Raw genomic sequence first — 72089 nt, 5'->3', positions numbered from 1 at the left:
GCCCTGGGGTCGTTACTTGGGGAGAGGGCCTCCCCAAAGTCGGTTTGGAAAGCAAGGAAGAGTCCTCAGATTCCAGCACCAGACGCCACGGTTCTCGGCGTCTGGCCCAGACGCCAGGGTCCCTGGCGTCTGGTCCCCGACCTCCGCAAAACTTCCTTTTGCACCGACCTAAAGCCCCGTGGGCCTTACCCCTTGCCCAACCATCATCCTATATATCAGTCTTTACCTCCGGACCATTCCGGAGCTCCTCGTCATGTCTGTGATCTCATCCGGGACTCCGAACAACATTCGGTCACCAATATACATAACTCATATAATACTATTTCGTCAACGAACGTTAAGCGTGCGGACCCTATGGGTTCGAGAATGATGTAGACATGACCGAGATGCTTCTCCAGTCAATAACCAATAGTAGGACCCGGCTGCCCATATTGGTTCCTACATATTCTACGAAGAACTTTATCGGTCGAACCTTTATGACAACATATGTAGTTCCCTTTGTCCGTCGGTTTGTTACTTGCCCGAGATTTGATCGTTGGTATCTCCATACCTAGTTCAATCTCGTTACCGGCAAGTCTCTTTACTTGTTCTATAGTACATCATCTTGTAACTAACTCCTTAGTCACTTTGCTTGCAAGCTTCTTGTGATGCTGTACACCGAGAAGGCCCAGAGATACCTTTTTGTCATACGGAATGACAAATCCCAATCTCGATCCATGCCAACACAACAGACACCTTCGGAGATACCTGTAGAGCACCTTTACGATGACCCAGTTACGAAGTGACGTTTGATACACACAAGGTATTCCTCCCGAGTCCGGGAGTTGCATGATCTCATGGTTGAAGGAACATGTATTTGACATTAAGAAAGCAGTAGCAATAGACTGAACGATCATATGCTATGCTAACGAATGGGTCTTTTCCATCACATCATTCTCCTAATGATGTGATCCCGTTATCAAACGACAACTCATGTCTATGGTCAGGAAACCTTAACCATCTTCTGATCAACGAGCTAGTCTTAGTAGAGGCTTACTAGGGACTTGGTATTTGTTTATGTATTCACACATGTATTTAAGTTTCCGATCAATACAATTACAACATGAATAACAAACCTTTATCATGATTAAGGAAATATAATAATAACCACTTTATTATTTCATCTAGGGCATATTTCCAACAGTTTCCCACTTGCACTAGAGTCAATAATATAGATTACATAGTAATGAATCTAACACCCATGGGGTCTTGGTGCTGATTATGTTTTGCCCGTGGAAGAGGTTTAGTCAACGGGACTGCCACATTCAGATCCGCATGTACTTTGCAAATTTCTATGTCTCCATCCTTGACTTTTTTACAAATGGAGTTGAAGTGTCGCTTGATGTGTTTGGTTTTCTCGTGAAACCCGGGCTCCTTGGCTATGGCAATTGCTCCAGTGTTGTCACAAAAGATTGTGATTGGACCCGATGCACTAGGTATTACACCCAGATCAGATATGAACTCCTTCATCCAGACTCCTTCATGCGCTACTTCTGAAGCAGCTATATACTCTGCTTCACATGTAGATCCCGCCACGACGGTCTGCTTAGAACTGCACCAATTGATAGCTCCACCATTCAATATAAATACGTATCCGGTTTGCAACTTAGAGTCATCCGGATCTGTGTCGAAGCTAGCATCAACGTAACCCTTTACGACGAGCTCTTCTTCACCTCCATAAACGAGAAACATATCCTTGGTCCTTTTCAGGTACTTCAGGATATTCTTCACCGTTGTCCAGTGATCCACTCCTGGATTACTTTGGTACCTCCCTGCCAAACTTATGGCAAGGCACACATCAGGTCTGGTACACAACATGGCATACATTATAGAACCTATGGCTGAGGCATAGGGAATGACTTTCATTCTCTCTCTATCTTCTGTCGTGGTTGGACTTTGAGTCTGACTCAATTTTACACCTTGCAACACAGGCAAGAACACTTTCTTTGACTGGTCCATTTTGAACTTCTTCAGAACTTTGTTAAGGTATGTGCTTTGTGAAAGTCCTATTAAGCGTCTCGATCTATCCCTATAGATCTTGATGCCCAATATGTAAGCAACTTCACCAAGGTATTTCATTGAAAAATTCTTATTCAACTTTTATGCTATCCAGAAATTCTATATCATTTCCAATCAGCAATATGTCATCCACATATAATATCAGAAATGCTACAGAGCTCCCACTCACTTTCTTGCAAATACAGGCTTTACCGTAAGTTTGTATAATACCAAATGCTTTGATCACCTCATCAAAGCGTATATTCCAACTTCGAGATGCTTGCACTAGTTCATAGATGGATCGCTGGAGCTTGCACACTTTGTTAGCACCCTTAGGATCGACAAAACCTTTTGGTTGCATAATATACAACTCTTCTTTAAGAAACCCGTTAAGGAATGCAGTTTTAACGTCCATTTGCCAGATTTCATAATCATAAAATGCGGCAATTGCTAACATGATTCTGACAGACTTAAGCATCACTACGTGTGAGAAAGTCTCATCGTAATCAACCCCTTGAACTTGTAGAAAACCTTTTGCCACAAGTCGAGCTTTGTAGACAGTGATATTACCATCAGCGTCCGTCTTCCTCTTGAAGATCCATTTATTTTCAATGGCTTGCCGATCATTGGGCAAGTCCACCAAAGTCCACACTTTGTTCTCATACATGGATCCTATCTCAGATTTCATGGCCTCAAGCCATTTGTCGGAATCTGAGCTCATCATAGCTTCTTCATAGTTCGTAGGTTCGCCGTTGTCTAACAACATGACTTCCAGGATAAGATTACCGTACCACTCTGGTGCGATACGTGTTCTGGTCGACCTACCAGGTTCACTGGTAACTTGATCCAAAGTTTCATGATCATCATTTGCTTCCTCTCTGGTTGGTGTAGGCATCACGAGAACGGTTTTGTCTGATGTGCTACTTTCCAATTCGAGAGAAGGTGCAACTACCTCATCAAGTTCTACTTTCCTCCCACTCACTTATTTTGAGAGAAACTCCTTCTCTAGAAATGACCCATTCTTAGCAACAAAGATCTTGCCTTCGGATCTGTGTTAGAAGGTATACCCAATAATTTGTTTAGGGTATCCTATGAATACGCACTTCTCCGCTCTGGGTTCGAGCTTATCAGGCTGAAGCCTTTTGACATAAGCGTCACATCCCCAAACTTTAAGAAATGACAGCTTAGGTCTCTTGCCAAACCTAGTTCATATGGTGGCGTCTCAACGGATTTAGACGGTGCCCTATTTAATGTGAATGCGATTGTCTCTAATGCATAACCCCAAAATGATAGTGGCAAACCGGTAAGAGACATCATAGGACGCACCATATATAATAAAGTACAGTTACAACGTTCGGACACACCATTACGTTGTGGTGTTCCAGGTGGCGTGAGTTGTGAAACAATTGTCTTAAATGAAGGCCAAACTCGTAACTCAAATATTCACCTCCGCGATCAGATTATAGAAACTTTATTTTCTTGTTACGACGATTCTCCACTTCACTCTGAAATTCTTTGAACTTTCAAATGTTTCAGACTTGTGTTTCATCAAGTAGATATACCCATACCTACTCAAATCATCTGTGAAGTTGATATGTCTCCATCGTATCTACTTTTCCAAACTATGTTACCCTTGTTTTGGACTTGAATTTGCATGATTTGAATGGAACTAACCCAGACTAGCGCTATTTTTAGCAAAATTGCCATGGTGCTATTTTTGTGAAGAAATCAAAGTTCTCGGATTGACCTGAAAATTTACGAAGAATTTTTGTGGAATATATAAAAAATACTGGCGGAAAAAGATACCAGAGGGGGCCACCCAGGAACCACAAGTTCTGGGGGCGCGCCTACCCCCCCCCCCCCAAGGCACGCCTCCTAGGCTTGTGCCCCCCTGGAGCTCCGGCAACCCTAACTCCAACTCCATATATACCTATTCGCAGAGAAAAAAATCAGAGAGAAGGAATCATCGCGTTTTATGATACGAAGCCGCCGCCACCTCCTGTTCTACATCAGGAGGGCTGATCTGGAGTCCGTTCGGGGCTCCGGAGGATGGAATTCACCAATTTCATGATGCTCACTGCCGGGAGTGAGTAATTCCTTCGTAGGCTTGCTGGACGGTGATGGGTTGGATGAGATTTATCATGTAATCGAGTTAGTTTTGTTAGGGTTTGATCCCTAGTATGCACTTTGTTCTGAGATTGATGTTGTTATGACTTTGCTATGCTTAATGCTTGTCACTTGGGCCTGAGTGCCATGATTTCAGATCTAAACCTATTATGTTTTCATGAATATATGTGTGTTTCTTATCCTATCTTGCAAGTTGTAGACCCCTATTACGAGTTACGATCCACATACCCCAAGGTGACAATAATTGGGATTCTTTCTGGTGATTACCGTAGTTTGAGGAGTTCATGTATTCACTAAGTGCTAATGCTTTGTTCCGGTTCTCTATTAAAAGGAGGCCTTAATATCCCTTAGTTTCCTTATGTACCCCGCTGCCACGGGAGGGTAGGACAAAAGATGTCATGCAAGTTCTTTTCCATAAGCACGTATGACTATATATGGAATACATGCCTACATTATATTGATGAATTGGAGCTAGTTCTGTGTTGCCCTAGGTTATGACTGCTACATGATGAATATTATCCAACACAATTATCCATCGCTGATCCAATGCCTATGAGCTTTTCACATATTGATCTTTGCTAAGTTACTTTCGTTGCTGCTGCTATTACAATCACTACAAAACTGTTACTGGTACTATTGCCACAGTTACCGTTACTATCATAGTACTTTGCTCCTAAATACTTTGCTACAGATATTAAGTCTTTCAGGTGTGGTTGAATTGACAACTCAACTGCTAATACTCGCGAATCTTCGGCTCCCCTTGTGTCGAATCAATAAATCTGGGTTGAATACTCTACCCTCAAAAACTATTGCGATCCCCTATGCTTGTGGTTATCAAGACCTTTTTCTGGCGCCGTTGCCGGGGAGCATAGCTCCATTTGCTGAGTCACTTGGGATTTATATCTGTTGATCACTATGAAGAATCTAAAAATACCAAAACCAAGATCGTTCCCTCTAGGACGAGGGGAGGTAAGGAACTGCCATCTAGCTCTACACTTGATTCACCTTCTGTGTTTAAGTAAGCTTGCGACACCTACACCTGCTATTAATCCTGATATGCTGCAAGTAATTGATTATGCTACTTCTGCTATGAATGATGTTTACAGTGATGCTAGTACTTTGCTTGATAAGACTGTGCCATTGGGTTAATTTATTGATGAACAACTTGCTAGGGTTAATAATATTGAGAATGTTGAAACTGATGGAATTATTGAAACTGATGAAGTTTTTGAAATTGAACACTTTCAAACACCTATTAGACCTAGCTCTCCTAGATATGAATTGCCTGGTATACCTGAGGGTTATGTTATGGATGGAGAGGTAGCTAGGGATTTTCTTGGTTGTAAGGATAAAGAGGATCTTAAGAAATGGCTAGTTAAGTTGAAAGAAAAATCTTTGAATGCTAGAATGAAATATGATCCTAAGTTTGCTACTTCACCTATCTTTGTTACTGATAAGGATTATGAATTCTCTGTCGATCCCAAGTTAATTAGTTTGGTTGAATCTGATCCTTTCCATGGTTATGAATCTGAAACTGTTGTGGCACATCTTACTAAATTGAATGATATAGCCACCCTATTTGCTCATGCGGAAAAAATCGTTATTATTATATTCTTAAGTTGTTTCCTTTCTCATTAAAGGGTGACGCTAAGATATGGTTTAATTCTCTTGCTCCTAGTTGTGTGCGTAGTCCCCAGGATATGATATACTACTTCTCTGAAAAATATTTTCCTGCTCATAAGAAACAAGCTGCTTTACATGAAATATTTAACTTTGTGCAAATTGAAGAAGAGAGTCTCCCACAAGCTTGGGGGAGGCTTCTCCAATTACTTAATGCTTTGCATGATCATCCTCTCAAGAAAAATTAAATACTTGATATCTTTTATAATGGACTAACCGATGCTTCTAGGGACCACCTAGATAGTTGTGCTGGTTGTGTTTTCAGGGAATGAATTGTTGAACAAGCCGAAGAATATTGAATAATATATTGAGTAATGATAATGATTGGACTCTTCCTGAACCACCACATAAGCCAACTCCGAAGAAAAGAGGTATTCTATTTCTCAGTCCTGAAGATATGCAAGAGGCAAAGAAATCTATGAAAGAAAAAGGTATTAAAGCTAAAGATGTTAAGAATCTACCACCTATTGAATAAATACATGGTCTCGATACCCCGACATAGGTAGTAGAGGTAAACTCTCTCTATAGATTTGATAAAGGTGATATTCCTTATACTAAATCTGCTAGTCAATGCTTGGATGAATTTGATTACTTTATTGTTAAACAAGAAAACTTCAATGCATATGTTAGTAGACATTTGAAACGAAATGCTTATATGATTGAACGCTTGAGTGACTATATGTTTAAAACTGTTATGATCTCAAAGTTGTTAGTAAACATGCTTCCATGGTAAAAACTCAAGTAGAACAAGGTCTTAAGGTACAAAATGATATGCTTAATGAGATGAGTAATAAGATGTATGATCATGTTGTTAGAGTTATGACTAGGGGTGGTAAAATGACTCAGGAACCTTTGTATCCTGAAGGTCACCCGAAGAGAATTGAGCAAGACTCTCAAAGAATTAATATTGATGCACCTAGTCCACCTAAAAAAGAAAAAGAAAGATTTAGGACTTTGCATGCTTCTAGTGAACCTACTGTAGACACACCTGAAAACCCAAATGATATTTCTATCTCCGATGCTGAAACACAATCTAGTGATGAGCACGAACCTAGTAATAATAATGATGATGATGTTCATGTTGATGCTCACCTAGTAATGATAATGATGTGGAGATAGAACCTGCTAATGATCTTGATAACCCACAACCTAAGAATAAAAGATATGATAAGAGAGACTTCATTGCTAGCAAACATGGTAAAGAAAGAGAACCATGGGTTCAGAAACCCATGCCTTTTCCTCCTAAAGCTTCAAAGAATAAGGATGATAAAGAATTTGAGTGCTTTGTTGAAATGCTTAGGCCTGTCTTTTTGCGCTTGCGTTTGACAGATGTTTTGTAAATGTCTCCTTATGCTAAGTATATGTGATGCGGCTTGAACTACGTCAGTATTTCCCAAAGAGGAAGGGATGATGCAACACAACTATGGTAGGTATTTCCCTCAGTGATGAGACCAAGGTTATCGAACCAGTAGGAGAACCACGCAACACTATGTGAACGGTACCTGCACACAAAGAACAAATACATGCAACCCGACGTAAAAGAGGGGTTGTCAATCCCTCCCGGGTAAAAAGATAGATAAAATTGTAGTAGATTGGATAAATAGATCTCGAGGGAACGCCGAGATAAAATAAATAACAATAAATTGCAGCAAGGTATTTTGGGTTTTTGGATGAATAGATCTAAAAATAAAAGCGAATAAAAATAGATCTCGAAGGCAAATAGGATAAAGAAGAGACCCCGGGCCCGTAGATTTCACTAGTGGCTTCTCTCGAGAAAAATAGCACAAGGTGGGTGAACAAATTACTGTTGGGCAATTGATAGAACTTCAAATAATTATGACGATATCCAGGCAATGATCATTATATAGGCACCACGTCCAAGATTAGTAGACCGACCTTTGCCCGCATCTACTACTATTACTACACACATCGACCGCTATCCAGCATGCATCTAGTGTATTAAGTTCATGGAGAAACAGAGTAATGCAATAAGAATGATGACATGATGTAGACAAGATCTATTCATGTAGGAATAGACCCCATCTTCTTATCCTTAATAGCAACGATACATACGTGTCATTTCCCCTTCTGTCACTGGGATTGAGCACCGTAAGATCGGACCCATCACAAAGCACCTCTTCCCATGGCAAGAAAAATTGATCTACTCGGCCTAACTAAACCAAAGATTCGAAGAAGAAATACGAGGCTATAAGTAATCATGCATATAAGAGATCAAAAGACTCAAATAACTTTCATGGATAAAAACATAGATCTGATCATAAACTCAAAGTTCATCGGATCCCAACAAACACACCACAAAAAGCAGTTACATCAAATAGATCTCCAAGTGACCATTGTATTGAGAATCAAAATAGAGAGAGGAAGCCATGTAGCTACTAACAACGGACCCATAGGTCTATGAACTACTCACGCATCATCGGAGAGGCACCAATGAGGATGATGAGCCCCTCCGTGATGGTGTCTAGATTGGATCTATGGTTTCTGGAACTTGCGGCGGCTGGAACTGTGTTTCGTCAACTCCCCTAGGGTTTTTGGAATGTTGGGGTATTTATAGAGCAAAGAGGTGGTGCGGGAGGCCACCGCCCCCAGCCGCGCCCAGGTGGGTTGTGCCCCCTCGAGGCACCCCTCTTGTACTTCTTTGGCCCATCCTGTATCTTCTGGCCCAGAAAAATTCTCCAAAAAGTTCCGCTGCGTTTGGACTCCATTTGGTATTGATTTTTTGCGAAGTAAAAAACAAGCAAAAAACAGCAACTGGCACTGGGCACTATGTCAAAAGTTTAGTTCCAAAAAAGATATAAAGTTGCTATAAAATGATTGTAAAACATCCAAGAATGATGATATAACAACATGGAACAATAAAAAATTATAGATAAGTTGGAGACGTATCAGCATCCCCAAGCTTAATTCCTGCTCGTCCTCGAGTAGGTAAATGATAAAAACGAAAATTTTGATTTGGAATGCTGCCTAACATGTTAATCACATAGTATTTTCTTTGTAGCATGGACATTTGGACTTTTATATGATTCAAAGCAATAGTCTAGTTTTGACATGTAGATTTCAATACTCAAGCATATCAACAAGCAACCATGTCTTTCAAAATATCAACACTAAAGCAAGTTATCCCTAGCCCATTATGCTCAATCATTGATCCATTCATGAAACACACTCGCATATTAGCTACACCCAATGCTCAAGTACGATCATAGTGCCCCTTAGTTGGTGCTTTATAAGAGAAGATGGAGACTCAAATAAAAACAAAAACTGCATAAAGTAAAATAGAAAGGCCCTTCGTAGAGGGAAGTAGGGATTTGTAGAGGTGCCAGAGCTCAAAGCAAAAAAGATAGAGATAAAAACATTTTGGGTGGCATGCTTTTCCTGTCAACGAAAATGATCGAGTAGTTCCCAATACTTTCCATGCTAGATATATCATAGGCGGTTCCCAAACAGAAAATAAAGTTTATTCCTTTTTCCACCATACTTTAACATTCCACGGCTAACCGAATCCACGGGTGTCGTCCATACCAACACTTTCCAAGGAATTTATTATTTGACAACATGAAGTAAATTCATTTTTTCATTTCGGGACTGGGCATCCCTAATACCTTTGTCGTACTCTCGTGCAATGACAAGTGAATGAACACTCATCTTGAGAATAACACATCTAACATGGAAAAATACCAGCCACCCCCTACCGTTTCATGAGCAGTACGAGCACACAAAAAGGAAATTTATTTTGAAAATTAGAGATGGCACATACAAATTTGCATAGAACGGCAAAAGAATACCGCATATAGGTAGGTATAGTGCACTCATATGGAAAAACTGGTTTAAGGTTCTTGGATGCACAAGTAGTAATCATACTTAGTGCAAATGAAGGCTAGCAAAATGTTGAGAAGCATCCAACCAAGAAACGAAAAATCTCGTAAGCAAGCATTAAGCATAACTGAGACCAAATAATGCACCATAAGTAGGATGTAATTTCATTGCATAACTATTGACTTTCGTGCTTGCATAGGGAATCACAAACCTTAACCTCAATATTCTTACTAAAGCATAATTACTCATCAACATGACTCACATATTATATCATCATATCGCAAAACTATTACAAGGAATCAAGTTTATTTTGTCCAATGATCATCATGGAAGTTTTTATTATATCCCTCTTGAATATATATCACTTCCGGACTAATTTCATAGTAACTTTTGATAGCTCAAACAAATCTAAGTGAAGAACATGAGCATAAAAATTTTCTTCTCTCAAAATAATTTAAGTGAAGCATGAGAGGATTTCTTAAAAATAATTTACTAACCCTCAAATAAATCTAAGTGAAGCATGAGAGCATTTTGTCAAAAATACTAAAGCACACCATGCTCAAAAAGATATAAGTGAAGCACTAGAGCAATTCCATAGCTCGAAAAGATTTAAGTGAAGCATAGAGAGAAATTCTAACAAATCATAGCACAATTTTGGCTCTCTCAAATAGGTGTGTCCAGCAAGGATACTTGACCTAAAATAAGAAGCAAAACAAGAAAAGACTCATGTCATACAAGACGCTCCAAGCAAAACTCATGATATGTGACGAATAAAAATTTAGCTCCAAGTAAAATACCGATGGTCGTTAGAAGAAAGAGGGTATGCCACTCGGGCATCCCCAAGCTTAGTTGCTTGCTTCTCTTTTAGATAACTAGATCGTTGATGGCGCGCATTGCCGCCCCCGTCAATTTTGACGATAGAATGGTCAGGAGTTTCACAATTATGGTATCAGAAAATGCTAAATTTGTGGCAAATATATATTTCACTAATCAAACAGTTGGCTGAAGCTTGGGTTTGATTTGTATGATTGATAGTTGGTCTACGCATTATTCATCGTCAAATAGACTGCATCTATGCTGCACATCCAACTAATCAAGTAATATTTATTAAGCCACAAATATGAGAACATCTAAGATTACAGGTTTCCACAAACAAATAGCTCACTCGAAAGCGTTAGCAAGCTCATTATAAATAGTGCAAAATTGTTGTTGTCAATGATACATGCCAAGAATACTTGAAACCTTTCATGAATTGCAACCATCAATACCAATACTTCCAGATACATGGATATACAACTGGAATAGTAGAAAACCAAAACATTAAATCGAATAAGAAAGTGTTAGAGGATATATCGCTAAGGATGGCAATACAGGTTCCATGGGCGGTCGCTAGATCTTGGCACCTCACTGGCCCTCCATGTGACCATGTCCCTTGAGAAGCGACACAAGTTAAAATACATCAACGCTTGGTGAAACTAATATTTGCATACTGTTTTTTTGCGGGGGATATTTGCATACTATTGAGAAGGCGCGTAATAAAATTACCATGAGAGCGCCTACGCTCTAATGACAGCATTGTGCTATTAGGTCTATGAATCCTCGCAACATATGAGCTAGTTTCTACATTCTTGTTGGCTTCACCATTCTCCTTTAACAAAAAGTAACAAATATTCACTAAGTTATACTATAAGAGATGGGAAATGCCCTACCTTTGAGTGCGGTTTGAACTATTGATTTACGTAATTGGAAGTAACCAATTAGGTTTACGACAAAACCTAGAAATCGATCACTGATCCAATTTGACTACCTCTACGGGATAGACCTCAACAGAAAACTGTTGAGTAACAGCAACAAGTGATTGAGTTCAGTAGTTCTGATATTTCATCCTTGTGAGATTGTCAATTTTGTACCAAAGGTGTATTTTGAGTATACCGAATTAGGAGAATTAGACTGACAAAAGAAATATATAACAGATAAAATAGGACATTATATTTGAGAGAAGATACATGATAAAATAAGAGGTCTTATAATCATCATCATCTGTATGCTGAGCAGATTCCCAGGGAAAAAATGTTGAGCAGATTGAAATGGTGCAGATGAACCAACAATTGTACACAAATTCAACGTGTCAGGGTGATTTAAATACAATAAACTTACCAAGAGAAGAGAAAATCTATGGTGCAATTTATATACAGATGCACTGGGAGAAATATACAATTCTCATAAGAATCTAGCCTTCAGCTAGTCAGCATATGAATTGTTGTGACCCGAAGTACACATGCTCCCATGTATAGGAGTGCACCTCTGCCTCTTCACAAGTAAAAGATGTAACTCCGCAGGGAAAAACATAGCTTCTATACTGCAGAGCCTGCAAACATGTTAATTGGACCATAGAATAAATTTTGGACAAGAAAAGCCACCTGACTTATGTTTTCTAGCTATAAATAATTGGACATGGTGAACACTCGATAAGAACACAAAAAATCACAAAGTGAAAGTTGATACAACCCACAGGAAAAAAGACTTATGCTCAAATCCATACATGTAAGTTGAATAAGCTAAAAAAGGGCAGACAAAGTAAATCATAATGCATGAACTCTCATTCGCGCTAGATACTAATTTAGAGGGGTGATCAGTGTGGTTCCGAGAGAGGTGATGGAGCGTGAATATGTACCATGAAAACGAAGGGGTGCTCAGGCTCCTCTATTCAGCCACAAAATTTCAGTTGTTGATAAATCATTAAAAAACTCTCGAAGCATAATATCTAGTACTAATGGTTGTCCCGGTTAGAACTTCCAAGATTCATCGGGAGTTATGTTCTTCAAACCTGTTCTGATGCCCCAAATGTTCCAGTGTGATATTACTTGTTCATGTACTCAGTAAATGCTTCCTACATAGCCAAAATTGCAAAAAATATCAGATTTACCAGAAAGTTATTAATATTATTAAGAACTTTCTGGTAAATCTGATATTTAATATGGTCACATGGGTCAAATAAGAGTAGCACTAAAAATACCAATACCAAAAGGAGTTGTTGGTCCTTATAAATAATATGAATTTCATATGAAATAAAAAATATAGTAAAAAAAAACTGCACTTGCACCTGATTACCTTTGGCCTGATGTCCCTGTGACCACCACAATAATTTCCTAAATCACCCTTCGACCTCCATTCATTTGAAGCTCTGAAAAACACACGCTGCATCAAAAGAAACACTAAGCAGCGATCAAAATAAACACACCCATAATCATATCTGACCCTGAAAGCAAATGGTACAGGATTCAATAATACAGATAAAAAAAGAGAATTTCCATTTCCCTGCAGACTAAGGCATAGCCTAGTGGTGGGAAGGGGCTGATGCCTTCCCACCCACCCAGGTTCAAGACATAGTACTTGCAATTTGGGTTTGTTGCACCAATTATACTCTAGGGGGTTCCTTTACAGTCTTTCTGTCAAAAAAAAGTTCCATTTCCCTAGCAGGGAAGAGAAGATCATGAAGATAGCACTGGTACGCGTCGGTCCTAAACAAACAGTTTTAACCCCTTTCCGCGACGACATTTGGAACCGTCGCCAAGTGAGTGTGGGCGATAGGGGGGTCCTTCCCACACGACCCAGAAACCGTCGGGGATATGCCCTCCTGGCACACACGTTCGGCAAAATGAGGTCGTGTGCGACCGGCGAGCGCTCAAATACGAAAATACGTACAGTAGAGCTAAAAAAATACAATTATACGGCGAAATTGTTTCCGGTCGCAAGTACATCCCACACAGTCAGTCCTCGCTAAATGTTTCCGTTCGTATGTACATCCACACAGTCGCTCCAAGGAAAATAGGTACATCACACACAATTTTTCCCGTTAAATTGTTTGCGTTATTGAATATATCACACACGGTCCATAGAAGAAACTGTGTGGCAAAGGCTGTCCATCACACACAGTTTTTATGTGGTAAACGTTTGTGTAAGGTGGCCTAACGCAAACAGTTTTCAAGAGAAAGTCGTGTGTGATTGTTCATTGATCCAACACGGTTTATTCCTAGAAACTGTGTGCGTTGCCTGAGGTCATCGCCCACGGTATTTTTCAACAACTGTTTGCAATAGCAAAACCCAATTAGCAGGCAAATTCTCCATTAGCAGGCTAATTATCCGATTATTTATAATCCATTTATTAATCTAATTGACATTTCATATTAAGCACACAATATATTTCATTTCCATATTAAGGAAGCAGAATTTCATAATTGAAATACATCAGAGTACAACATGATATAGCTTCAGCACTCAGCTACCCCATTACACAACTGCACCAGCAGCAAGTTCCACATGCAACATGTAGAACCTTTCGAAATTAGCATCATAGATGGTATATAGACAGATGCATCTCATCTGAAAAACTGCTGAAGCGAAAGGCGAATATTGAGCCTTCATTCATGTTGAAGGTCTTTGCAACTTTAGGCCAGTGCCTGTGGATGATTGACCGTCCGTCCTTCGTCCTCTTCAGGAACACTTCAATATTGAACCATGGGTGTTGTATGAAAACCTTCCTCCCCTCCTGACCATAGAGGTGGTTTGAGAGGTAATCATCAGTGAACTGCTTTGGAAAGTCCTGAAAACAAGGATGTGCATAAATATCTTCTCTATATTGGAAATGGGGCAAAGGAATAAAAAAGGGCAAGGTATAATAGTTTGTACCATCTTGTAGTGAACTGATGTCTTCTTCATTGTGCAGACAAAGATCTTGTTGTTTTTGTCGCTAATTTCTTTATCCTAACAATCTTTCTGAGTTTCTTGATTTGATTGATATTCATGGACAAGTCATTTCCCCATATGCAAAAAGGGTCGAACAGTGGGTCAAAACCTCTGACAGCAGGACCTACATGTGCAATACCAAATTGTTAAAAGCCAAAATATTAGAATGGTTCCTGCAATTGCACAATAATGTGCTATTAGACAACGAACCATGCACGTGCTAACCTTGATTGTAAACCTCAGTGCTTCCCATTGTTTCCCTGCAACACATATAAGGTAGTTAGTCATCAGGTTAAGTAAGGGTTCGCATGCTATCAGTAAAATATGTTGATGAAAAATAAGCACATTGCAGATTCATCAGATTAATTCAAGCCACACGGAAAACCCATTTACCCAAACCAAGCATGATTAAGAACTAGGAAATATAGCACTTGTATATGTTTCTCATGTATTAAGTGCAGCCAAATTCGATTTATTCCTCACATGCACAACAATACAAAATTCTACCCACGACAATCGGACATCGCATTGCAGAATTGAACCAAGCAGTTAACTGAACACCACAACAAATCAACCAAACATTAACTGAACACCACATTGCATAATATAACATACTCCTAATAGAAAATCAGACAGTTAACCAAACAGTTAACTACAACCAATTGTAGCAATTGTATTTGTTTCTCATGTATTTACTATAGCCAAATTCAATTTATTCCTCACATGGTATACAATAACAGAATGCACCCACAATTTTGTAAAGATAAATTCAATTTATTTCTCACATGGAAGACAATACAAAATTGCAGCCTAAAGAATTGAACATCACATTTGCAGAATTGAACCAAACAGTTAACTGAAGACGACAACTAATTAACCAAACAGTTAATAAGTGAGCAGCACACTGCACGACATATAGAACATATACACTACAGCAACAGATTGCATGGTAAAATTAGATAGCACAATTCACTAGAATTTGTGAAGGAAAGGCAGGAGCAGCACACGCAACGGGTAAACCGAGCATGCTTAACCGACGTAGCTAGAAAATGGCAAGGTGCTCCTTCAAGATCTGGGGGTCGGCATGAATGGCAGCCATCGCGACCTCATCCGCGTGTGCGGCCGCGATTTGCTTGTCCGCTGCCAAATGCTCCTTGAGGTCCTGGCTATACTGCGTGCACCATGGCTTAGGCCGGCGCTTATTTGGTGGAGGGGTCGATGATTTGGGTGAAAGGTGTCGTGCTCGTGTCAGCGGTCGAGGCATGTGGGATGTGGAAGGAGGAGGAGGATGGGGTCGGGTGTGGATTATTTGCCTGGATAGAGGAGGCCGAGCAGCATGAAGGAGGGTCGCCGATGAGGAGGCGGCGCTGCAAGCAAGGAGGGAAGGTTCCAACTTGGAAAGGAAGGAGGAAAGAGGGGAAATGTGGATTTTGGTAAGGGGGAGGGGGCGGGGAGGTAGATATTTCCGCAGAAGCCAAAAATTTGGAATCGCTTCAGCGAAAAAACTGGTGCGTAAAGTGTCATCAGACACGGTCCCTTATTCAGAACTGTGTACGATATGTGGACATCACAAACGATTCAGATAGCTTAACCCGTGTGTGATGAGTTTGAACGTCAAAAGTTTTGGTTCGAATTTCCATGGTTACAGTGGTCATCCATGTCATTGCATAATTTGGGTACACAAAGGATACTACAGCACACCCACACTTCTTAATCAAGCAAGTTCAGAAATTAAACAGAGCTAGCTGACCTAAACATTAATCTAACAAATTAATGACCGGTGCTCTTAATTAAACAAAACAAAGAGTACCACTACGGCTGGTGCTCGTCGATCTCCGTCGCCGCCTCCATGTGTAGCTCGCGCCCGACGGTCTCCTGGGGAAGGGGATCCATGGCATCCATCGCACCATACTCGACAAGCATCTCGCCATCCGCGTTCGCCATCTCTTTGGAAACGGCCGCCACGAGCTGGGCGTGGGCGAACGCGATCTGGGCTTGGACAAGCTCCATCGTCGCAAGGTATGTGGCGAAGGAATGGACGGCTGCTCAAACTCTCTCGACGATTGCCAGCTCTTCGGCCCTGGGTTGCCGACCGTTGTGGGAGAAGCTTCGTTCGATTTGTGCGGTGACCGCCAGGAGCTGGGCGTGGGCGGCCTCGACATGGTCGTGGGCGGCCTCCATTAGGGCAAAGGCCGCCGCTGCAGAACGAACAGCTGATATGCCACTCTCGCCAGTTGCTATCCCCGAGGCAGATGTTGCTGCCGCCACCTGAGAAGCAACAACGGCCGTTTGGGCTACCTTTGCCGCCCGCTCGCAGATTGCGGCCGCGCTGATGCACCTTGTTAGCACGCGCATGGCGGCTACGGCCGCGCTCTTGCCGCAGTGGGCCACCAAAGTTTCCCTCACGACGCGGGTGCACGTGCCCATCTTTCACCGGCGACGATTAAACAATGGAATGATATTTGGGGAGCGTGCTAGTGTGCTTGAGACGCCGGTTGTGTACTATAGCTGACGCACCTTCTCGCGTAAGCCATAGGCGTACTATACACCGATGGTGCTCCAGGATATTTTGTGCTGCATCTCACATGGTTGCTGATAATAAACTGTGTGTGATCTACTTGATTTTTCATCTTGATGTTAATTACATAATGGGGTCACAGCGGCAATGGATGGTGTTTGAATTGCTAGACCTTTTATCTGGAGTGAACATGCAACTATATGTGTGTCGTAAAAGAGTTGAAATTATTCAGGGTTCGTTTGAACATTTTATACATTAAATTGGTTTTCTAGCCATTTCAGGTGAACAATTCAAATTTGAACTACATGCACATGCTCCAGTGCATATAAATTGGTTGAAAAATCAAATCTGTGTCCTTGGGTGCATGCTTAGGTCCCATGCAAGAAATGGGAATGAATTTCAAACACCAGGGCACCGTTGATTGCCGGCAAAACATTGAGATGCCTGGTTTTTAAATTCTAGTAAATCTAAAACTCATCTGAAATTCATGAAACTTGGCATGCTATCATGGAGCGGTATCAACATGCCGTGGTACAAATTTTGTCCCATTTGGGGCAGGTTTGGGTATATGCTTCTCACAAACCGGAGCTTCTCACAACAAGCATGATGGTTTTCGGTAGGGAACGTCCCACCTTTGGGGACGAAACGATATCCATTGCCTCTTATTGCTTTCAATTTTTTTTCTCGTGTCAACATAGAACAACATGAGTGTTTTGTGATTTTTTGTGATTTTTCGGGGTTCGTTTGGACATTTTTATGTATTAACTGAGTTTTCAATGCATTTATGTGCATAGTTCAAATTTGAACTACATGCACATGCTCCAGTGCATATAAATTGGTTGAAAAATCAAATATGTATCCTTGGGTGCATGCTTAGGTCCCATGCAAGAAATGGGAATGAATTTCAAACACCAGGGCACCGTTGATTGCCGGTAAAACATCGAGATGACTGGTTTTTAAATTCTAGTAAATCCAAAATTCTGTTAACCATTCACGTGACGCCACGTGTCTTGGTTTTAATGGCTGTAGGAGGTGCCATGAGGACAGCTGCTTGACCTTGACTGAACGGGAGGCGTGCGAGCACCGTCCGGTGCGCAGGCTGACCGAGAGGCGTGCAAGCTTTCCTCGTGTGCGCAGGCTCACCGAGAAGCGTGCGAGCTGTACGCTACGCAGACTCACTGGGAAGCGAGCCCTTTGACTTCCATGGCTACCCGCCTTGCTCGCATCCTCTCCATTAATGGCGCCCAAGCCGCAGTTTAATTCGCTTTTTAAATATAAAACACTCATCGCAAACGTTTTAGTTAGAACACCCGTATGCAAACCGATAGCTTCCCCAGGAAGCCAAGAGAAAATGTGCCGAGCAGGATTTCTGCAGCTCTTGATCGCAAACATTTTAGATAGAACACCCGTATGCAAAGTGAGAGCAGCGCAGGATTTGTGCATCCCTTCAACGCAAACGGTTGGTTTGGATGGCCCGTGTGCAACCAAGTACAAACAATTTGGTAAGATTTGTCAATCCTTGTAACACTGTGATTTGTCAAAATATGAAGCTAAAAATCACTAGCAGTATCTAATTTTTGCAACTAAAATTCAGTAATTAAGCATAGATTTCATTCATAGATTAAGCAGTCATTCTTAATTTATACAAACAGTTCAACTCGACAGCTAAACCGACCAAACTTTTCCCCAATTGTTGCCAACCACGTACTGAAATAGCTAGTTCAACTATATATACTAGCTAATTTTAAGTACGTTGTACAGTTCCACCACATCTATAGTCAGATGAACTGAACAAAATAGCCACTACTACTGCGGAGGGGCTTTGTACTACTTCCGGCTGCCTCTCCTCAGCCGAGCGCGCTCAGTAAGAGGCGGAGGAGGAGGAGCCTACCGACGAGCTAGGAAACCGCAATGCGGTGCCTGCCGCTAATGCAGCTTCAGCGACGCTCACCTCGAACGCCCTCTGCCGCTACAGACGACCCCTCTCGAAGCGGTGATTCTCCTCGTAGATCTCCTGATTCCTTGCCTCTGAGGCGGCGTGTGCCGCGGCCATGGCGGCGGTAAGGCTCTTTGCGTGCTCGACGAGGCGCTCCTCCTCCTCCCGCAGGAACTCGGTGTAGCGCGCAAGGTTGCCGACGCACGTGCGGGCATCCACCTCCGCCTCCCGCCTTCGGGAGGCGACCATTTCCTGCGTGTTCAACTGCTCTATGCGTGTGGTTGCTTGCGGTTCAGGCGGCCGCGGCGCGCTCTGCTCTCGCATCCCTCCGGGTGCTCTGCCCTCATCCCTCAACGCGCGCTGCCAGTGTTTGGGGACGGCGCATGGTCACACACGTTCGTGTGCAAGCGGTTGTGCCGGGCGCGACGCGACGATGCAGTTACCCGCTGCAAAAACTGCCATGCGGACGCGCCGAGAATCCATGCCGCCCGGCCCCCTTTTATTCCTGCAGCCATTTACCTTCATCTCTCGTCTCACACGACACAATAAGCACACCCACGAGGACACATATAGGGAGGACATCCAACGGTTCCAATGGCGCTCCCCGTGGCTCCAATGGCGCTCCCAGCGGCCGACGACGACATCGGCGGGCAGTTCACCACGCATCACGTAGTGGACACCCACTGAGGGGGAAGGCCCTCTCGGTGGTGTACACGAACAATCCAGTCTCGGTGGTGAGCTCCATCCAAACTATGGAGAAGTTCCTTGCCGAGGACAAGTACCGAGTGGTCGGCTTCGACCTCGAGTGCACCATCGGTCGTGCCGGGCATGATCAGAAGGTTGCCGTCGCCCAGTTGTGCGTGCAACATGATGTCCTCGTCTACCACTTCCACCTTGCCACAAGTCCTTGCGAGCGTTTCTCCAGGTTTATCAACAGCTCTGACTATAATTTTCGCTACGGTGGACACCACCAACGATCTAAAAGTGCTCAAGGTTTCGGACTTGAAATGCCTGAATCTTGTCAACATCCAGCACCACTACAAGGTCTGGGGCAGCGACAAAAACAAACTGAACTCCCTGGTTGACCTCGCCTCGGCCATCATCGACCCCTACTATGCGAAGATGAAGGAAGAGACCAATAAGGACAAGAACACCTGGCAGAGTGTGTGGCATAAGACACTGGATGAACAACATGTCAAGTACGCGGCCATGGACACGTACACAAGCTACGAGATGTACAGGCCGATCGTTGACATGCGGAACTGTCTTCTTCCTGACAAAGACGAGGGATCGAGCCACATACCAGTGGCGGGAGCGTCACAAGAAGTAGATGACTAGACGATCATTTCTCCTACTTTAGAATGCATGCAATTGTTTATTGAGGTGTGTGCGAGTGATCTGTATAGTCACTTATGTAATTGGATGTTTATTTTAGTTATACACACACACACACATGTTATTCTACTGTAGACAGAGCAATTCACACGGCTTATCAGCAACAATCGTCTGTGTTATTATTGGTCTTCGCACACATTTCAGATTACGGACATGTTTGCCGCGTATCACACACATCTTGTTCAGTTGAACCGTTTCCATTGTGTTGCCTAATCACACACAGTTCATCCCAATGAACCGTATGCTGTATATCGCACACGCCTTCATCTGGCTGCCCGTTTCTTTTGTGCCTCCTCATCCCAAACAGTTAATTGACCTAAACCATATGCCCTGCATCGCACACGCAACTAAAATTTGAACCGTGTTTGATGCATCTGTCATCGCAAACATTTTGCATCTTTTTTGACGGTTTTTTACACCACCGTTTGCGATTATGGCATCACACACAGTTTCGTCGAACGGTCTCTGATCGTAGTGTCGCATTTGGACCATCCTGCAGTAGTGTAGGAAGCCCTAGACAAATAGATCGCCCCGGATCGATCCAAATCAATTGTAGGGAAATATTACAGTTCTTACTAATTCAGTCAGGGCATACTTTCTCAAGCAGGGGATGTTAGTTCTTAAAATTATCTAGTACCGGGAGAGGCAGGAGGCAATAGCGAAGTTGTTGGGAAGCGCGGCCTTTGGTCACATCAATGGCCATGATGCGTCTAGAGAGTGGAAGTGCGACCGCCGTCTTGGGTGGCATCACCCTCCTTGGAAAAGGAAGGTGTTGATGGTGGGACAGTGGATGGCTTGGACGCGGCGTGATCCAGGCGCAACGTCAGGAATCCGGCCGCGACGGCGGAGATTGGGGCACGACCGGAATACAGGAGGCGGAGAAGACCATGGCACGGCTGTGGGGATTGCGGTTGCGCCTGGGATCCGGGATGTAGAGGAGATCGAGGCACGGCGGCATCCCTCGTCGATGGACCCTTTAGCAAACCGCGACACTGCATCACCTTGAGTCGGCTGGAATGGGCTGGCCGAGGGCCCAGATTACCGTACGGCTTCGTTTCGTCCTGCAGAGCAGCATCCCACATGACAGCTGGATCAGTGCGGGAGAGATGGTTCTACACGAGAGATCTGACGGCCAACAACGTTCAAATTGCGAAAACGAACGGCCGAAAACCCAAATCGCTGTGAGGGTAGGGATTAGGTGCAGTTATACTATCCTTAATAGCTTGGGATGCCATGGGCATCCCCAAGCTTAGGCTCTTCTTACTCCTTATTCCTTCATCCATCGTGATCTCACCCAAAACTTGAAAACTTCAATCACACAAAACTCAACAAAACCTTCATGAGATCCGTTTGTATAACAAAGCAAATCACCACTCTAAGTACTATTTCAAAACCATTCATATTTTATTTTTGCATTATATCTACTGTATTCCAACTTTACTATAGCTTATACCCTCAAATACAAACCATAGACTCATCAAAATAAGCACACAACGCAAAGAAAACAGAGTCTGTGAAAAAGAGAACAGTCCGTAGCAATCTGAAAACTTTGAATACTTCTGTAACTTCAAACATTCTGAAAACTTAAGACAACTAGGCAATTTGTATATCAATCTTGTGTAAAAAATTTAGAATTTTATCACGCTTCTGTGAATTTTAAAAATAATGCGATTGGCGCACAAAGTTTCTGTTTTTCAACAAGATCAAATCAACTATCACCCAACATGATCCCAAAGGATTTGCTTGGCAAAAACATTAATTAAACATAAAAAACACAATCATAACAGTAGAATAATTGTGCAAACACTCAAGAACAGAAAGAAAAAGACCAAAATAAATTTTATTCATTGGGTTGCCTCCCAACAAGCATTATCGTTTTATGCCCCTAGCTAGGCATAATGCATAGATTCAAGTATTGTCATTTTGGTTTCATTTTCCTTAGAGGTGTTTTGTCAGGAGGTTTTGAAAAAACAACATAAAACACCTTATCCATAGATACTTTAGCACTATCAAGTTGATTATCATCATATCCCCTTTGATTTTCGGCAACAATCCAAGAATAGTGTTGATTAACATCATTGAAAACTTTTTGGATTATATCTAAAACAAGGACTTCCTTCTTAATATTCTCATCAAAGATTTGATTATCCCCAAGCAAATGTCTTAGCACATAATCACTGTTATAAAGAATTTCATCTATCACCGTTTTTTCATGATTCATACCATAGAAATCAAAAATTTCACTAGCTTCCCGTACTACGTAATCAAATTCATTCATAAGAACAAGGGTGGCCAACTTTTTAGCCTTGGGATTCTTTATAATGGGTAACTCAAAAAACAATCTTTGCAAGGTAGGATGGGTATGGATAAATTTATTTTCAAGTTTCAGAACTAGTGCTGAAATAGCTTCCACATAAGATTTAGTCCTCTGAAGTATAGGAACATCATCAAGACTTAAATTTTCAACACAATTGAAAAATTCTAGGATACGTTCTTTTGCTATAACATTCCCTTGACCCAAAACAAAAGTTTTAGCATCCAGATTGCCAGATCATCCAATTTTAGGAGTTAGGCCATCATGTATTTCTGCCATACCAAAGTCACTCATGGTGATAAATCCTAGCAAACAAAAACTGCAACGAGAAACGCAAATGAAAAAGAGGGTGAATAAAATGACAAATTTTTGTGAAGTGGGGGAGAAGAAAACGAGAGGCAAATGGCAAATAATGTAAATTGAAAGGCGAGAGATTTGTGATTAGGAACCTGGTAGATGTTGATGTTGTCTCCCTGGCAACGGCGCCAGAAATTACTTTTGATGCGGCTTGAACTACGTTGGTATTTCCCCAAAGAGAAAGGGATGATGCAGCACATCTACGGTGGGTATTTCCCTCAGTGATGAGACCAAGGTTATCGAATTAGTAGGAGAACCATGCAACACTACGTGAACGGTACCTGCACACAAAGAACAAATACTTGCAACCCGATGTAAAAGTGGGGTTGTCAATCCCTCCCAGGTAAAAAGATAGATAAAATTGTAGTAGATTGGATAAATAGATCTCGCGGGAACGCGATATAAATAAATAACAATAACTTGCAGCAAGGTATTTTTGGGTTTTTGGATTAATAGATCTGAAAATAAATACGAATAAAAATAGATTTTGAAGGCAAATATGATAAAGAAGATACCCGGGGACCGTAGATTTCACTAGTGACTTCTCTTGACAAAAACAACATAAGGTGGGTGAACAAATTACTGTTGGGCAATTGATAGAACTTTAATAATTATGACGATATCTAGGCAATGATCATTATATAGGCATCACATCCAAGATTAGTAAACCGATTCCTGCCTGCATCTACTACTATTACTCCACACATCGACCGCTATCCAGCATGCATCTAGTGTATTAAGTTCATGGAGAAACGGAGTAATGCAAAAAGAACGATGACATGATGTAGACAAGATCTATTCATGTAGGAATAGACCCCATCTTGTTATCCTTAATAGCAACGATACATACGTGTCATTTCCCCTTCTGTCACTGGGATTGAGCACCGCAAGATCGGACCCATCACAAAGCACCTCTTCCCATGGCAAGAAAAGTCGATCTAGTCAGCCTAACTAAACCAAAGATTCAAAGAAGAAATACGAGGCTATAAGTAATCATGCATATAAGAGATCAAAAGACTCAAATAAATTTCATGGATAAAAACATAGATCTGATCATAAACTCAAAGTTGATCGGATCCCAACAAACACACCGCAAAAAGGAGTTACATCAAATAGATCTCCAAGTGACCATTGTATTGAGAATCAAAAGAGAGAGAGGAAGCCATCTAGCTACTAACTATGGACCCATAGGTCTACAATGAACTACTCATGCATCATCAGAGAGGCACCAATGAGGATGATGAACCCCTCCGTTATGGTGTCTAGATTGGATCTGTGGTTTCTAGAACTTGGAGCGGTTGGAATTGTGTTTCGTTGACTCCCCTAGGGTTTTTGGAATATTGGGGTATTTATAGAGCAAATAGGCGGTGCAGGAGGCCACCGAGGTGGGCACAACCCACCAGGGTGCGCCTGGGCCCCCCAGGCATGCCCAAGTGGGTTGTGCCCCCCTCGGGGCACCCCTGTGGTACTTCTTTGGCCCATCATGTGTCTTCTAGCCCAGAAAAATTCTCCAAAAAGTTTTGTTGCGTTTGGACTCCGTTTGGTATTGATTTTTTGCGAAGTAAAAAACAAGCAAAAAACATCAACTGGCACTGGGCCCTATGTCAATAGGTTAGTCCCAAAAAATGATATAAAGTTGCTATAAAATGATTGTAAAACATCCAAGAATGATAATATAACAGCATGGAACAATAAAAAATTATAGATACGTCGGAGACGTATGAATATGAAAGAAATTGTTACAAATAAAAGAAAGATACCGGGAGCTGAAATTTCCACCATGCTTGCTAATTATTCATTTAAAGGTGGAATACCAAAGAAACTAGGAGACCCAGTTTTACCAACTATACCATGCTCCATTAAAAGACACTATGTTAAAACTGCTTTGTGTGATCTAGGAGCTAGTGTTAGTGTTATGCCTTTCTCTTTGTACCGAAGACTTGATTTGAATAAGTTGACACCAACTGAAATCTCTTTGCAAATGGCTGATAAATCAACTGCTATACCCATAGGTATTTGTGAGGATGTGCCTGTCGTAGTTGCAAATGTCACTATCTTAACGGACCTTGTTATTCTTGATATACCCGAGGAGGACAGTATATCGATCATCCTTGGTAGACTCTTTTTGAATACTGCAGGGGCTGTTATTGATTGCAATAAAGGAAATGTCACTTTTCATGTTAATGGTAATGAGCATGCGGTACACTTTCCGAAGAAACAACCTCAAGTGAATAGTATCAATTCTATTGGAAAAATTTCAACAATTGCTATTGGAGGTTTTGAATTCCCTATTCCTACAGTAAAAAAGAAATATGATATTCTTATTGCTGGGGACATGCATATTCCCGTTGATGTAACCTAGTATTGCACGAAGATTCTCTGGTTTTCACATCATTCGGAAGTTTGTTAATAAGACTTGATCAACCTTATTAATGGATTCCTTTTGACGGGCATGTGATGGATGAATTTAGTAAACACAACCTTCTGTACCCACTTTTTACTTTCTGTTATTTAGAATTAATAAAGTAGAAATACTATTATTTTACGGTTTTTTGAATTATCCGTGCGATAAAAAGTGACTAGGAAATAAAAGTTCTTCAAATGCCCTGAAAATTTTATATGACTTTTTCTAATATTTGAAAAGATTTGGCACTGAACACACCCCAAGGGGGTGCACCTGCGAGCCACAAGCTCACGGGGTGTGCCTGCTACTTCTTGAGCTTGCGTTGATTTTTCCCTTGAAGAGGAAAGGGTGATGCAGCAAAGTAGAGATAAGTATTTCCCTCAGTTAAGAGCCAAGGTATCAATCCAGTAGGAGGCACAAGCAAGTCTCCAATATATGCACATACACAAACTAACAAACACTTGCACACAACGCGTAAAGGGGTTGTCAATCCCTTCACGGTCATGAACAAGAGTGGGATCTAATAGAGATAGGTATAAAAGATAAATAAAAGAGCAAACTAAAGTAAATATAAATAAATTGCAGCAAGGTATTTTTGGGGTTTTTTGGTTTATAGATCTGAAAATATATGATGGAAAATAGACCCGGGGGCCATAGGTTTCACTAGAGGCTTCTCTCTTGAAGATAACATATGGTGGGTAAACAAATTACTGTTGAGCAATTGATAGAAAAGCGCAAAGTTATGAAGATATCTAAGGTAATGATCATGAGTATAGGCATCACGTCCGTGACAACTAGACCGAAATGATTCTGCATCTACTACTATTACTCCACACATCGACCGCTATCCAACATGCATCTAGACTATTAAGTTCATAAGAACAGAGTAACGCCTTAAGCAAGATGACATGATGTAGAGGGATAAACTCAAGCAATATGATATAAACCCCATCTTTTTATCCTTGATGGCAACAATACAATACGTGCCTTGCTACCCCTTCTGTCACTGGGTGAGGACACCGTAAGATTGAACCCAAAACAAAGAACCGCCCCCATTACAAGAAAAACCAATCTAGTTGGCCAAACCAAACCAATAGTTAGAAGATAAATACAAACATATCTTAATAATGCATAAAAGAGTTCAGAGAAGACTCAAATAATATTCATATAGTCTGATCATAAATCCACAATTCATCGGATCTCAACAAACGCACCGCAAAAGAAAGTTACATCAGATAGATCTCCAAGAACATCGAGGAGAATGTTTTATTGAAGATCATAGAGAGAGAAGAAGCCATCTAGCTACTAGCTATGGACCCTTAGGTTCGTGGTAAACTATTCATGCTTCATCGGAAGGGCAGCAAGGTTGATGTAGAGGCCCTCCGTGATCGAACCCCCCTCCGGCGGAGTGCCAGAAAAGGCCCCAAGATGGGATCTCATGAGAAGAGAAGCTTGCGGCGATGAAAAAGCATTTTTGGTGTGACCTCTAGTATAAGGGGAATATTTGAGGATTTATAGTGCGGAGATTAGGTCAAGGAGGTTCACGAGGGCCCACAAGCTAGGGGGTGCGCCCCATGGCTTGTGGCCGCCTCGTGGGTCTTCTGGCCTCCTCTCCAAGTCTCGTGGGTTTCTTCTGGTCCAAGAAAAATCACCGTAAAGTTTTATTCTGTTTGGACTCCGTTTGATATTCCTTTTATGTAAAAGTCAAAAACTAGGAAAAAATGAAAACTGACACTGGGCTCTGGGTTAATAAGTTAGTCCCAAAAATAATATAAACATATTAATGCATATAAAACATCCAAAACAGATAATATAACAGAAGGAAACAATCAAAAATTATAGATACGTTGGAGACATATCAGCGCCCACCCCCTGGGCGTGCCATGCAGGCTTGTGGGCCCCATGCAGCCCCCTCACTTATTCCAGCCAACCATCCACTTCTTCTTCCTCCAAAAAAATCACCCCATTTTTAAAACCCGTGTTCTTGCTCATCTTGCTGCCATTTTCGATCTCCTTACTAGGAGCTCCGTTTCTGAAACTGTTTTGGGGGATTGCTCATCGGTATGTGACTCCTCCAATGGTCCAATTATTTTTTGTTCTAGTACTTCATACATTGCAATTTTTTTTCTGCTATGGTGACCATGTTCTTGAGCTTGCATGTCAAATCTATATGGTTCAAAGTAGTTTTGTTGCATGATATAGCCTCTAGGCACTTGTGGGAGTAGTTGCTAGCAATTTTGTTGAGTTTTGTTCACTTCTATTTTGAGTCACTAAAAATTTCAGAAATTTTCAGAGAAAAGAAAGAACCATGAGAAGGTGGTTAAGGGGCTCATCAAGCCGTAATTCGGAGGAAGCTTCGGAGGAAACTCTGGGGGAGAAGCCCAAGTACAATCTTCCGCGTGTGGCGGAGGTTCGGCCATGTGAATGGCCAAGTGAGGCATTTTTTAAGGAGGCAGGAATTTACATGGATTTCTATTATTTGGCGAGTAAGGCTGGCATCATCCCATTCCTCCAAGATAACTGCGACCAATACCTCCTCCTCACTAATACCTTCGTGCAAAACTTTCACTTCTATCCTAGAAAGGAACCACCCATGGTAGAATTCCACTAGTATAATGTGCCTAAGGAAATGACATTATATGATTTTTACGATGTTTGCAAAATACCTTTTGAGGGGCGTATCAGTGAGCCACGTCCTAGAGACATGGAGGATTTCATCTTTGAAACTACTGTGGGGGAAGAGAGAGGAGTGTCAGAAGCGAGAGTGGCTAGTTTACATTTTTCATGTTTTACTTTACTATGCATTATTTGCCGGGAGATGTTTGATTGGTCGTGGGGAGAGTGGAGGCCTTAGTGCACTGATGGTAGCTAGAACTACGTCGGTATTTCCCCGGAGAGGGAGGGATGATGTAGCACAGTGCTACCTCTTGAGCACTGCATTGGTTTTCCCTTGAAGAGGAAAGGGTGATGCAGTAAAGTAGCGTAAGTATTTCCCTCAGTTTTTGAGAACCAAGGTATCAATCCAGTAGGAGGCCACGCACGAGTCCCTCGCACCTGCACAAACAAATAAAATCCTCGCAACCAACGCAATAAAGGGGTTGTCAATCCCTTCACGGTCACTTACGAAAGTGAGATCTGATAAGATAATATTTTTGGTATTTTTATAATAAAGATGCAAAGTAAAATAAAAGGTAATAAAAATAGCTAAGTGTTGGAAGATTAATATGATGGAAAATAGACCCGGGGGCCATAGGTTTCACTAGTGGCTTCTCTCGAGAGCATAAGTATTATGGTGGGTGAACAAATTACTGTTGAGCAATTGACAAAATTGAGCATAGTCATGAGAATATCTAGGTATGATCATGTATATAGGCATCACGTCCGAGACAAGTAGACCGACTCCTGCCTGCATCTACTACTATTACTCCACACATCGACCGCTATCCAGCATGCATCTAGAGTATTAAGTTCAAAAGAACAGAGTAACGCTTTAAGTAAGATGACAAGATGTAGAGGGATAAACTCATGCAATATGATATAAACCCCATCTTGTTATCCTCGATGGCAACAATACAATAAGTGCCTTGCTGCCCCTACTGTCACTGGGAAAGGACACCGCAAGTTTGAACCCAAAGCTAAGCACTTCTCCCATTGCAAGAAAGATCAATCTAGTAGGCCAAACCAAACTGATAATTCGAAGACCTCCTTATATCCTCCTCGGAAACCAATCTAGTAGGCCAAACCAAACCAATCTAGTAGGGGATTGTAGGTGTACCGGCCTATCTATCGGTTAAGGGGACCTCTTCGGAAAGACTGTGTCTCGGTCATCCGTTTCCCAAACATCATGTAGTGCGAGAAATCAAACGGAGGAGATCGAGTCTTGTGGGGAAAAGTGCACAAACCTCTGCAGAGTGTACAAACTAATCATGGTTAGCCGTGTCCCCGGTTATGGACGTCTTGAGTATCTAGTTCTTGGATTATCATGTGGATCTCATTACTCTATTACACGATTAATTTTGATTGGGTTATTAATTACTTTTTAATTGGGATTGAGTTGGGTGAACCTTCTCAATGTTTAACAACCACCATGATAGTTAAATAAAATTTATTCCTTTGTTGTAGGGAAAAATTGGCTTTTCGCAAAACATATTAACCATACAGCCTCCACCAGCCATATATGCATGTAGTGATAGCTTTATTCCGTTCATTACTCTCTTGTGTTACATTGCCAGCATATTCCATGTGCTGACCCGTTTTCGGGATGCAACGTATCATGTTGCAGACTTTTCAGACGACGAGTAAGGAGCCTTAGGTCGTGGTCTTTCACTCAGTGATGCCGTTGGAGTTGATGGACTCACTTTATCTTCCAAGCCTTCCGCTGTTATCGTATTAGATGGCCTTAAGCCATATTTATTATAATAAGTTCTCTTTTGAGACATTCGTTGTAATAAGTGTGTGATTGCTACTCTGTTATAAATCCTTCAAGTACTGTGCGTGTCAGCATTACCGATCCAGGGATGACACTAATCCACGGAGATCAGACTGTTTGAGGTCTGGTCGCTACAAGATGGTATCAGAGCACACGTTGACTGTAGGACACGACCACTAAGCTAAAGCCCTAGATCACTACTCTCTTCTCATTTCTAACTCCTCTCCATTTTCTACTCTTTAGGATGGCAGATGCAAGGATCAAGTTCACGCAACCGGATGAAGACACCCCTTTTGGACGCCACTTGAAGGAGGTCACTAGGTACCTGAACATCGGAATACCAAGCTTCACCGGGACCTACAACGTCACTTTACCAGAAGAGGAGCGCTGGATGATTCAAGTTCAAGTTCCAGGAAGGACCTTCACACCAGTCACTGAGCCCATAGAGTTTTCCTTTGATGCACCAACCTGGAGTCTAGGAAAGAGTATGGCAGCCCACATCACCATGGGACACATTGGAGAAGTTTACCACAGGGATCTCAAGGATACTATCTACCAGATTTGTGAGCACCGAGATGAGCAATGGGAGATGATCAGCACCAGGAAGGATAGATCGATTGCCGCTTTCATCCAGGAGTTAAACCAGCACATTTGACGCCAGGAGAACCAGATGTGCGCAGGCATGATAGATTTGAAGAAGGCGATGATAAGGATCACAGAACTGGAGGAAGAACTCAAGGCTACACGCGAAGATTATATGGAGGAAATCGTCGTACTAGTGGAGAAGAATGACGACCTGACAAGGAAGCTAGGAGTTTTCATGGGAGACCCCGCACCAGGAGGAGAAGATGACGATTCCACTTGCCCGGAGAACTACATCATCATCGACGACACTGACTCGGACCCTGACGATAGCGATGATGACTATGTTGATGAAGCTGGAGCAGATATCATGGAGTCTTCGACCGAGCAATTTTTCTAGTCGACCACCATATCAGTAGTAGTATTCCACCATGTATATAGTATAGTCCGAGCACTTTTGTAACGATAGTTCTAGACCGATTGTATGCCCTTGTTTGATTGATTGAGTGATATGTTTGTGTTTGTCTCATGTGCATATGGGTAGTGTTTTCCCCCTAGACCTCATTCTACTCTGTTTTCTCATCCTTTTCTAAACCCAGCAGATGCCTCCGAGATGCGACAATGGATTTGCTTTCCCACCAGAGCTCACTCAGTTGATCCAGCAGTAGAATGCATTGATGCAGATACTAGTCCAGAATCAGAACCAGGGGAACAACAACAACAACAACCCACCACCACCACCAGTTGACCACTTAGCCCATTTTCTTAGGCTGAATCCGCCGGTGTTCTCCAGTAGCACCGAGCCGATTGTTGCAGATGATTGGCTCCGCAAGATTGAAAGGGAGTTGACTACTGCAGGATGCATAGATGCGGAGAGAGTGCGTTTTGCCGCACATCAGCTTGATGGACCCGCAACATCATGGTGGGAGAATTTCATAGTCACTTACCCCATTGACACTGTGACATGGGACCAGTTTCAGCAGGCTTTTCGCACTGCCCATGTATCAGCAGGAGCTATGGCCATGAAGAAGCGTGAGTTTCGCAATTTACGCCAAGGAGGGCACACTGTTGGCCAGTATGTGGATGACTTAGTAAGCTAGCACGTTATGCCCCAGATGACGTCGCTACAGATGCAACTAAGAAGGAGAAGTTTCTGGAAGGACTGAATGATGAGCTGAGCATGCAGTTGATGGTGGCAAATTTCAATAACTACCAGGAGTTGGTGGATAGAGCTCTCATGCTTGAAGGGAAGCAGCAGCAGATTGACAGCCGCAAGAGGAAGTATGGACAAGGGAAGTATAATTCCGGAGCTCAGCAGAGACCCCGTTTCACCCCGAATTCGGGAGGACTTGTTCATAACCATGGAGGCCACACTCATAATGGAGGAGGTTCACACAACCATAGTGGCCCCAAGAATGGGAATGGTAATGGAGGAAGTAGTGGACAGAACCGTTCCAACCCGGCAACACCCGCCAAGAAAGATCTAAGCCACGTTACTTGCTACAAGTGTCAGAAGACCGGACATTACGCCAATGAATGTCTTGAAGCTAAGAATGGAAACGGCAATGGAAGCTCTGGGAAGAAGCCCAACCCTTTCAACAGGGGACAAGTGAACCACGTTAACATGGAGGAGGTTGAAGCTCAACCAGATGCAGTAATAGGTAAGTTTTTGGTTAAGTCATTTACTGCAGTTGTTCTTTTCGATACTGGTGCATCGCATTCATGCATATCAAGGGGATTTGTGGATAAGTATAAGCTGCCCACCAAAGTTCTTAGTACACCTTTGTTAGTAAGCTCGCCAGGAGCAGAGTATATGGCAAGCCAAGGATGTTTTCAGATGCCATTGACCATAGGTAGGCATGTTTCCCCTCAGACCTGATAATTTTGGAATCGCAAGGTTTGGATGTGATTCTGGGTATGGATTGGCTATTGATGTATGGAGGAAACATCAATTGCGCCAGTAAGACGATTCTGCTCACCACCCCAGAAGGAAGAAGGATCAAGTATGTATCCCGGCATGTGCCGAATAAGACTCAAGTAAATTCCTTATCAGGAATTGTACAGGAGGAAGTACCAGTGGTGAAGGATTTTCCGGATGTATTTCCAGAAGAGTTGCCAGGCATGCCACCGGATAGGGACATTGAGTTTTTGATTGAGCTTTTGCCAGGCACAAGGCCAATATCTAAGAGACCGTACAGAATGCCCGCAAAGGATTTGGAAGAAATTAAGAAGCAGATTAAGGAGTTACTGGATAAAGGTTATATCCGCCCAAGTTTGTCACCTTGGGGATCCCCAGTACTTCTAGTGGAGAAGAAGGATGGATCGTTAAGGATGGTTGTTGATTATCGAGGATTGAATGAAGTAACGATCAAGAACAAGTACCCACTGCCGATGATCAATGATTTGTTTGACCAGCTGCAAGGAGCTAAGGTGTTTTCCAAGATCGATCTGCGATCAGGGTATCACCAGCTGAAGATTCGAGATCAGGATATACCTAAGACAACTTTTACCACGAGGTACGGGCTATATGAGTATACCGTTATGTCATTTGGCCTGACTAACACACCTGCCTATTTTATGAACATGATGAACAAGGTGTTTATGGAGTTTTTGGATAAGTTCGTCGTGGTGTTCATTAATGACATTCTGGTCTACTCGAAGAATGAAGAAGAACATAAAGAGCACTTGCGTTTGGTACTTGGGAAGCTCAGAGAACATCAATTATACGCCAAGTTCAGCAAGTGTGAGTTTTGGTTGAAGGAAGTTGGATTTCTTGGACATGTTATATCCGGAGAAGGAATAGCGGTAGACCCCACCAAGGTTGTCACTGTGACAAATTGGGAGTCACCCACGACAGTTGGAGAGATCCGGAGTTTCCTTGGACTCGCAGGATACTACCGGAGGTTCATTGAGAATTTCTCAAAGATTGCGAAGCCCATGACGGAGTTGTTGAAGAAGGACACTAAGTTCAAATGGACTGAGGAATGTGAGGCCAGTTTTCAGGAGTTGAAGAGACGCTTGGTTACATCACCAGTGTTGATTCTTCCAGATCAACGCAAGGATTATGAAGTGTATTGCGACGCTTCTCGTCGAGGACTTGGAGCCATACTTATGCAGGAGGGAAGAGTTGTTTCATATGCCTCACGACAGCTGAAACCCCATGAGTTAAATTATGCTACACATGATTTGGAGTTAGCAGCCGTAGTGCATGCGTTGAAGACATGGAGACATTTTCTCATCCGAAACCATTGTGAGGTATACACGGATCACAAGAGTTTGAAGTATATCTTCACACAGAAGGAGTTGAATCTCAGGCAGAGGAGATGGTTGGAGCTCATTAAGGATTATGATATGAGATTACATTATCATCCTAGAAAGGCTAACGTAGTAGCCGATGCGTTGAGCCGCAAAAGTCATGTCAATACACTCATGACCGGAGAATTACCCAAGGAGTTGGCAGAAGACCTTCGCGAGCTATGTTTGGAGATAGTTCAGAGAGGTTATGTAGCAGCTTTGGATATTCAGTCTACTTTGATGGATAAGATCAGAGAAGCTCAGAAGACGGACAAGGAGATTGCCGAGATAAAGGAAAGAATGAGCAAAGGAAAAGCTAAAGGATTTCGTGAGGATGAGCACGATACCTTATGGTATGAGGACCGCGTATATGTGCCAAATGATCAGGAGATCAGGAAGTTGATTCTGCAAGAGGCCCATGATTCGCCATATTCGATTCACCCAGGAAATACCAAGATGTATCTGGATTTGAAGGATAGTTTCTGGTGGACCGAAATGAAGAAGGATACTGCGGAGTATGTAGCAGTTTGTGATGTATGTCAGAGAGTGAAGGCAGAACATCAGAAACCAGCTAGATTGTTACAGCCATTGCCGATACCCGAATGGAAGTGGGACAAGCTAGGCATGGACTTTATGACGGGATTGCCCAAGACTTGTTCAGGCTATGACTCGATATGGGCTGTAGTCGGCCGTTTGACGAAAGTAGCTCATTTCATCCCAGTGAAGACCACTTACACCAGTGCTAATTTGGCAAAGATATGGACCATTGTATTAGATAGAGGAACCCAGTTTACTTCAAAGTTTTGGAATCAATTGCATGAAACTTTGGGAACCAGGCTAGAGTTCAGTACAACTTTTCACCCGCAAACAGATGAACAGACTGAGAGAGTCAACCAGATTCTGGAGGACATGTGGAGAGCTTGTGCACTAGATTATGGATCTAGTTGGGACGATAATTTGCCGTATGCAGAGTTCTCATATAACAACAGTTATCAAGCCAGTTTGAAGATGGCCTCTTTCGAAGCATTGTATGGAAGGAGGTGCAGAACACCGTTGTTGTGGGACAAAGTTGGAGACCGATAGTTGTTTGGATCAGATTTGATTAAAGAGTTTGAAGAGAAGGTTAAGCTGATTCACGATAGACTTAAGGTAGCCCAGTCCAGGCAGAAGAGTTATGAGGATTCAAAACGCAAGGAGACAGTTTACGAAGTTGGAGACCGACAGTTGTTTGGACCAGATTTGATTAAAGAGTCTGAAGAGAAGGTTAAGCTGATTCGCGATAGACTCAAGGTAGCCCAGTCCAGGCAGAAGAGTTATGCGGATTCTAAACGCAAGGAGACCGTCTACGAAGTCGGAGACAGAGTGTATCTTTGTGTATCCTACTTCGAGGAGTGAAGCGCTTTGGAGTTAAGGGAAAATTAGCACCATGTTTTGTGGGACCATACAAAGTTTTGGAACGTATGGGAGAAGTTGCTTACAAGTTGGAATTACCCAAAGGATTGTCCGGAGTTCACGATGTGTTCCACGTTTCTCAGTTGAAGAAGTGCCATGCAGAGATGGCTGATATTCCTCTGAGAGATACAGTGCCGCTGGAAGCGATACAGTTGGATAGCGATTTGACCTACGAGGAGAAGCCAGTCAGAATTCTCGAGTTTGCCAGCCGAGTCACACGCAACAAAGTAATCAAGTTCTGCAAAGTTCAGCGGAGTCACCATACTGAAGATGAAGCCACCTGGGAACGAGAGGAAGACCTACAGAAGGATCACTCTCACCTATTTTCTAGCCAACCCGAATCTCGAGGGCGAGATTCATCTTAAGGGGGGTAGGTTTGTAACATCCCAAATTTTCAATTTAGGATGTTATACATTAGATCATCATTGCATATCATATTTTATTGCATTTTTGTTTGATCCTAGAAATTCTACGCAACTCAAGGACCCGCGGAGAGAGTTGGAGATTTCATTATTTTCATATTCGAGTTTTTCTCGAATTTTGAAAAGAGGAACGTTTGATTTTAATTATTTTCTCTTGAATATTTCTTTTATAAAAATAAAAGAGAGAGGATAAAATGACTTCCTCAAAATAAAGAAATATCAGAGATTTAATGTTAAAATCAAATAAGATTTTTATTCGGAGTTTTATCGCTATTTTATTTGAATTAGGAAAAATATGCGTTTTCCAAAATTGCATTTTAGGCCCAAATAAATGTTCACCTTGTCCGGCCTATTTTTAGAGGACGGAGAAAATTTATTTCGGGATTTTTGGAGTCCGTTTAGTACTTCTTTTTCTTTTCTGCACGTCGGAATTATTTAAAAAAAAAAGAGAAACCGACTCCGGGCCGTACCCGAGCGGGACTCCGCCCGGGGGGGCTTTATAAGCCGCCGCCCGAGCCGCCCCAAGGCCCAGCCACCAGCCCGCCCCGCGCCCGCGCCCCAAACCCTAACGCTAGCCGTAGCCGCCGCCCCGCGCCGCCGCCGCCGCGCGCCGCCAACGCCGCCGCCGCCGCCGCCGACCTGCCGCCGCCCCGCCGCTGGACCGCCGCCGGAGGTAGCCGCCGCCGCCGTTCGTCGCCGTTTTATTTTTTCGGTCAACCGTTCGGTTTTTTTTAGAAAACCTAGATTCGTTTTTTTAGATTAGATCGGTTTGGTTTTTTCGGTTTAGTTATTTAGCGAACGCCCGTTCGTACATTCGTTTTAATGAACAGTTTTCACCGTTTAGCCGCACACAACGAACGTTCGTTCGTTAGCCTGTTCGTCAGTTTTTCTTTTTCTCGGATTTTCCGCGATTATTTTCGATCGTGATTACTGATATGATTTTCGTTTTAGTTTAACTTTCCGCTCGTTTATCGGAATCAGGCGATTCAAGCGCCTAGAGTTTCGTCTCGAAACCCTCTTTCTGTTTAACCAACTTAAACAAGATTTTGCTACTATAAAATTTGACTTTAGTCCAGATTAGTAAACGAAGCTTGTTTCTTTCGCCGTTTGAGTTTTGTTGCTTCGTTTGATTTGATTCTTTTTGCAAACCGGAGTTCTTAAGTTGAACCTTCTGGTTAGATCTCTTATTTGAGTTTTACCCGTGCCCTTGCTTGATTGCTTATTTGTATGCTTGTTTGTTTGCGATAGAGTACCCGGAGTGTGAAGCGTGCTACTACGAGTCTCTAGGTTTCGCGGATCATCAGCAAGGTAAGTAACACTTTGATCATACCTCTTTACTACCCAGTTTTATTGCATTAGATCAATCCTCAAACAATTGCATGGTTAGGATCTGATTTAAATTGTGGGTTTGGGAAGTAGATGAGGTAGTACCTATCCACCTGTTTATTATCAAACCTTGGGAGTTACTTCTACGTTGCTTATACTGCTATGCTATGCTCGTAGACGTGGATTGGGTTTGAGTGTTATTCATGACAGATGTGAGTATTGTTAATTAATGGTTAACTTAAGGTGGCAACTTTAATACACATCTGGGTGGATTGAGGCACCTGGGGAATTCCAGTGATTGCCTGTATTTTTGGAAATCCCGGGGTACCGTGTGATTCTCCTATGGACTGCCACCTAGGCTCAAAGGGATTGTAAGATTATTCATGCTAGAAACTTCCGTGTGCAGCCACATGCCATTATGGGCTCTGGCATAGTTGAGTAAGTTGTGGGAAACCTTTCCATGATGGGCTAGCAGATGTAGGGGATTGTAGGTGTACCGGCCTATCTATCGGTTAAGGGGACCTCTTCGGAAAGACTGTGTCTCGGTCATCCGTTTCCCAAACATCATGTAGTGCGAGAAATCAAACGGAGGAGATCGAGTCTTGTGGGGAAAAGTGCACAAACCTCTGCAGAGTGTACAAACTAATCATGGTTAGCCGTGTCCCCGGTTATGGACGTCTTGAGTATCTAGTTCTTGGATTATCATGTGGATCTCATCACTCTATTACAAGATTAATTTTGATTGGGTTATTAATTACTTTTTAATTGGGATTGAGTTGGGTGAACCTTCTCAATGTTTAACAACCACCATGATAGTTAAATAAAATTTATTCCTTTGTTGTAGGGAAAAATTGGCTTTTCGCAAAACATATTAACCATACAGCCTCCACCAGCCATATATGCATGTAGTGATAGCTTTATTCCGTTCATTACTCTCTTGTGTTACATTGCCAGCATATTCCATGTGCTGACCCGTTTTCGGGCTGCAACGTATCATGTTGCAGACTTTTCAGATGATGAGTAAGGAGCCTTAGGTCGTGGTCTTTCACTCAGTGATGCCGTTGGAGTTGATGGACTCACTTTATCTTCCAAGCCTTCCGCTGTTATCGTATTAGATGGCCTTAAGCCATATTTATTGTAATAAGTTCTCTTTTGAGACATTCGTTGTAATAAGTATCCTTCAAGTACTGTGCGTGTCAGCATTACCGATCCAGGGATGACACTGATGCACAGAGATCAGACTTTTTGAGGTCTGGCCGCTACAAAAGACCTCGGGCATTTTTAGGAAGCCCATCATTGGAATATACAAGCCAAGTTCTATAATGAAATTTCCCACTAGTATATGAAAGTGACAATATGAGAGACTCTCTATCATGAAGATCACGGTGCTACTTTGAAGCACAAGTGTGGTAAAAGGATAGTAACATTGTCCCTTCTCTCTTTTTCTCTTATTTTTTTATTTGGGCCTTTTCTATTTTTTTATGGCCTCTTTTTTTTAGTCCGGAGTCTCATCACGACTTGTGGGGGAATCATAGTCTCCATCATCCTTTCCTCACTTGGGACAATGCTCTAATAATGATGATCATCACACTTTTATTTACTTACAACTCATGAATTACAACTCAATACTTAGAACAAAATATGACTCTATGTGAATGCCTCCGGCGGTGTACCGGGATATGCAATGAATCAAGAGCGACATGTATGAAAGAATTATGAACGGTGGCTTTGCCACAAATACAATGTCAACTACATGATCATGCAAGGCAATATGACAATGATGGAGCGTGTCATGATAAACGAAACGATGGAAAGTTGCATGGCAATATATCTCGGAATGGCTATGGAAATGCAATAATAGGTAGGTATGGTGGTTGTTTTGAGGAGGATATAAGGAGGTTTATGTGTGATAGAGCTATTTTAAGACTCTCAAAATAATAAGTGAAGCATGAGAGATCAATAGTTTCTATAAAACGAATCTACCGCCGTGCTCTAAAAGATATAAGTGAAGCACTAGAGCAAAAACTATATAGCTCAAAAGATATAAGTGAAGCACATAGAGTATTCTAACAATTTCCGAATCAAGTGCGACTGTCTCAAATGGTGTGTACAGAAAGGATGATTGTGGAAAACTAACAAATAAATACTCAAATAATACAAGACGCTCCAAGCAAAACACATATCATGTGGTGAATAAAAATATAGCTCCAAGTAAAGTTACCGATGGAAGTAGACGAAAGAGGGGATGCCTTCCGGGGCATCCCCAAGCTTTGGCTTTTTGGTGTCCTTAGATTATATTGGGGTTCCATGGGCATCCCCAACCTTAGGCTCTTGCCACTTCTTGTTCCATAATCCATCAAATCTTTTACCCAAAACTTGAAAACTTCACAACACAAAACTCAGCAGAAAATCTCGTGAGCTCCGTTAGAGAAAGAAAACAAAACACTACTTCAAGGTACTGTAATGAACTCATTGTTTATTTATATTGGTGTTAAACCTACTGTATTCCAACTTCTCTATGGTTTATAAACTATTTTACTAGCCATAGATTCATCAAAATAAGCAAACAACACACGAAAAACAGAATCTGTCAAAAACAGAACAGTCTGTAGTAATCTGTAACTAACGCAAACTTCTGCAACTCTAAAAATTCAGACAAAATAGGAAGACCTAAAAAATTTGTTTATTGATCTTATGAAATTGGAATCAACATCATATCACGTTCTGGTGATTTTTAACAATTATTTTCGTGAACAGAAAGTTTCTGGAATTTTCAGCAAGATCAAATAACTATCATCCAAGAAGATCCTATAGGTTAAACTTGGCACAAACACTAATTAAAACATAAAAACACATCTAACCAGAGGCTAGATCAAATATTTATTCCTAAACAGAAGAAAAAAGAAAAAGAACTAAAAATAAAATTGGGTTGCCTCCCAACAAGCGCTATCGTTTAACGCCCCAAGCTAGGCATAATAGCAAGGATAGATCTAGGTATTGCCATCTTTGGTAGGCAATCCATAAGTGGCTCTCATAATAGATTCATAAGGTAATTTTATTTTCTTTCTAGGGAAGTGTTCCATGCCTTTCCTTAACGGAAATTGGAATCTAATATTCCCTTCCTTCATATCAATAATTGCACCAGTCGTTCTAAGGAAAGGTCTACCAAGAATAATAGGACATGAAGGATTGCAATCTATATCAAGGACAATAAAATCTACAGGCACATAATTCCTATTTGCAACAATAAGAACATCATTAATTCTTCCCATAGGTTTCTTAATGGTGAAATCCGCAAGGTGCAAGTTTAAAAAACAATCATCAAAATCACGGAAACCTAACAAATCACAGAAAGTCTTTGGAATCGTGGAAACACTAGCACCCAAATCACACAAAGCATAGCATTCATGATTTTTAATTTTAATTTTAATAGTAGGTTCCCACTCATCATAAAGTTTTCTAGGGGTGGAAACTTCCAACTCAAGTTTTTCTTCATAAGATTGCATCAAAGCATCAACGATATGTTTGGTAAAGGCTTTATTTTGACTATAAGCATGTGGAGAATTTAGCACGGATTGCAACAAGGAAATACAGTCTATCAAAGAGCAATTATCATAATTAAATTCCTTGAAATCCAAAATAGTGGGTTCATTGAGATCTAAAGTTTTAACTTCTTCAATCTCACTCTTATCAATGTTAGCATCAAGATCTAAAAACTCCGAATTTTTGGAACGCCTTCTAGGTAAAGGTGGATCATATTCAGTCCCATCATTATCAAGATTCATATTGCAAAACAAAGATTTAATAGGGGACACATCAATAACTTTTAGATCTTCATCTTTATTTTCCCAAAAAAAATCCGGCTTAGCGGCCATCTTATTAACTAAGGTGGCCTGTTTATCCAAAACTTCAGCTATTAACTTCTCAAGATGAGCAATCTGAGATCTCAAACCATTAAATTCTTTAGACATATCATCGAGCTCTTTATTCATATAACCCATAAAGCTTTTTTGTTCCTTAAGTTCGTTTCTAAAGAAATTATTATGCTCAAATTGTAAGACCATAAAACTCCTAACGTTGCTTTCGATCTCTTCTAACATTTTAAGGTGAAGATCACCAAATCTAGGTAGAGCCATCGTGACAAGCAAGCCATCCAACACATGAGCAAACAAGAAGCACGCAAAAAAGAGGCGAACGGAAAAGAGAGGGCGAATAAAACGGCAAGGGTGAAGTGGGGGAGAGGAAAACGAGAGGCAAATGGCAAATAATGTAATGCGGGAGATAAGGGTTTGTGATGGGTACTTTGTATGTTGACTTTTGCGTAGACTCCCCGGCAACGGCGCCAGAAATCCTTCTTGCTACCTCTTGAGCACTGCGTTGGTTTTCCCTTGAAGAGGAAAGGGTGATGCAGTAAAGCAGCGTAAGTATTTCCCTTAGTTTTTGAGAACCAAGGTATCAATCCAGTAGGAGGCCACGCACGAGTCCCTCGCACCTGCACAAACAAATAAAACCCTCGCAACCAACGCAATAAAGGGGTTGTCAATCCCTTCACGGTCACTTACGAAAGTGAGATCTGATAAGATAATATTTTTGGTATTTTTATAATAAAGATGCAAAGTAAAATAAAAGGTAATAAAAATAGCTAAGTGTTGGAAGATTAATATGATGGAAAATAGACCCGGGGGCCATAGGTTTCACTAGTGGCTTCTCTCGAGAGCATAAGTATTATGGTGGGTGAACAAATTACTGTTGAGCAATTGACAGAATTGAGCATAGTCATGAGAATATCTAGGTATGATCATGTATATAGGCATCACGTCCGAGACAAGTAGACCGACTCCTGCCTGCATCTACTACTATTACTCCACACATCGACCGCTATCCAGCATGCATCTAGAGTATTAAGTTCAAAAGAACAGAGTAACACTTTAAGTAAGATGACAAGATGTAGAGGGATAAACTCATGCAGTATGATATAAACCCCATCTTGTTATCCTCGATGGCAACAATACAATAAGTGCCTTGCTGCCCCTACTGTCACTGGGAAAGGACACCACAAGTTTGAACCCAAAGCTAAGCACTTCTCCCATTGCAAGAAAGATCAATCTAGTAGGCCAAACCAAACTGATAATTCGAAGAGACTTGCAAAGATAAAAAATCATACATAAAAGAATTCAGAGAAGATTCAAATATTGTTCATAGATAAACTTGATCATAAACCCACAATTCATCGGTCTCAACAAACACACCGCAAAAGAAGATTACATCGAATAGATCTCCACAAGAGAGGGGGAGAACATTGTATTGAGATCCAAAAAGAGAGAAGAAGCCATCTAGCTAATAACTATGGACCCGAAGGTCTGAGGTAAACTACTCACACATCATCGGAGAGGCTATGGTGTTGATGTAGAAGCCCTCCGTGATCGATGCCCCCTCCGGCGGAGCTCCGGAAAAGGCCCAAGATGGGATCTCACAGGTACAGAAGGTTGCAGCGATGGAATTAGGTTTTTGGCTCCGTATCTGGTAGTTTGGGGGTACGTAGGTATATATAGGAGGAAGAAGTACGTCAGTGGAGTAACGTGGGCCCCACGAGGGTGGAGGGCGCGGCCAGGGGGGTAGGCGCGCCCCCTACCTCGTGCCTTCCTGGTTGATGTCTTGACGTAGGGTCCAAGTCCTCTGGATCACGTTCGTTCCGAAAATCACGTTCCCGAAGGTTTCATTCCGTTTGGACTCCGTTTGATATTCTTTTTCTGCGAAACTCTGAAATAGGCAAAAAACAGCAATTCTGGGCTAGGCCTCCGGTTAATAGGTTAGTCCCAAAAATAATATAAAAGTGTATAATAAAGCCCAATAATGTCCAAAACAGAATATAATATAGCATGGAACAATCAAAAATTATAGATACGTTGAAGACGTATCACACAGCGACGGTAGAGTATTTCCCTCAGTTATGAAACCAAGGTATCGAACCAGTAGGAGAACCAAGCAACACAACGTAAACAACACCTGCACACAAATAACAACACCTCGCAACCCGACGTGTTAAAGGGGTTGTCAATCCCTTTCGGGTAACAACGCTAGAAATTGGCAAGCGGACGTGAGGTAAATTGTAGTAGATTGAAATAATAGATCGTAAATAAATAAAGTGCAGCAAGGTATTTTCTACCTCTTGAGTATGCGTTGGTTTTCCCTTGAAGAGGAAAGGGTGATGCAGCAAAGTAGCGTAAGTATTTCCCTCAGTTTTTGAGAACCAAGGTATCAATCCTGTAGGAGACTGCACGCGAGTCACCTAGTACCTGCACAAACAATCAAGAACCTTGCAACCAATGCAATAAAGGGGTTGTCAATCCCTTCACGGCCACTTGCAAAAGTGAGATCTGATAAAGATAATAAGATAATTTTTTTGGTATTTTTGTTGTATAGATTGGAAAATAAAGATTGCAAAATAAATAGTAAACTATAATTATAGATCGGAAACTTATATGATGTAAAGTAGACCTGGGGGCCATAGGTTTCACTAGTGGCTTCTTTCATGATAACATATATTACGGTGGGTGAACAAATTACTGCCGAGCAATTGATAGAAAAGCGCATAGTTATGATGATATCTAAGGCAATGATCATGAATATAGGCATCACGTCCGTGTCAAGTAGACCGAAACGATTTTGCATCTACTACTATTACTCCACACATCGATCACTATCCAACATGCATCTAGAGTATTAAGTTCATAAGAACAGAGTAACGCATTAGGCAAGATGACATGATGTAGAGGGATAAACTCAAGCAATATGATATAAACCCCATCTTTTTATCCTCGATGGCAACAATATAATATGTGTCGGTTCCCTTTCTGTCACTGGGATCGAGCACCGCAAGATTGAACCCAAAGCTAAGCACTTCTCCCATTGCAAGAAAGATCAATCTAGTAGGCCAAACTAAACTGATAATTCGAAGAGACTTGCAAAGATATCAAATCATGCATATAAGAATTCAGAGAAGAACCAAATAATATTCATAGATAATCAAGTTCATAAACCCACAATTCATCGTATCTTGGCGAACACACCGCAAAAGAGTATTACATCGAATAGATCTCCAAGAACATCGAGGAGAACTTTGTATTGAGAACCAAAGAGAGAGAATAAGCCATCTAGCTAATAACTATGGACCCGAAGGTCTGTGGTAAACTACTCACACATCATCGGAGAGGCTATGGTGTTGATGTAGAAGCCCTCCGTGATCGAATCCCCCTCCGGCAGATCACCGGAAAAGGCCCCAAGATGGGATCTCACGGGTACAGAAGGTTGCGGCGGTGGAAAAGTGGTTTCGTGGCTCCTCTGGATGTTTTCAGGGTATAAGAGTATATATAGGCGAAAGAAGTAGGTCGGTGGAGCTACGAGGGGCCCACGAGGGTGGGGGCGCACCTACCCCCCTGGGCGCGCCCTCCTGCCTCGTGGCCGCCTTGTTGCGTCTCTGACTTCCACTCCAAGTCTCCTGGATTGCGTTTGTTCCAAGAAAGATCCTCGCGAAGGTTTCGTTCCGTTTGGATTCCGTTTGATATTCTTTTCTGCGAAACACTGAAATAGGCAAGAAAACAACAACTGGCACTGGGCCTCCGGTTAATAGGTTAGTCCCAAAAATAATATAAAAGAGCATATTAAAGCTCATTAAACATCCAAAACAGATAATATAATAGCATGGAACGATAAAAAATTATAGATACGTTGGAGACGTATCAGCATCCCCAAGCTTAATTCCTGCTCGTCCTCGAGTAGGTAAATGATAAAAACAGAATTTTTGATGTGGAATGCTATAATTTTCAGTGTAATTCTCTTTATTGTGGCATGAATGTTTAGATCCAAAATATTCAAGACAAAAGTTTAATATTGACATAAAAATAATAATACTTCAAGCATGCTAACCAAGCAATTATGTCTTATCAAAATAACATAGCCAAAGAAAGCTCATCCCTACAAAATCATATAGTTTGGCCATGCTTCATTTTCATCACACAAAATGCTGCCATCATGCACAACCCCGATGACAAGCCAAGCAATTGTTTCATACTTAGCATTTTCAAACTTTTTCAACTTTCACGCAATATATGAGCGTGAGCCATGGACATAGCACTATAGGTGGAATAGAATATGATGATGGAGATTGTGTGGAGAAGACAAAAAGGGAGAAAGTCTCACATCGACGCGGCTAATCAACGGGCTATGGAGATGCCCATCAATTGATGTCAATGCGAGGAGTTGGGATTGCCATGCAACGGATGCACTAGAGCTATAAATATATGAAAGCTCAACAAAAGAAACTAAGTGGGTGTGCATCCAACTTGCTTGCTCACGAAGACCTAGGGCATTTTGAGGAAGCCCATCATTGCAATATACAAGCCAAGTTCTATAATGAAAATTTCCCACTAGTATATGAAAGTGACAAAATAAGAGACTCTCTATCATGAAGATCATGGTGCTACTTTGAAGCACAAGTGTGGAAAAAGGATAGTAACATTGCCCCTTCTCTCTTTTTCTCTCATTTTTTGTTCGGGCCTTCTCTTTTTTTATGGCCTCTTTTTTTATTTTATTTTCATCCGGAGTCTCATCCCGACTTGTGGGGGAATCATAGTCTCCATCATCCTTTGCTCACATGGGACAATGCTCTAATAATGAAGATCATTACACTTTTATTTACTTACCACTCAAGAATTACAACTCGATACTTAGAACAAAATATGACTCTATGTGAATGCCTCCGGTGGTGTACCGGGATGTGCAATGAATCAAGAGTGACATGTATGAAAGAATTATGAAGGTGGCTTTGCCACAAATACGATGTCAACTACATGATCATGCAAAGCAATATGACAATGATGGAGCGTGTCATAATAAAAGGAACGGTGGAAAGTTGCATGGCAATATATCTCGGAATGGCTATGGAAATGCCATAATAGGTAGGTATGGTGGCTGTTTTGAGGAAGATATAAGGAGGCTTATGTGTGATAGAGCGTATCATATCACGGGGTTTGGATGCACCGGCGAAGTTTGCACCAACTCTCGAGGTGAGAAAGGGCAATGCACGGTACCGAAGAGGCTAGCAATGATGGAAGGGTGAGAGTGCGTATAATCCATAGACTCAACATTAGTCATAAAGAACTCACATACTTATTGCAAAAATCTACAAGTCATCAAAACCAAGCACTACGTGCATGCTCCTAGGGGGATAGATTGGTAGGAAAAGACCATCGCTCGTCCCCGACCGCCACTCATAAGGAAGGCAATCAAAGAACACCTCATGCTTCAAATTTGTCACACAACGGTTACCATACGTGCATGCTACAGGACTTGCAAACCTCAACACAAGTATTTCTTAATTTCACAATTACTCAACTAGCACGACTCTAATATTACCATCTTTATATATCAAAACAATTATCAAGTATCAAACTTCTCATAGTATTTAATGCACTCTATATGAAAGTTTTTATTATACCCATCTTGGATGCATATCATATTAGGACTAATTTTATAGCCAAACAAAATTACCATGCTGTTCTAAAAGACTCTCGAAATAATATAAGTGAAGCATGAGAGATCAATAATTTCTGTAAAATAAAACTACCACCGTGCTCTAAAAAGATATAAGTGAAGCACTAGAGCAAAATTATCTAGCTCAAAAGATATAAGTGAAGCACATAGAGTATTCTAATAAATTCCGATTCATGTGTGTCTCTCACAAAAGGTGTGTACAGCAAGGATGATTGTGGTAAACTAAAAGCAAAGACTCAAATCATACTAGACACTCCAAGCAAAACACATTTCATGTGGTGAATAAAAATATAGCCTCAAGTAAGTTACCGATAGACGAAGACGAAAGAGGGGATGCCTTCCGGGGCATCCCCAAGCTTAGGCTTTTGGTTGTCCTTGAATTTTACCTTGGGGTGCCTTGGTCATCCCCAAGCTTAGGCTCTTGCCACTCTTTATTCCAAAATCCATCAAATCTTTACCTAAAAACTTGAAAACTTCACAACACAAAACTTAAGCAGAAAATCTCATGAGCTCTGTTAGTATCAGAAAACAAATCACCACTTTAAGGTACTGTAATGAACTCATTCTTTATTTATATTGGTGTTAAACATACTGTATTCCAACTTCTCTATGGTTCATACCCCCCGATACTAGCCATAGATTCATCAAAATAAGCAAACAACACACGAAAAACAGAATCGGTCAAAAACAGAACAGTCTGTAGCAATCTGTAGCAAACGTATACTTCTGTAACTCCAAAAATTCTTAAATAAATTGGTGGAGGTGAGAAATTTGTCTATTAATCATCTTCAAAAAGAATCAACCTAATATCACTCTCCAGTAAAAAATGGCATCTAATCTCGTGAGCGCAAAAGTTTCTGTTTTTTACAGCAAGATCGCAAAGACTTCACCCAAGTATTCCCAAAGGTTCTACTTGGCACAAACACTAATTAAAACATAAAACAACATCTAAACAGAAGCTAGATGAATTATTTATTAGTAAACAGGAACAAAAAGCAAGTAACAAAAATAAAATTGGGTTGCCTCCCAACAAGCGCTATCGTTTAACGCCCCTAACTAGGCATAAAACAAGAATAGATCTAGGTATTGCCATATTTGGTATTTATCTTTTAATGGAGTTATGCTCGGTTCCGAGAGGTTCCTTACATTTCCCTTCATGCTCGGAGATTTTTAGATCTAGAGCATCCAACCGCTTATTGTAAAGTATGATCAACGTATTCATGCGGTGAAGGTTCCCGCCAACATTTTTAAGAGGTTCAATAGATTTTTGCAATTCCCATAATTTCTCTAAGACTTGGGTTCCTTCTTGAGTAAGGTGTAGTCCCTTTTGTGGGGGAAGTACTCCTACTATTCCCTCTATAATCTCATAAGCAATACTTGGATCAATTTCAATAAAATTCCCTTTAGCGGCAAAATCAAGGAGTTGTCTATGGGATATGGTTAGCCCAACATAAAAATTGCTAAGTAAAATCTTGAAATCTCCCTCTATAGTGCAACTACGATAGGATTCTATCATCCTATACCAAGCATCTTTTAAGTTTTCTCCTTGTCTTTGTTTGAAGTGAAGAACTTCAAAATCGGGAGATAAAGGAAGGGAGAAAGGGCTAGCCATGACGGCGAAAAAACGATCTAACACACGGACACACAAGAGGCAAGCGAAAAGAGGCGAACGAAAAAGGGTGAATAAAACGGCAAAGGTGAAGTGGGGGAGAGGAAACGAGAGGCGAACGGCAAATAATGTAATGCGAGGGATAAGAGTTTGTGATGGGTACTTGGTATGTCTTGACTTGAGCGTAGATCTCCCCGGCAACGGCGCCAGAAATCCTTCTTGCTACCTCTTGAGCATGCGTTGGTTTTCCCTTGAAGAGGAAAGGGTGATGCAGCAAAGTAGCGTAAGTATTTCCCTCAGTTTTTGAGAACCAAGGTATCAATCCAGTAGGAGACTACACGCGAGTCACCTAGTACCTGCACAAACAATCAAGAACCTTGCAACCAATGTGATAAAGGGGTTGTCAATCCCTTCACGGCCACTTGCAAAAGTGAGACCTGATAAAGATAATAAGATAAATATTTTTGGTATTTTTGTTGTATAGATTGGAAAATAAAGATTGCAAAATAAATAGTAAACTAGAATTATAGATCGGAAACTTATATGATGTAAAGTAGACCCGGGGGCCATAGGTTTCACTAGTGGCTTCTCTCATGATAGCATATATTACGGTGGGTGAACAAATTACTGCCGAGCAATTGATAGAAAAGCGCATAGTTATTGAGGGAGTCCTGGACTAAGGGGTCCTCGGGCGTCCGACCTGTTGGACATGGGCCGGACTGATGGGCTGTGAAGATACAAAACCGAAGACTCTCACCCGTGTCCGGGTGGGACTCTCCTTGGCGTGGATGGCAAGCTTGGCATTCGGATATGAAGATTCCTTTCTCTGTAAACCGACTTTGTACAACCCTAGTCCCCTCCGGTGTCTATATAAACCGGATGGTTTAGTCCATAGGGACAATCATAATCATACATGCTAGACTTCTAGGGTTTTAGCCATTACGATCTCATGGTAGATCAACTCTTGTAATACTCATATTCATCAAGATCAATCAAGCAGGATGTTGGGTATTACCTCCATAGAGAGGGCCCGAACCTGGGTAAACATCGTGTCCCCTGTCTCCTGTTACCATCGACCTTAGACGCACAGTTCGGGACCCCCTACCCGAGATCCGCAGGTTTTGACACCGACATTGGTGCTTTCATTGAGAGTTCCGCTGCGTCGTCTTCAAGAGGTTCGATGGCTCCGTCAATCATCTACAACAACGCTGCCTAGGGGGAAGTTTTTCTCCCCGGCCAGATCTTCGTGTTCGGCGGCTTCACACTGCGGTCCAACTCGCTTGGCCATCTAGAGAAGATCGACAGCTACGCCCCAGGTCACCGGATTAGTTTTGGAAACCTGGACTATGTCGCTGACGTCCGGGGAGACTTGATCTTCCAAGGATTCGCGACTCCAACTCCCGCTCTGGCCTTTGATCCGGAGTGCGTCGCCATGTCTGAAGATGGACTTCACGAGCCCACTGGACTGTCTGCGGCCACCAAACCCAGTATGGGAGAGGCAATTGAAGTGGCGTCGCTGGCAACCATCACGAAGCCAGACCCCTCTCCGGGCACTGGCTCCGAACCCTCGGAGTCAGCACCGTGTGAGTCCGGCTGGGGAGTATCCCCCTCGCCATACTTCGTGGATTTTCCTCTCTCCGAACAAACCTCGCCTTTAAGTGAGGCTCTGGACTTAATGCGATCCCTTGTCATTACAGAGGAGCAATGTCCGAACTATGCCCAGCCAGGACTAGGGGCTGATAGCAGGGAATTTTTTCTCCCACCCACTGATACGTCCATTTTGCATCATGCTTTTATATCGATATTTATTGTAGTATGGGCTGTTATTACACATTATGTCACAATACTTATGCCTATTTTCTCTTATTTTACAAGGTTTACATGAAGAGGGAGAATGCCGGCAGCTGGAATTCTGGGCTGGAAAAGGAGCAAATATTAGAGACCTATTCTGCACAACTCCAAAAGTCCTGAAACTTCACGGAGGCACGTTTTGGAATATATTAAAAATACTGGAGAAAGAATCAACCAGAGGGGCCCACACCCTGACCACGAGGGTGGGGGGCGCGCCCTACTCCCCTGGGCACGCCCCCCTGTCTCGTGGGCCCCCTGGCAGGCCTCCGGCGCCCATCTTATGCTATATGAAGTCTTTCACTATGGAAAAAATCAGAAGGAAACTTTCGGGACGAAACACCGCCGCCATAAGGCGGAACCTTGGCGGAACCAATCTAGGGCTCCGGCGGAGCTGTTCGGCCAGGGAAACATCCCTCCGGGAGGGGGAAATCATCACCATCGTCATCACCATCGATCCTCTCGTCGGGAGGGGGCCAATCTCCATCAACATCTTCACCAGCACCATCTCCTCTAAAACCCTAGTTCATCTCTTGTATCCAATCTTTGTCCCAAAACCTCAGATTGGTACCTGTGGGTTGCTAGTAGTGTTGATTACTCCTTGTAGTTGATGCTAGTTGGTTTATTCGGTGGAAGATCATATGTTCAGAACCCTTATGCATATTAATACCCCTCTGATTATGAACATGAATATGATTTGTGAGTAGTTATGTTTGTTCCTGAGGACATGGGAGAAGTCTTGCTACAAGTAGTCATGTAAATTTGGTATTCGTTCAATATTTTGATGGGATGTATGTTGTCTTTCCTCTAGTGGTGTTATGTGAACGTCGACTACATGACACTTCACCATTATTTGGGCCTAGAGGAAGGCATTGGGAAGTAATAAGTAGATGATGGGCTGCTAGAGTGACAGAAGCTTAAACCCTAGTTTATGCGTTGCTTCGTAAGGGGCTGATTTGGATCCATATGTTTCATGCTATGGTTAGGTTTACCTTAATACTTCTTTTGTAGTTGCGGATGCTTTCAATAGGGGTTAATCATAAGTGGGATGCTTGTCCAAGGAAGGGCAGCACCCAAGCACCGGTTCACCCACATACCAAATTATCAAAGTAACGAACGCGAATCATATGAGCGTGATGAAAACTAGCTTGACGATAATTCCCATGTTTCCTTGGGAGCGCTTTCCTTCATAGAAGAGTTTGTCCAGGCTTGTCCTTTGCTACAAAAGAGGATTGGGCCATCTTGCTGCACCTTATTTACTTTCATTACTTGTTATCAGTTACAAATTACATTATCACAAAACTATCTGTTACCAATAATTTCAGTGCTTGTAAGAATACCTTACTAAAAATCGCTTGTCATTTCCTTCCGCTCCTCGTTGGGTTCGACGCTCTTACTTATCGAAAGGACTGCGATAGATCCCCTATACTTGTGGGTCATCAAGACTCTTTTCTGGCGCCATTGCCGGGGAGTTAAGCGCCTTTGGTAGGTGGAATTTGGTAAGGAAAAATTTATATAGTGTGCTGAAATTTACTGTCACTTGTTACTATGGAACATAATCCTTTGAGGGGCTTGTTCGGGGTATCTTTACCCCGAACAGTAGAGCAAAGAGTTGCTCCTCAACCTACTGAACCTACTGAAAATGTTTACTTTGAAATTCCTTCGGGTATGATAGAGAAACTGCTAGCTAATCCTTTTACAGGAGATGGAACATTGCATCCCGATTTGCACCTAATCTATGTGGATGAAGTTTGTGGATTATTTAAGCTTGCAGGTATGCCCGAGGATTTTATCAAGAAGAAGGTCTTCCCTTTATCTTTGAAGGGAAAGGCATTGACATGGTTTAGGCTATGTGATGATATGGGATCATGGAACTACAACCGATTGAAATTGGAATTTCATCAGAAGTTTTATCCTTAAGCATCTTGTTCATCGTGATCGTAATTATATATATATATTTTGGCCTCACGAAGGAGAAAGCATCGCTCAAGCTTGGGGGAGGCTTAAGTCAATGTTACATTCATGCCCCAACCATGAGCTCTCAAGAGAAATTATTATTCAAAAATTTTATGCTCGGCTTTCTCTCAATGATCGCCCCATGCTCGATACTTCTTGTACTGGCTCTTTTATGATGACGACTATTGAATTCAAATGGGATTTATTGGAAAGAATTAAACACAACTCTGAAGATTGGGACCTCGACGAAGGTAAGGAGTCAGGTATAACACCTAAGTTTGATTGTGTTAAATCTTTTATGGATACCGATGTTTTCCGTGAATTTAGCACTAAATATGGACTTGACTCTGAGATAGTAGCTTCTTTCTGTGAATCTTTTGCTACTCATGTTGATCTCCCTAAGGAGAAGTGGTTTAAATATAATCCTCCCATTGAAGTAAAAGTAGTTGCACCTATCAAAGTTGAAAAAAAAGACTATCACTTATAATGTTGATCCTATTGTTGCTACCGCTTATATTGAGAAACCACCTTTCCCTGTTAGAATAAAGGATCATGCTAAAGCTTCAACTGTGGTTCATAAGAGTAACACTAGAACACCTACACCCCCTGACCAAATTAAAGTTGAACCTAGTGTTGCTATGGTTAAAGATCTCTTGGCGGATAATATTGATGGGCATGTTATTTACTTCTGTGACGAAGCTGCTAGAATTGCTAGACCTGATACTAAAAATAAACATAGACCTGTTGTAGGCATGCCTGTTATTTCTATTAAAATAGGAGATCATTGTTATCATGGCTTGTGTGATATGGGTGCTAGTGCAAGTGCAATACCTCATTCCTTATACAAAGAAATTATGCATGATATTGCACCTGCTGAGATAGAGGAAATTGATGTTACAATTAAGGTTGCCAATGGAGATACTATTTCACCAGTTGGGATTGTTAGAGATGTTGAAGTCTTGTGTGGGAAAGTTAAATATCCTTCTGATTTTCTTGTTCTTGGTTCCCCACAAGATAATTTTGTCCCATTATATTTGGTAGACCCTTCTTGAATATTGTTAATGCTAGGATTGACTGCAAAAAGGATGTTGTTACTATTGGTTTGGGGGATATGTCCCATGAGTTTAATTTTGCTAAATTTCGTAGACAACCCCATGATAAAGAATTGCCTAGTAAAGATGAAATTATTGGTCTTGCTTCTATTGCTGTGCCTCCTAATGATCCTTTAGAACAATATTTGCTAGACCATGAGAATGATATGTTTATGAATGAAAGAAGGGAAATAGATGAAGTATTCTTTAAACAGGGACCTATTTTGAAACACAACTTGCCTGTTGAAATACTAGGGGATCCTCCTTCACCCAAGGGCAATCCCGTGTTTGAGCTTAAACCATTACCTAATACTCTTAAATATGCTTATCTTGATGAAAAGAAGATATAGCCTATTATTATTAGTGCTAACCTTTCAGAGCAGGAAGAAGAGAAATTATTGAAAACTCTGAAGAAGCACGGTGCTGCTATTGGATATACTCTTGATGATCTTAAGGGCATTAGTCCCACTCTATGCCAACACAAAATAAAATTGGAGAAAGACGCTAAACCGGTTGTTGATCACCAACGACGGTTAAATCCTAAGATGAAAGAAGTGGTAAGAAAAGAAATACTAAAGCTTCTGGAGGCAGGTATAATTTATCCCGTTGCTGATATTCAGTGGGTAAGTCCTATCCATTGTGTCCCTAAGAAGGGAGGTATTATTGTTGTTCCTAATGATAAAGATGAATTGATCCCACAAAGAATTGTTACAGGTTATGGAATGGTAATTGATTTCCGCAAATTGAATAAAGCTACTAAAAAGGATCATTAACCTTTACCTTTTATTGATCAAATGCTAGAAAGGTTATCCAAACATACACATTTTCGCTTTCTAGATGGTTATTCTGGTTCTCTCAAATACCTGTGTCAAAAGAGGATCAAGAAAAGACCACTTTTACTTGCCCTTTCGGTACCTTTGCTTATAGACGTATGCCTTTTGGTTTATGCAATGCACCTGCTACCTTTCAAAGATGTATGACTGCTATATTCTCTGACTTTTGTGAAAAGATTGTTGAGGTTTTCATGGATGATTTCTCCGTTTATGGAACTTCTTTTGATGATTGCTTTAGGAACCTTAACTGAGTTTTGCAGATGCGACGACCAGATAATTAGCTACAGTAATCCCACGTTAATGATGCCACATCACCACAATTACAGTTGCTAATCTCGCGCTAGTTCGAAATCGATTCGAATTCAAGTTCAAAATCTCGCAAACAATAAAGGTTTTCCAATATTAAAACTAAAATGTTTGGAGTGAGCCAAATAATGCATAAGTAATTATGGTGGAGAAACCACACTTTTATAAAAATGTTTAAATATTCAAATGGTAATAAAACAGTAGTAAAAACTATTATTTAAATGCTTTAAGTGTTAAATAACTACAAAACTATTTTAGTTTGGATAGCAAATTAATGTTTTAGTGATATACTAAATTAGATACAACTTTGGTAATTTATACTTAAACTAAAGTATATAGGAAATAAAAGAAAATAGCAAAGGAAAAATAAATAAAAGAAAAGGAATCAAAACAGAAAACAAAAATAAAAGAGAAGGATTCCCCCTGGTCAACTTGGCCAAACGGCCTAGCCGGCCAGCCCAACCGGCCCAGCCGGGCAGGCCCACCCCGCCTCCCTTAAACCCCCCACTACCCCAACCTTATCCACCGACACCCCACTCTCCCCACATCGCCTCTCCCTCTTCCCCCTCTCGATCCAGATCGGGATTGGGGGGATCGGCCTCGTCGCTCACCGCCCCTCGCCCCTCGTCGCTGGATCGCCACCCGACGCCAACCACTGCCGTCGACTGGAGCTCCTCCGCCTCGACCGCCGCGCGTCGTCCCCGTCATACTCCCCACGGGTCGCCCTCGAGCCTCGCCGCCCGATCACCTGCAATGCTGGTGAGGCCACCGGCCTCCTCTCCCCTTGTTCTCTGTCGCCCTTGTCGTCCGCCGCGCGCCGACGCGTTCGGTCCCGCGCTTCGTCGTGGGCTCCGGCAACCGCCTACCTCGCCGCACGCTGCCCTGCTCGCTCGCGTGCCTCGGCCACCACGTCACCATGCCCGCGGTCACCGCACGTCGCGCGCTCCCGCAGCTACGCCGAGCCGCACCCGCCGTGCCACTCCTCCCGGAGTGCTCGCGCCTGCCGTGGCCCGCGCCGCCGCAGCCTCCTCTGCTGCCTCCACCCCCTGGCGCCACCGTCGCCGTCCGCCTCACGCTTCGCCACGCGGTCGATGCTCTGCCTCTGCGCCGACCACCGCTGCAGCTCGCTCTCCCCTTCCCCGTGCGCCGCCTCCGCCATCGAGCCTGCTTTGCCCACGCTGGCCACTCGTCGCGTCCGACCCCGCCCTGACCTCGCTCGCCTATGCTGTGCCGCATACCGTCCCCCCTCGCCGGGCCTCTCCTTTTCGCGCCGCTCCCTTGCTGCTACTGCTCCGGCAGCCGCAGCCACACCCGCCGGCACCCCACTGCGCCGCGGATGGCCTGGGCGAGCGCCCTGCCGGGCTGGTGCCCGACGCCCAGCATCGCCCGTAACCGCAGCGCCCAGCGCCCGCTTCCCTTGTGCCCGTTAAGGCCCTGGGCCACAGACATGTGGAGCCTAGCCCAGAACGTTTATTAAAAAAAAAAGAATGAAAAGAATTAAGAATTAAAAAAATAAGTAAATAATAATTAAAAGATAAGTAAATATTAATTAATTAATTAATTAAAGAGTTAACGTAATTAATCCTGATTAGATTAACCAAATCATTTTAGTTAACTAATTAAGCCTAACTAATTAACCTAAACCCTGATTAGCCCAAACAGTGTATGACAGGTGGGTCCCACTGGACCCACACGTCAGTTTGACCAGTCAACACCCCTGTTGACTACTGACGTCATGCTGATGTCATGCTAACATCAACATGCACTGTTCTGGATATTGTTGAATTAAATTAATTAAATAAATTCTAAAAATGATTTAAAACTTTAGAAAATCATATAAAATAAACCGTAGCTCAGATGAAAATACTTTCTACATGAAAGTTGCTCAGAACGACGAGACGAATCTGGATACGCAGCCCGTTCGTCCGCCACACACCCCTAGCATATCGAACATGCAACTTTCCCCCTCTGGTACATCTCTCCGAAAACGCGAAACACCGGGGATACTTCCCCGGATGTTTCCCTCCTTCGCCGGTATCACCTCTTACCGCGTTAGGGCACACCTAACACCGCTATTTGATTTGTCATGCATCTGTTTGCATTGTATTCATTGTTTCTTCCCCCTCTTCTCTCCGATAGACTACAAGACTGACGCCGCTGCTGGTGCCCCGTTCGACTACGCTGTTGACAACCCCTCCTTCTTGCCGGAGCAACCAGGCAAGCCCCCCCTTGATCACCAGATATCGCCTGTTCTTCCCTATACTGCTTGCACTAGAATAGTGTAGCATGTTACTGCTTTCGGTTAATCCTATTCTGATGCATAGCCTGTCATTATTGCTACCATTGTTACCCTTACCTGCTATCCTACTGCTTAGTATAGGATGCTAGTGTTCCATCAGTGGCCCTACACTCTTGTCCGTCTGCCATGCTATACTACTGGGCCGTGATCACTCGGGAGGTGATCACGGGCATATGCTATATACTTTATACTGTTACATTACTTATGATACTGTTCGGAGATGGGGGCTGAAGGGGCAGGTGGCTCCATCCTGGTAGAGGTGGGCCTGGGTTCCCGACGGCCCCCGACTGTTACTTTGTGGCGGAGCGACAGGGCAGGTTGAGACCACCTAGGAGAGAGGTGGGCCCGGCCCTGGTCGGCGTTCGCGGATACTTAACACGCTTAACGAGATCTTGGTATTTGATCTGAGTCTAGCCACTGGCCTATACGCACTAACCAACTACGCGGGAACAGTTATGGGCACTCGGCGTCGTGGTATCAGCCGAAGCTCTTTTTGATGTCAGCGACTGAGCGGCGCACGCCGCATTGGACCGTAAGCTCGCGCTTGTATTATGGGGGCTAGGTCTGCTTCCGGCCGCGTACACAACGTGCAGGTGTGCAATGGGCGATGGGCCCAGACCCCTACGCGCATAGGATATAGACCGGCATGCCGACCTCTCCGTTTAGCTTAGGTGGGGCTGTGACGTGTTGATCTTCCGAGGCCGGGCATGACCCAGGAAAGTGTGTCCGGCCAAATGGGATTGAGCGTGTTGGGAAATGTGGTGCACCCCTGCAGGGAAGTTTATCTATTCGAATAGCCGTGTCCATTGGTAAAAGGACGATCCGGAGTTGTACCTTGACCTTATGACAACTAGAACCGAATACGTAATAAAACACACCCTTCCAAGTGCCAGATACAACCCGGTGATCGCTCTCTAACAGGGTGACGAGGAGGGGATCGCCGGGTAGGAATATGCTATGCGATGCTACTTGGTGAACTTACCATCTACTCTCTTCTACATGCTGCAAGATGGAGGCTGCCAGAAGCGTAGTCTTCGGTAGGATTAGCTATCCCCCTCTTATTCTGGCATTCTGCAGTTCAGTCCACCGATATTGCCTCTTTACACATATACCCATGCATATGTAGTGTAGATCCTTGCTTGCGAGTACTTTGGATGAGTACTCACGGTTGCTTTTCTCCCTCTTTCCCCCTTTTCCCTTCTACCTGGTTGTCGCAACCAGATGCTGGAGCCCAGGAGCCAGACGCCACCGTCGACGACGACTCCTACTACATCGGAGGTGCCTACTACTACGTGCAGCCCGCTGACGATGACCAGGAGTTGTTTAGGAGGATCCCAGGCAGGAGGCCTGCGCCTCTTTCGATCTGTATCCCAGTTTGTGCTAGCCTTCTTAAGGCAAACTTGTCTAACTTATGTCTGTACTCAGATATTGTTGCTTCCGCTGACTCTTGTGTTTTCGAGCTTATGTATTCGAGGCCTCGAGGCCCATGGCTTGTAATATAAAGCTTGTATTATTTTAATTTGTGTCTAGAGTTGTGTTGTGATATCTTCCCGTGAGTCCTTGATCTTGATTGTACACATTTGCGTGTATGATTAGTGTACGATTGAATCGAGGGCGTCACAAGTTGGTATCAGAGCCGACTGCCTGTAGGAATCCCCCTTCCACACTCCTTGGCCGAAGTCGAGTCTAGACATTGCAAAACTTTTTACTAACATGGTTGTGTGTCTTACGGGCCCACGTCGCCATTGGGTGGTATTAGGATCTTTTACTCCTCGACCTTTACTCCAGGACTCTGAACTCTCTTCTACTCGGGTTAAAATGAATTTACTAACTCTAACATTAGGATCTCGTGATCACATCCACCCGGAGAGCCCCTTATTACAGATAATCGCCTACTGCACCAGAAGGTTCTGAAGATGTTGTTCGATGTTTCCCGAGACGCTTGTGCCCACCGCCTTTGCAAATTCCCTACAACTGTTATATCTGTATAGATAAATACATACACTTGCCATTCTTATATTCAATCCCATTGATCTTGTTATTACAAGATGCTCCGAGCTGCTCTTCGTTGTTCCGAAAATCCTTTGAGCTTACTGTCTCGCAATTCTTGCCTCATGAATACCCCCTACGGATAATTCCTCGCACTTACCGAGTATCCGTTCTTCCCCCGTTGTTCATATGAATCACAAGATACATTGAAATATTATCTGATCTTTCGGTAATTCACTGCCCGCCATTGCTCTGCAAATACTTGTCTGCTTGCATTATGGTTGCGTTCCATATGACTAGCAATAATCATAGTATCCCTTGTCATTATCATTTCGAGTCCCTTGATTCGATATGTTGTGAATGCTCGTAATCCTCAATCAGATCCTAAAATTTATCTTTCCATTTTAGACATCACCTTGGACATGATCTGGTTTTCGGCCAATCAAGTTACAATCGATTGTGCCTCCATGTCTATTCAACTTACTCATATCTGATCAGAGCATCTAATTCTGATACACCGATCTGGAATTCATAATTTCTTTGATTCTAAAACATCAAAGTATTCAGATGTTTCAATAATCTGATGCCTCTACATTCTTTGTTCCTCTGATTGAGTACCGATACTCACGTCAGCTCCGTTGTGGACCGCCAGACCCATTGCTGGGCTGTTATCCGTTGGTATCATTCACATTAAAATCTTGCGAGTTCCTTCCCTAATACATAATGCCTTTGGTAAATTGTATCCTCTGCCTTGACAACCATGCTCTACTATCGAGCTTGGTTAATTACTCCTAAAAGTTTTGTGGTATATGTTCCTAAGATGCCCGATAGGTTGAACCTAAGCCTTCCTTAATATGTGTGAACTCGACAGTTTTCGCGAGTCATACTCTTCTGGTATTTTGCCAGATAAAATTTCAACACTATAACTTCTTCGAAAGTGAGAAGTGAATGGAAGGGTATGCATTGGAGATGTGGGAGTCGACCTTGAACTCTGTGTTCATGCCCATGGACCCGATGTGGAACTTATCATGGAAGCTTCTTGCAAAATATTTAATCATTTGGGTAAATTCTTTCGGTGTCATTAAATTGGATCCCCTGCCGCTATGGTTCCGACCACATTATTCTTCTTTGATCCCATTTCTCGGACAAGTTGAAGTACTTGTCTTCTGCAGGTCAGTATATCTATCCAACCTCTATTCTGCTCTACCTTCGAGTATACCCTCAGGAATCTCGAGAATATCACGGAACTACATAACTTCTTATGAGTTCTTCATCAACTATTATTCTCGCGATTCTAGTGCCCCCCGGGTTATGAGTTACTAGTCACTTGAGAACACCGATAAGTGAATCGATTCAACATGTCGATTCGATAACTCTAAGTAATTTTCATGGCTTATGAGTTTAATAATCCTTCAAGTCATTCCTAGCCTGATTGGCTACATCATTATCGTGCTAATTTTAACTGTGCTACCGGGTCCTTAATTCCGGAGCACAACTTTTGATGATGAGCTAAGCTTACGCCGATTTCCTCGTCTTATCGTTCCACCTTGAACGACAAGCTTGAATTAGAGTTTGTGTCATACTCATGGTCCCAAGAACATTTCGCTTCATCATTCCTTTGACTTGATGTCATCGCCGATCGATTACATCTTCATGAAACTTCTCGCCAAATGTGTCGTGATCATCATGAACGTTCTGAGCTCTTCCAGGATATCAATCGAACTCATGATGACAAATACCTTCCTTGCCCCTCGATGATTTGTGTTATCATCGACAACATTATTGCCTTCCCTCTGACACAAACTTGTTCATGTTTTGTGTTGTACTTTGAGTTCCTTGCTATCCAGCTTATGTTGTGTTCTACCTTTGAGTATTACCACCTTTTATGTCAAGAATGTCGTGGGAATTTTACCATCTCTTGATAAATTTTGATACTAGTGATACTTCTCACCATCACCATTCCTTCTTGGTCCCCGTGTTGTTTCCAACCGAAAAACCGACAATTGAACTTGGATGTGTGATTTTAAAACTTCTAGCGACCCAATTGCTTTGAAGTTAATGGGCGACATTTCATTCTTAGACCATTGGTTATCGGATCACCATTCTAAACATTGATCATGTTACATAGGCCCATATTTTGGGTGCACCTTTTCAACCACTGTTTAATTGTGTATGGTTTCCTCGAGCATACATCATTATATCTTTTGATCTAACCAATGTTATCTCCTTGTTCACATAGTTGTGGGAATCCATCTTGTTGGAATTCTTGATGAATTGTCCCTGAGTCCATCAGCCACCTCCTCATCCTCTCCTTGGTTTAATGATGATGAACCCTTGTCTCGGAACCCGCTTCCATAGTCATTTCCCGAGAATCTTACAATGTCATCTCGTCAATTTGTGTTGCACCTTTTCTTCTCAGGCATCATGAGTCTGAGGTATCTTGATACCAATCGGATCTGAATCTCGGTCGGGTATGATGGTTGGAACATATTTCCAAGAGTTATAACATTGGTCTTTATATGACCCGGTAAGGTGATGTCATGCCTAGCACACCTGGCCGGAGGACCTAGTGTTATAGTTTCCTTTTCTGCAAGGTTATCCATTCTTCCATGAGGAAATTGTAAAACTTATCCTATAAGTTGTTCCTGATGGATCCTTTGTATATCCAAAGTCTGGTCTTTACCCAATGACCATGTCAATGCTATCTCGAAGCATGTATGTGGTACTCCTATCATCAATAAGAACAGTTGAAGCACAATGCTAAATTTTCATTATCAATTATTCAAACACTATTGTTTGGATAATGTCATGAAATTCCTCTCCCCTTACCTAAATGGTTTTCTACTTATATCCTGTCATGAATATCATGCTCTGTTTGTCCTAGGGAAGGATATACCCCTGAATAATGTGTTTAAACACATTTTCCTTTCCATTGTTCAATTAATCTGATGATCACCTTTTCCTTTCGATTGTTTTGTTTAACCTTTCTGGTGATCTATATGATCTAAGCAGTAATATTCTTCTGCTTATGTAAACACCTCGGTGTACAATTCTGTCAGCAAGACCATGTTACTATTGTTGATGACATTTAGGTAACCACCGATGGACGAGAACTTTGCCAATTGGTCCGCCTCGTTCAACGAGCAGGAAGATGGTTCTCTTCGTCCCTCGCCCTTGTTACCCATGTTGTTGCCAACATACTGAGAGGCTATCCGCTGACATGTCTTGCCTACATGGTCATACAAGACGTCACCGCCCTTCCTACTGTTAACTCACAAGGTGGGCCCATAACCCACTGCTCCACAGGATCGAAACCTGACTCTTCTGTACACCCCCCTGATCCCAAGGTTGTTCCTTGTGCGTGGCCTCATATGTAAATTCACGAGTCACTTCTGAAAATTCATCAATTCTGGTATCAGACACAATACTTATTATGGTTGCTGCCCTTTCACACTCTGTTTCAGGCGATGGACGTTTGCCTATCCACTTGAAGCTTCTTATTGCACCTTCTTACTTTGCTCTCGATGACTTCCTTGAATTTCAACTCGAGAGATACCTTGAGCTTCATTCCCTGAGATAATTACCGATTGTTAGTCCTCACCGACATCTGTCCTTATAGTTTTCCCATCCTACCCTTTTCGTAAGTACGATGAAGACTCCGAAGAAAGGATGACGACTTCATCATGATGACCAAATCAGAGAAATGGAGACATCAACGAGAGGGTTCAACTTCTTCGAGAAGGGCAACCAAGACCGAGAAGACTCGTTAGAATTTCGTAACCAAAAATTCCCCCCGTACTCTACCTCTTAAATCTCAGGACGAGATTTCTTGTAGTGGAGGAGAATTGTGACGCCCGAATAATTAGCTACAGTAATCCCACGTTAAAGATGCCACGTCACCACAATTACAGTTGCTAATCTCGCGCTAGTTCGAAATCGATTCGAATTCAAGTTCAAAATCTCGCAAACAATAAAAGTTTTCAAATATTAAAACTAAAATGTTCGGAGTGAGCCAAATAATGCATAAGTAATTATGGTGGAGAAACCACACTTTTATAAAAATGTTTAAATATTCAAATGGTAATAAAACAGTAGTAAAAACTATTATTTAAATGCTTTAAGTATTAAATAACTACAAAACTATTTTAGTTTGGGTAGCAAATTAATGTGTTAGTGACATAATTACATATACTAAATTAGATACAACTTTGGTAATTTATACTTAAACTAAAGTATATAGGAAATAAAAGAAAATAGCAAAGGAAAAATAAATAGAAGAAAAGGAATCAAAATAGAAAAGAAAAATAAAAGAGAAGGATTCCCGCTGGTCAACTGGGCCAAACGGCCCAGCCGGCCAGCCCAACCGGCCCAGCCGGGCAGGCCCACCCGCCTCCCTTAACCCCCCACTTCCCCAACCTTATCCACAGACACCCCACTCTCCCCACATCGCCTCTCCCTCTTCCCTCTCTCGATCCAGATCGGGATTGGGGGGATCGGCCTCGTCGCTCACCGCCCGTCGCCCCTCGTCGCTGGATCGCCACCCGACGCCAACCACCGCCATCGACTGGAGCTCCTCCACCTCGACCGCCACACATCGTCCCCGTCATCCTCCCCACGGGTCGCCCTCGAGCCTCGCCACCCGATCACCTGCAACGCTGGTGAGGCCACCGGCCTCCTCTCCCCTTGTTCTCTGTCGCCCTTGTCGTCCGCCGCGCGCCGACACGTTCGGTCCCGCGCTTCGTCGTGGGCTCCGGCAAACGCCTACCTCGCTGCGCGCTGCCCTGCTCGCTCGCGTGCCTCGGCCACCCCGTCACCACGCCCGCGGTCACCGCACGTCGCGCGCTCCCGCAGCTACGCCGAGCCGCACGCGCCGTGCTACTCCTCTCGTAGTGCTCGCGCCTGCTGTGGCCCGCGCCGCCGCAGCCTCCTCTGCTGCCTCCACCCCCTGGCGCCACCGTCGCCGCCCGCCTCACGCTTTGCCCCGCGGTCGATGCTCTACCGCTGCGCCGACCACCGCTGCAGCTCGCTCTCCCCTTCCCCGTGCGCCGCCTCCGTCGTCGAGCCTGTTTTGCCCACGCTGGCCACTCGTCGCGTCCGACCCCGCCCTAACCTCGCTCGCCTCTGCTCTGCCGCATACCGTCCCCCCTCGCCGGGCCTCTCCCCTTCGCGCCGCTCCCTTGCTGCTACTGCTCCGGCAGCCGCAGCCACACCCGCCGGCACCCCACTGCGCCGCGGATGGCCTGGGTTAGTGCCCGACGCCCAGCATCGCCCGTAACCGCAGCGCCCAGCGCCCGCTTCCCCTCTGCCCGTTAAGGCCCTGGGCCACACACATGTGGGGCCCAGCCCAGAACATTTATAAAGAAGAATTAAAAGAATTAAGAATTAAAAAAAAGTAAATAATAATTAAAAGATAAATAAATATTAATTAATTAATTAATTAAAGAGTTAACTTAATTAATCCTGATTAGATTAACCTAATCATTTTAGTTAACTAATTAAGCCTAACTAATTAACCTAAACCCTGATTACCCCAAACAGTGTATGACAGGTGGGTCCCACTGGACCCACACGTCAGTTTGACCAGTCAACACCCCTGTTGACTACTGACGTCATGCTGACGTCAGCATGCACTGTTCTGGATATTGTTGAATTAAATTAATTAAATAAATTCTAAAAATGATTTAAAACTTTAGAAAATCATATAAAATAAACCGTAGCTCAGATGAAAATACTTTCTACATGAAAGTTGCTCAGAGCGACGAGACGAATCCGGATACGCAGCCCGTTTGTCCGCCACACACCCCTAGCATATCAAAGACGCAACTTTCCCCCTCTGGTACATCTATCCGAAAACGCGAAACACCGGGGATACTTCCCCGGATGTTTCCCCCCTTCGCCGGTATCACCTCTTACCGCGTTAGGGCACACCTAACACCGCCGTTTGCTTTGTCATGCATCTGTTTGCATTGTATTCATTGTTTCTTCCCCCTCTTCTCTCCGGTAGACTACGAGACCGACGCCGCTACTGGTGCCCCGTTCGAGTACGCTGTTGACGGCCCCTCCTTCTTGCCAGAGCAACCAGGCAAGCCCCCCCCCTTGATCACCAGATATCGCCTGTTCTTCCCTATACTGCTTGCACTAGAATAGTGTAGCATGTTACTGCTTTGGGTTAATCCTATTCTGATGCATAGCCTGTCATTGTTGCTACCATTGTTACCCTTACCTGCTATCCTACTGCTTAGTATAGGATGCTAGTGTTCCATCAGTGGCCCTACACTCTTGTCCGTCTGCCATGCTATACTACTGGGCCGTGATCACTCGGGAGGTGATCACGGGCATATGCTATATACTTTATACTGTTACATTACTTATGATACTGTTCGGAGATGGGGGCTGAAGGGGCAGGTGGCTCCATCCCGGTAGAGGTGAGCCTGGGTTCCCGACGGCCCCCGACTGTTACTTTGTGGCGGAGCGACAGGGCAGGTTGAGACCACCTAGGAGAGTGGTGGGCCTGGCCCTGGTCGGCGTTCGCGGATACTTAACACGCTTAACGAGATCTTGGTATTTGATCTGAGTCTATCCACTGGCCTATACGCACTAACCAACTACGCGGGAACAGTTATGGGCACTCGGCGTCGTGGTATCAGCCGAAGCTCTTTTTGATGTCAGCGACTGAGCGGCGCACGCCGCATTGGACCGTAAGCTCGCGCTTGTATTATGGGGGCTAGGTCTGCTTCCGGCCGCGTACACAACGTGCAGGTGTGCAATGGGCGATGGGCCCAGACCCCTACGCGCATAGGATATAGACCGGCATGCCGACCTCTCCGTTTAGCTTAGGTGGGGCTGTGACGTGTTGATCTTCCGAGGCCGGGCATGACCCAGGAAAGTGTGTCCGGCCAAATGGGATTGAGCGTGTTGGGAAATGTGGTGCACCCCTGCAGGGAAGTTTATCTATTCGAATAGCCGTGTCCATTGGTAAAAGGACGATCCGGAGTTGTACCTTGACCTTATGACAACTAGAACCGGATACGTAATAAAACACACCCTTCCAAGTGCCAGATACAACCCGGTGATCGCTCTCTAACAGGGTGACGAGGAGGGGATCGCCGGGTAGGAATATGCTATGCGATGCTACTTGGTGAACTTACCATCTACTCTCTTCTACATGCTGCAAGATGGAGGCTGCCAGAAGCGTAGTCTTCGATAGGATTAGCTATCCCCCTGTTATTCTGGCATTCTGCAGTTCAGTCCATCGATATTGCCTCTTTACACATATACCCATGCATATGTAGTGTAGATCCTTGCTTGCGAGTACTTTGGATGAGTACTCACGGTTGCTTTTCTCCCTCTTTCCCCCTTTTCCCTTCTACCTGGTTGTCGCAACCAGATGCTGGAGCCCAGGAGCCAGACGCCACCATCAGCGACGACTCCTACTACACCGGAGTTGCCTACTACTACGTGCAGCCCGCTGACGACGACCAGGAGTTGTTTAGGAGGATCCCAGGCAGGAGGCCTGCGCCTCTTTCGATCTGTATCCCAGTTTGTGCTAGCCTTCTTAAGGCAAACTTGTCTAACTTATGTCTACTCAGATATTGTTGCTTCCGCTGACTCTTGTGTTTTCGGGCTTATGTATTCGAGCCCTCGAGGCCCATGGCTTGTAATATAAAGCTTATATTATTTTAATTTGTGTCAAGAGTTGTGTTGTGATATCTTCCCATGAGTCCTTGATCTTGATCGTACACATTTGCGTATATGATTAGTGTACGATTGAATCGAGGGCGTCACAGCAGAGATGTGAAGAAACTAATCTTGTCTTCAACTGGGAGAAGTGCCACTTTATGGTTAATGAAGGTATTGTCTTGGGGCATAAAATTTCTGAAAGAGGTATTGAAGTTGATAAAGCTAAAGTTGATGCTATTGAAAAGATGCCGTGTCCTAAGGACATTAAAGGTATAAGAAGTTTCCTTGGTCATGCCGGTTTCTATAGGAGGTTCATTTAGGACTTCTCAAAAATTTCTAGGCCTCTGACTAATCTCTTACAAAAAGATGTTCCTTTTGTCTTTGATGATGATTGTGTAGAAGCATTTGAAATACTTAAGAAAGCCTTGATTTCTGCACCTATTGTTCAGCCACCTGATTGGAATTTACCCTTTGAAATTATGTGTGATGCTAGTGATTATGTTGTAGGAGCTGTTCTAGGACAAAGAGTTGATAAGAAATTAAATGTTATCCAATATGCTAGTAAAACTCTAGACAGTGCCAAAGAAATTATGCTACTACTGAAAAAGAATTTTTAGCGGTTGTATTTGCTTGTGATAAGTTTAGACCTTATATTGTTGATTCTAAAGTGACTGTTCACACTGATCATGCTGGTATTAAATATCTTATGGAAAAGAAAGATGCTAAACCTAGACTTATTAGATGGGTTCTCTTGCTACAAGAATTTGATTTGCATATTATTGATTGAAAGGGAGCTGAGAACCCCGTTGCAGACAACTTGTCTAGGATAGAGAATGTTCTTGATGACCCACTACCTATTGATAATAGCTTTCCTGATGAACAATTAGCTGTCATAAATGCTTCTCGTACGGCTCCATGGTATGCTGATTATGCTAATTACATTGTTGCTATATTTATACCACCTAGTTTCACATACCAGCAAAAGAAAAAGTTGTTTTATGATTTAAGACATTACTTCTGGGATGACCCACACCTTTATAAAGAAGGAGTAGATGGTGTTATTAGACATTGTGTACCTGAGCATGAACAGGAACAGATCCTACGCAAGTGTCACTCCGAGGCTTATGGAGGACACCACGCTGGAGATAGAACTGCGCATAAGGTATTGCAATCCGGTTTTTATTGGCCTACTCTCTTCAAAGATGCCCGTAAGTTTGTCTTATCTTGTGATGAATGTCAAAGAATCGGTAATATTAGTAGACGTCAAGAAATGCCTATGAATTATTCACTTGTTATTGAACCATTTGATGTTTGGGGCTTTGATTATATGGGACCGTTTCCTTCCTCTAATGGGTATACACATATTTTAGTTGTTGTTGATTACGTTACTAAGTGGGTAGAAGCTATTCCAACTAGTAGTCTGATCATAACACCTCTATTAAGATGCTTAAGGAAGTTATTTTTCCGAGGTTTGGAGTCCCTAGATATTTAATGACTGATGGTGGTTCACATTTTATTCATGGTGCCTTTCGTAAAATGCTTGCTAAGTATGATGTTAATCATAGAATTGCATCTCCATACCACCCACAGTCTAGTGGCCAAGTAGAATTGAGTAATAGAGAGATCAAATTAATTTTGCAAAAGACTGTTAATAGATCTAGGAAGAATTGGTCCAAGAAACTTGATGATGCATTATGGGCCTATAGAACTACATATAAAAATCCTATGGGTATGTCTCCGAATAAAGTGGTCTATGGAAAAGCATGTCACTTACCTCTCGAACTAGAACATAAAGCATATTGGGCCATTAAAGAGCTCAACTATGATTTCAAACTTGCCGGTGAGTGATACGTCTCCAACGTATCTATAATTTTTTATTGTTCCATGCTATTATATATTCTGTTTTGGATGTTTAATGGGCTTATTTATACACTTTTATATTATTTTTGGGACTAACCTATTAACCGGAGGCCCAACCCAAATTGCTATTTTTTGCCTATTTCAGTGTTTCGAAGGAAAAGGATATCAAACGGAGTCCAAACGGAATGAAACCTTCGGGAACGTGATTTTCGAAACAAACATGATCCAGAGGACTTGGAGTGGACGTCAAGAAACAAACGAGGAAGCCACGAGGCAGGGGGGCGCGCCTACCCCCTGGGCGCACCCTCCACCCTCGCGGGCCCCTCATTGCTCCACCGACCTACTTCTTCCTCCTATATATACCTATGTACCCCCAAACCATCAGAACAAGGAGCCAAAAACCCTATTTCCACCGCCACAACCTTCTGTACCCGTGAGATCCCATCTTGGGGCCTTTTCCGACGCTCCGCCGGAGGGGGCATTGATCAAGGAGGGCTTCTACATCAACACCATAGCCTCTCCGATGATGTGTGACTAGTTTACCTCAGACCTTCGGGTCCATAGTTATTAGCTAGATGGCTTCTTTTCTCTCTTTGGATCTCAATACAAAGTTCTCCTCGATTCTCTTGGAGATCTATTTGATGTAACCCTTCTTTTGCGGTGTGTTTGTCGAGATCTGATGAATTGTGGGTTTATGATCAAGATTATCTATGAACAATATTTGAATCTCCTCTGAATTCTTTTATGTATGATTGGTTATCTTTGCAAGTCTCTTCGAATTATCAGTTTGGTTTGGCCTACTAGATTGATCTTTCTTACAATGGGAGAAGTGCTTAGCTTTGGGTTCAATCTTGCGGTGCTCGATCCCAGTGACAGTAGGGGAAACGACACGTATTGTATTGTTTCCATCAAGGATAAAAAGATGGGGTTTATATCATATTGCATGAGTTTATCCCTCTACATCATGTCATCTTGCTTAAAGTGTTACTCTGTTCTTATGAACTTAATACTCTAGATGCATGCTGGATAGCGGTCGATGTGTGGAGTAATAGTAGTAGATGCAGGCAGGAGTCGGGCTACTTGTCACGGACGTGATGCCTATATACATGATCATACCTAGATATTCTCATAATTATGCTCAATTCTATCAATTGCTCGACGGTAATTCGTTTACCCACTGTAATACTTATGCTATCTTGAGAGAAGCCACTAGTGAAACCTATGGCCCCCGGGTCTATTTTCCATCATACTAATCTTCCATCAACAAGCTATTTCTATCTTTGTTTATTTTGCAATCTTTACTTTTACTCTTTATCATAAAATTACCAAAAATATTATCTTATCATCTCTATCAGATCTCACTCTTGTAAGTGACCGTGAAGGGATTGAGAACCCCTTTATCACGTTGGTTGCGAGGTTCTTATTTGTTTCTGTAGGTGCGTGGGACTCGAGCATGGTCTCCTACTGGATTGATACCTTGGTTCTCAAAAACTGAGGGAAATACTTATGCTACTTTACTGCATCACCCTTTCCTCTTCAAGGGAAAACCAACATAGTGCTCAAGAGGTAGCAAGAAGGATTTCTGGCGCCGTTGCTGGGGAGTCTACGCACAAGTCAAGACATACCAAGTACCCATCACAAACTCTTATCCCTCGCATTACATTATTTGCCATTTGCCTCTCATTTTCCTCTCCCCCACTTCACCCTTGCCGTTTTGTTCGCCCTCTTTTTCTGTTCGCCTCTTTTTCGCTTGCCTCTTGTTTGCTTGTGTGTTGGATTGCTTGCTTGTCACGATGGCTCAAGACAATAGTAAATTGTGTTACTTTACCAATACCAACAACAATGATTTTCTTAGCATTCCGATTGCTCCTCTTACCGATGCTGAATCTTGTGAAATTAATCCTGCTTTGCTGAATCTGTCATGAAAGATCAATTCGCCGGCCTTCCCAGTGAAGATGCCGCTACCCATCTTAATAGCTTTGTTGATTTGTGTGATATGCAAAAGAAGAAAGATGTGGACAATGATGTTGTTAAATTGAAGCTATTTCCCTTTTCGCTTAGAGATCGTGCTAAAACTTGGTTTTCGTCTTTGCCCAAAAATCGTATTGATTCTTGGAATAAGTGCAAATATGCTTTTATCTCTAAGTATTTTCCTCCCGCTAAAATCATCTCCCTTAGAAATGATATTATGAATTTTAAGCAGCTTGATCACGAACATGTTGCACAAGCTTGGGAGAGGATGAAATTGATGATACGTAATTGCCCTACTCATGGTTTGAATTTGTGGATGATTATACAAAAAATTTATGCCGGATTGAATTTTTCTTCTAGAAATCTTTTAGATTCGGCCGCGGGAGGCACTTTTATGGAAATCACGTTAGGAGAAGCTACCAAACTCCTAGATAATATTATGGTTAATTATTCTCAATGGCACACTGAAAGATCTACTAGTAATAAAGTGCATGCGATAGAGGAAATTAATGTTTTGAGTGGAAAGATGGATGAACTTATGAAATTGTTTGCTAATAAGGGTGTTGCTTCTGATCCTAATGATATGCCTTTGTCTAATTTGATTGAGAATAATAATGAATCTATGGATGTGAATTTTGTTGGTAGGAATAATTTTGGTAACAACGCTTATAGAGGAAACTTTAATCCTAGGCCCTATCCTAGTAATGCCTCTAATAATTATGGTAATTCCTACAACAACTCTTATGTAAATTTTAATAAGATGCCCTCCGATTTTGAGACTAGTGTTAAAGAATTTATGATTTCTCAAAAGAATTTTAATGCTTTGCTTGAAGAGAAATTGCCTAAGATTGACGAATTGGCTAGGAACGTGGATATAATTTCTCTTGATGTTGATTCTTTGAAACTCAGATCTACTTCACCTAAGCATGATATCAATGAGTCTCTCAAAGCCATGGGAATTTCCATTGATGAGTGCAAAGAAAGAACCGCTAGGATGCGTGCTAAGAAAGATTGCTTTCTGAAAGCGTGTTCCTCTAGTTTTTATGAGAATAAAGATGAAGATCTAAAAGTTATTGATGTGTCTCCTATTAAATCTTTGTTTTGCAATATGAATCTTGATAATGATGGGACTAGAGATGAGTCAACTTTAGTTAGAAGGCGTCCCAAAAATTTGGAGTTTTTAGATCTTGATGCAAAAATTGGTAAAAGTTGGATTGAAGAGGTCAAAACTTTAGATATCAATGAACCCACTATTTTGGATTTCAAGGAATTTAATTATGATAATTTCTATTTGATAGATCTTATTTCCTTGTTGCGATCCGTGCTAAATTCTCCTCATGCTTATAGTCAAAATAAAGCTTTTACCAAACATATCGTTGATGCTTTAATGCAATCTTATGAAGAAAAACTTGAGTTGGAAGTTTCTATCCCTAGAAAACTTTATGATGAGTGGGAACCTACAATTAAAATTAAAATTAAAGATCATGAATGCTATGCTTTGTGTGGTTTGGGTGCTAGTGTTTCCACGATCCCAAAAACTTTGTGTGATTTGTTAGGCTTCCGCGAATTTGATGATTGTTCTTTAAACTTGCATCTTGCGGATTCCACTATTAAGAAACTTATGGGAAGAATTAATGATGTTCTTATTTTTGCAAATAGGAATTATGTGCCCGTTGATTTTATTGTTCTTGATATAGATTGCAATCCTTCATGTCCTATTATTCTTGGTAGACCTTTCCTTAGAACGATTGGTGCAATTATTGATATGAAGGAAGAGAATATTAGATTCCAATTTCCGTTAAGGAAAGGCATGGAACACTTCCCTAGAAAGAAAATAAAATTACCTTATGAATCTATTATGAGAGCCACTTATGAATTTCCTACCAAAGATGGCAATACCTAGATCTATCCTTGCTTTTATGCCTAGCTAGGGGCGTTAAACGATAGCGCTTGTTGGGAGGCAACCCAATTTTATTTTATTTTCTTGCTTTTTGGTTCTGTTTAGACATAAATATTTGATCTAGCCTCTGGTTAGATTTGTTTTTATGTTTTAATTAGTGTTTGTGCCAAGTTAAACCTATAGGATCTTCTTGGATGATAGTTATTTGATCTTGCAGAAAATTCCAGAAACTTTCTGTTCACGAAAACAATTGTTAAAAATCACCAGAACGTGATAAAATACTGATTCCAATTGCAGCAGATCAATAAACAAATTATTTAGGTCGTCCTACTTTGGTAT

Source organism: Triticum aestivum, chromosome 6D (assembly GCF_018294505.1).
Source record: "Triticum aestivum cultivar Chinese Spring chromosome 6D, IWGSC CS RefSeq v2.1, whole genome shotgun sequence".
NCBI classification, from domain to species: domain Eukaryota; kingdom Viridiplantae; phylum Streptophyta; class Magnoliopsida; order Poales; family Poaceae; genus Triticum; species Triticum aestivum.
The sequence above is the reverse complement of the archived record's forward strand: the minus strand, read 5'-3'. Positions refer to the sequence as shown.